Source organism: Leguminivora glycinivorella, chromosome Z (assembly GCF_023078275.1).
Source record: "Leguminivora glycinivorella isolate SPB_JAAS2020 chromosome Z, LegGlyc_1.1, whole genome shotgun sequence".
In the NCBI taxonomy this organism is placed as follows: Eukaryota; Metazoa; Arthropoda; class Insecta; order Lepidoptera; family Tortricidae; genus Leguminivora; species Leguminivora glycinivorella.
Genome location: NC_062998.1, coordinates 8,323,583 through 8,395,671, shown reverse-complemented (window position 1 = coordinate 8,395,671; position 72,089 = coordinate 8,323,583). Strand labels below are relative to the sequence as shown.

General features: G+C 37.2%; 3 protein-coding genes across 4 annotated transcripts; 1 reads left to right on the top strand and 2 right to left on the bottom strand.

The window, feature by feature from the left end:
- Window positions 1–18,685: 18,685 nt before the first annotated feature.
- Window positions 18,686–20,119, bottom strand: LOC125241273 (lipase 1-like). Its single transcript, XM_048149662.1, has one exon. The coding sequence runs from the start codon at window positions 20,093–20,095 to the stop codon at window positions 18,845–18,847; it is 1,251 nt and encodes a 416-aa protein (XP_048005619.1). The 5' UTR covers window positions 20,096–20,119; the 3' UTR covers window positions 18,686–18,844.
- A 20,522-nt stretch (window positions 20,120–40,641) lies between these two features.
- LOC125241191 (protein obstructor-E) lies at window positions 40,642–59,574 on the top strand. 2 transcript variants are annotated; one of them, XM_048149550.1, is made up of 5 exons: window positions 40,642–40,791; window positions 53,560–53,769; window positions 55,241–55,429; window positions 56,008–56,218; window positions 58,656–59,574. In XM_048149550.1, exons 1-5 carry the CDS (start codon window positions 40,749–40,751, stop codon window positions 58,708–58,710), a joined length of 708 nt encoding a protein of 235 aa, XP_048005507.1. In that variant the 5' UTR covers window positions 40,642–40,748; the 3' UTR covers window positions 58,711–59,574. The 2 variants fall into 2 exon arrangements, with proteins under 2 accessions (XP_048005507.1, XP_048005506.1); XM_048149549.1 differs by lacking the exon at window positions 58,656–59,574 and adding an exon at window positions 57,365–58,044.
- A 297-nt stretch (window positions 59,575–59,871) lies between these two features.
- LOC125241190 lies at window positions 59,872–70,273 on the bottom strand. The gene is made up of 6 exons (XM_048149548.1): window positions 70,209–70,273; window positions 68,011–68,132; window positions 66,699–67,011; window positions 64,812–64,951; window positions 63,736–63,886; window positions 59,872–60,761 (listed from the first exon to the last, which is right to left on the bottom strand). The coding sequence occupies exons 1-6, from the start codon at window positions 70,246–70,248 to the stop codon at window positions 60,667–60,669; spliced, it is 861 nt and encodes a 286-aa protein (XP_048005505.1). The 5' UTR covers window positions 70,249–70,273; the 3' UTR covers window positions 59,872–60,666.
- Window positions 70,274–72,089: the final 1,816 nt, after the last annotated feature.

Genomic DNA, 72,089 nt, shown 5'->3' with positions numbered 1-72,089 from the left:
CATCCTTTCAACTATCTCCACTTAAAAAATCCCGTCCCGTTTTGCCGTGGAAGACGGACAAACAAACAGACATACACACTTTCGCATTTATAATATTAGTATGGATGATATGTAATTATTAGATGTTTAACTATTATATTTGAGTATGAACCATTATAATGTACAGAGCAAAATAAATAAGGGTATGGTTAAAGTGAGGCTAAAGGATCTAATTAAGTTCATTAACTTTCGCAAGGATGCTAGCTAACAGTCGTTTTGTAACGCCAAAGCACACATCCAAAAAGTTCCACAGTTAAAAACAATCATAACACCTTTGCAGCTATCAACTTACGCAACGCTTACGCAAAGGTCTACGCATACCGTCTGAGAGCTTTCTCGTCAAACATCGATCTGGAGTCATTTGAATTGCCTCGACCAGTATAGGAGTACGTTCATATCAAGCGTAGGTTACGAATCTTAAGGTGAAGATACACCGGTTAGTGGGGGAACTCACTTGAGCTATCATCAGAATAAAGACCAGCGGATCCAAGATGGATACGCTTTTCTAGTCTTGTCATTGTGGCTCTTGCTTTTTGGCAAGTATATCGCGAGCGACATGTGACATTACGATAGACGATAAAACTGTAACCATCATTCCCTTTAGCACAACTTGCCTTGTCGCGCGCGAGTCCATACATCAAGCGCGACTTCAAGTATGACTCGCGCGCGACAAGGCAAGTTGTGTTAGAGGGGCATGTCTATGATCGCGCATAGCACCCGAAGCCGCACGCTTTTGTTTCCAACGTTCCGCCATACCGATGGTGCCGTGAAATCGACATAGTATCTTTGTCACACGATAAATCGTAGAACGGCTTAAGATGACTAGACGTACGAACGCATATGTCTTGTCGATTCTTGTAGTTTTATTGTTATGTTTGTGACGAATCGCGAGAGACGTAACCGCGTTGCTTTACCGTTATAGATTGTTGTGTCTGACGGGGTTTTGACTGCATTCAGTGTCTGGTTTATTGGTATAACAGATATGACACACGTTGATAACAGTATGGTCGTTGTCATGTTAAATTCGGACAATGAGGTAATTTTTGCAAGCTTAACATACAATTACTTTGTTAGTCGGGTTCTGTTTAGTTTAATGACTCACACGCTTCAGAGGTATATAGTTTAGAAGGTAGATACACTGTAAAATACCGTTACTGAAAAATGTTTAAGACTCTGTACATGGGGTTTCTTTTAATATTTGGCTACATATATATTGAGTAAAACGAAAGGTAATATAAAATCAGCCGTAAGCCGGCGTGAGCTTCTCAAGACACTTTTACTATTGGGTCGTGTTTAAGCTCCAACTTCCCGGTCCGCCAGCGCGCCTCTCAGGGACGGCCTTCGGGCCTTCGGCCTTCGCTTATTAAGACACTTTATGTATAGTAAGTTGCAACGTCAAGTGACAATACAGTATCGTATCAATTAATAAATAGTAAATACAGGATGTTTCTGGTAAAAAATACTAATATTCTAAACGCCGCATTGTGCAGATCAGACACCCACCGCATACAGACGAGGTAATTATTCAAAGTTACCAGGGTGGCTAGCCGAATGGCACAATCGCTCACGAAACGCTCACGAAACGAAGCGCTAGTAGATATCTATCTCTATCGCGCTTGCGTATTGGCGCGACAGAGCCAGCGGCGTATCGCTTTCGTTTGGCGTCGGAGAAATGCCATTCGGCTACGGGGCCTGGGAAAGTACTATATTTGCACATATCGACTTGACGTACACTTTATTTACTTACGAGATACAAAGATATTATTGCAAAATTGTTGGAAGCCTGCAGGCTCAGTACGATAGTGTGATGTAGCTTATCGCGTCGGTGCGTCCCTTTTTGCACTTACTAAAGTTACGAAAAAGACGCATTGATGTGGTAGGCCATACTAGTATGCTCGGCCCGTTGATGAAACATCTGTAATAATTAAGTCATCGATGATAAAACGGGCGTTCATTTTAATGATATTAAAATACGCACGCACAGAAACCATATTTGGGTCATTTTTTCGTGCAAAGAACCATATGTGTTGTCATTTCCTGATTTTCTGTCCCTTTTACGTAAATAGCGAATCGTCGTTTAAACGTCAACTTCCTTCCGATATGAAGAAAACGCAATGGGACTACTTTTCATATAGTTGAATAGATGTCAAATAATTTAGTGTGGGCTGTGCGAGCAATATGTTTAGAAAATGAAAAAATTAAAAACACTAATTTCTCCAAGTCTTTGTTATAGTCAAGTTACGATGCGTCTTATATGCTATTGGCGCTCAATTTACCGCAAGTACCGATTTTGATTTTGAATCTGGTCATATCATTTCAAGAGAACCTGTTGAGAATTGCGACTTGTAGAGGAAGACATCCGGCATACATGGGTATAATAAGCAAATCGAATGAAACCGGAGACCAACGCTGTCGTTTTGGTCAATTATACTCTTGAATAATTTATAATAATAATTAACACTAAACTTAGCATGAACAAGTTATTTATGCAGCTACATTTATCCTTAAAAGGGTTTGTTTTCGTTGTGTTGGACGGAAGTAACAGATCGGACAACTGATTGGAATTCGAGGCGAACACAAGTCGACCACCGAAAACAGTAACTACATATCATAATTTTTGTCCAATTTTATGTAAAAAAAAAACTTTGCGTCATATAATGTACAATACTTATTTAGGTATGATGAAATGATAAATAATGCAATTATTATTTCATAAAGACATTATATTATAGGAGTTCAAAGGTGTATGTGAAGTCCCCAATCCGCATTGAGCTAGCCCGAGCCCCCACATGCGTGAGAGAGGCTCAGCAGTGGGACGTAAGGAATTTATTATACCTACGTTTAGCGCTTGAAAGTTATTTCAGGATAAATAAATATGTGGTGCCTGTACCTCATGACTGTACAGATGAAATCATGAGCGAAAGTAATTTTGAGGTCGTAACTTAAATAAATCTCAGTAAATGTATCAAAACAATCTGTCACAATATGAATGCAGTCACCGGCATAAATAGGTAAGTGATGATGTACCTTGTCGCTTTAATCGTTTGACAATTTCGTATGACATTTCAAACAAGAAGTTAATGTGACAAGGTATATAAATCATCACATATTTATGCCGGTGACTGTACAAATATAAACGGTACCACACAATATTTTATTTGTCATTTAATTTAAACTCCAGCTGGACAAAAACTCATTGACAATAAATAATTTTTCCTTTTCCCAAGAATTGTCTTCCGGTTTCCCATGAAATTCGCATTATCGAGGTTTCACTGCAACACAGCATGATGCAACACGTATTGGAATTCAGAGGGGCTGGTGGGTCGCCACATAACGATTCGAGAGATAACATCGGACCCACGGAAATCTACGAAAGTTCTCGAATATCTCGCGAATTTTCGCGAATGGCCAATAACGAGATTAGAATAAAGGATGAGGCACGGGACAGGCTGGGACGAGACGATGTGCCAATTTCTATAGAAAGTGTCACCTGGGCCATTTTTTTCAAAGTTGTCCACCCCACTTTTTTTTAGATTTGGAATTTTTTATGTGTTTTCCACTCAGAATCGCGAGCTCTTTCAATCCTAATAGGAGAAAAAAAGTGTCCCAAGGTTTTCCCATTCCGTTACCACTTTTTCATACATTTTGTATGGCGGTAACGGAATGGAAGGTTCGAAAAAATTTATGGAAATCTTATGATATTTTTTTTTCTCCTATCAGGATCGAAAGAGCTCTCGATTCTGAGTATGAATCGCGTAAAAAATACCCATGTTACAAAAAAAGTGGGTACAACTTTGAAAAAAAATGGCCCACCTGGTCCTGAAGTCTGAACGTTTTTAGGTTTCAGTTTACTTTTCGTCAAACTATTATAACTGATTGATTCCTCCCAATTTATATTACAGATATATTGCGAAAAATTTTCTTTCGTATTTTTCCGGAAACGTTCGTGTTTGTCATGTCAACGGTGTCAGTACGTCTTGTACTGAGACTGACTGAAATAGCATGACATACGCATGGTGTGTTTCCGTAGAAATGCGAAGGAAATTCTTTTCGCACTACGTCTGTATTTAGGTAGGTACAACTATTATAAATTCAACGTTATAAAATAGTACATTACATCAGAGGCCGGGAAAATGAGGATTTCCGGCCAAGTGGGTATATACCGGATAGAGATACGAGGCCGGGAATCCGTTTTCACGCCGAGGCATGTATAGTGCTTTTCTCAAACATACAATGAAATAAAAAAAAATGCTCTAAAGGACAATATTTTATAAAATAAAGTTACTTTGCAGGCCGCAGTCCTCTCGAGTTGTTGCGCCCAAAAAGCGATACTTCCCAGCCCATTTTAAGGAACGTAAAGACAATATTTCATTGCATGTTTGAGAAAAAATATTTTCCAATGAATATTTGAATGTTTTCACGCTACAACAAAATGTATGTGCATGCACAAAAATAAAGTAAATATTTACTGATCAGTTTTAAGGTTATTGCTAGAAAGTTAACAGTTCAAATGCTATCGAGGTCGATGACCTAGTCAGATGTTAATGTCTTCGCTGCGTACATAACGCGTTGCAGTAACTATAGGTAATTGTACTTACTTTTTAGCTACCATTGCTATTCAGCGAGGGAATGTAGCCAGCCCCATGGGCACACTTCCACAGGAGACGAACTTGGTGGACCTCAGATAGTTTTTATTTATTTTAGTTATTTCATTTTGTTAGTTTTAAGATTTAGTTTAATTTAGATTAGTTTTTGATTTAATTGCATTCTATTATTTTTTTATTATGTTATTATTAGTAATTAATCTATGGAATGTATTTCCGGAAATAAATTAGTAGTTTAGTTTTGATTTGACCAAACTGGAAAATTTTACTTATAAAAAACCGGCCAAGAACGTGTCGGACCACGCTCAGTGTAGGGTTCCGTAGTTTTCAGTATCAAAAAACTGAACCTATCAAGTTCAAAACAATTTTCCTAGAAAGTCTTTTAAAGTTCTACTTTTTGATTTTTTTCATATTTTTTAAACATATGGTTCAAAAGTTAGAGGGGGGGGAACTTTTTTTTTCCTTTAGGAGCGGTTATTTCCGAAAATATTAATATATATTATCAAAAAACGATCTTAGTAAACCCTTATTCATTTTTAAATACCTTTCCAACAATATATCACATGTTGGGGTTGGAATGAAATATAAAAAATATCAGCCCCCACTTTACATGTAGGCAGGAGTGCGGCGGTGCGGCGGAGGTATAGTTATAACCCTAGGGATATAATTATATGCCGTAACATAGCTAAACGAAAGGATTCCTTACCATCTTACTAGGGGGACTGGATTAAACTTAGTCTAGGGATATAATAAAACATTATTTTCCAGCAGTTTTTATTTTTGAACTTTGTTGGCGTGATTTATATACATATTGTTACCAAATTTCAGCTTTCTAGTGCTAACGGTTACTGAGATTATCCGCGGACGGACGGACGGACGGACAGACAGGCGAAACTATAAGCACAGTATAATAAAGAGTACCTACTATCATACAGTATGGTCACTCTCGCTCCCCGCTGAAAGTGCCGCCCACCCCCTCTCGGTTACCTCACAGTTACCGCCTGTCAAAAACGCGAATAGTCGACCTGTCATATTCACTCATACAAGCATAGTACACGTTCACTTACATGAGCTTAGACTGTGTGATAGGAACGCGCCTCTTTCATATATTTGATCGCCAGTGTCAGAGGTGTGCTATAAGGGTTCCTAGTTGACTACGGAACCCTAAAAATGGGTGTGTAAAATGCTACCATTAGTTTTAATACGATATTCGATATCGATAATGTCACGGAAAATGTCATTGATTGTATGGAGAATACTTTTCACCAAACTGTTATTTATATTTACCCCCGAACTTTTCATACAGCATCGCAGTTTCAGTTTATATGGCGTTGTTTTTTTGATACTCGGACCTTGATGAGTAGCGTAGAACCCTTTCACAGTAAAACCGACTTTTATCTTATATCTTTAAACGAGCAATTCTTGTACATTTATTAATTTATATATATATAAAAATTAATAAATTAATAATTCTCAGGATTCTATTCTCAAACCTTTCGCTCCGCTCGTGGTTCAACTATAGAATCCTTTCGCTTCCTCGTTTTTCAATTCCACACTCGGCGTTAAAATACAACTTTGCACTCTTGTATAACAAATAACTATTTACAAGTACCTACAGAATTGCACTATGAGTTTGTTGTTCGGCTATCAGGCTAGGTACTACTGTTTCTAGCAAAATCACAATCGTCTACGCTTCGTCAGCGTACTCGTATCGTAGCAGGCTCTCCCTCGCTCATCTATCGGGGCATTTTCAGAATTTGGGACCTCCCAATTAGCGTAAGTTGTTAACAAAAATTAACTCACTGTCAGTTTTGTTACGATAATAATTATCGCGTAATTATTAAGCAAGAAATTTCTATAAAAATATTGTTCTTGTGTTAATTACATTAAACTTTAAGCGATAATCTACATTCAGAATGTGAAAAAAGTAAATTTTTAGACAGACTTTATGCTTAATTGTGGACATTCTTGTGGACATGTTTTATTGGCTTACTGTATTGTATTTTAACATAAGCATTTGTATTTCTTGTATTGCTGTTGATGCACAAAAAAAAAATTGTCGTCACAAAACTGACAGCGAGTTAATTTTTGTTCACAACTTACGCTAATGAGGAGGCACACTTCAAGGGTTATGACAGATGGCGCCACCCTATTAGTCCATGCGTGAGAGTGAGAAGATGATATGTTTTTTCTCTCTCTCACATATGAAATGACAGTGACATGCCTAGTCACTTGCACAGGCGCCGCCTGGCGGGATAAAATGTCAGTGTGCCTCCTCATTGGGGTGTCCCAAATTCTGAAAATGACCATAGCGGCGCGACAGAGACAGACTGCGTTACGATCGCCACAAAGCGTCAACGACTGTTAAAAACTTAGCTAAGCAGACAATGAAGTAAATCATTTACCTTCAATTATCAACATACCTGAAATGTGTAGGTAATGACAACTTTTCTAACGACTCTATTCGCGTGGCAATAATGGGTTAATAATGACAGCTAGTTTTTACGCGACACTGTGATAGTTGTTTTTTCAATTAACGTAGTTGTTTACTATGGCACTTCTTTATTTGTTGTTGGTAAACTTGTAAATCATGAAATCACATACATCATTCTTTTATACATAGGTATATCTACGCACACTAATCTAAAGGCGAACAAAATAGGGTAAATCCACGTAAAAGTAACGTGAGTCACGACTTCGAGTGTTTATTTGAACTACAGCTGCAAAAAAGGATCTATCTATGCATATATCGGGAAAGTAACAATTTTTTCAATTTAGAGATAGATTATCAGTATCAATTGAACTTGCATCGTGAATAATTGAACATGCCAGAAAATCGTGACTTACGTTATTCTTCCCTTGCTTTCGTGATCCGATGGCCGAGTGGTTTTACAGGCATCCGTCCGGTTAACGGTGTACGCTGGTTCGATTCCAGCTCGGAACATTTTGAGGCCTTGGTCACTTTTTCTTTGTATATGACATTTATTTAATGTTTACGTTATTCTTGCTGCTGCGGATTGATCCGATAGTGCATTATGTTTTAAATCGAATATGCGAATTTCCTTTTCGCACGTGTATTGTACGATGTTTTTCAGTACAGATGGCCCTCAAAGTTTCGATCTGACAAGAAATTAACCATTTTGCGCACTAGTGCGAAAAATAAAGAAAATTTAAATTTATGAAACGAAAAATTTCCATCCATACAATTGTCCATACAAAATATGGAATGTTTCCGAAGTTTTACTATGCGAAAATTTCAGAATTTTGGAAACTTTCCGTCGGCACATCAGTAAATATAATATTAGAGCGTAAAAGTATGTTCAGATTTTTTTTCTCGTGTCATTGAACGCAACTGCAAGACTGTTGAGCACTCTCGAACAGAGTATGCTGTCTGACATTTTGGATACAAACTAATGAGAAAACAAATCAATAAAACATGCTATAATTATCGTAACCTCACCTTGTAAATCTAGACTACATACAAGATTACGCATAAATTAAACTATTGATATTTAGAGCAAAGATGATTAACTTTAAATTATGAAAAAGTAAAAAGTCAGCTTCTGTGCCGACCCTGACAGCTTGCGGAAAGATCGCATTGATTATGCTCGGATTGTGAAGCATAAAATCACCATTATTAGAATACATTTTGTATCCTTAAGTCACTCGTCCCACCGCGAGCTAGTAAGCTATGAGCTATCGGCTATAAAAACGAACAAAAGATAATCACTTCCATGTAAATAAAAGAGACACGGCGATGTTTATAGTTACTCGCCCAGCGGTGAGCTATCAATATCACCGTGTCTCTTTTATTTGCACGGGAGTCCCACCGCGAGCTAGTAAGCTATAAAAACTATCGGCTATAAAAACGAACAAAAGATAATCACTCCCATGTAAATAAAAGAGACACGGCGATGTTTATAATTAAGTACTCGCCCAGCGGTGAGCTATCAATATCGCCGTGTCTCTTTTATTTGCACGGGAGTCCCACCGCGAGCTAGTAAGCTATGAGCTATCGGCTATAAAAACGAACAAAAGATAAGCACTCCCGTGCAAATAAAAGAGACACGGCGATATTAATAGCTCACCGCTGGGCGAGTAACTATAAACATTACCGTGTCTCTTTTATTTATTTTGTTCGTTTTCATAGCCGATAGCTCATAGCTTACTAGCTCGCAGTGGGACCAGTGCCTTAGACTGCAAATTTAAAGCTGTGTATAAATACATTTTTGAAGCGGCTTCTTAAGTACTATGAACTGCCGATGCCGCATCTTTTGCCAAATATAGCGCTCGTGCAAGTGCATATGTCGAAATTACCGTATACACGCAGACAAATACTAATGGAAAACCCGTCTAGCCCTTGCAAAACGTGTTAAAAACATGCTATGATTGAACTTTTGAAGCCAACAGCGGCACGTGCCAATAGGAAAGTACTTTAAAGTCCTCTCCGGCCAAAATACCTGCTTTATGAAAGACATCTTTACTAAGTATTTTAGATGAAAGGTACAACATACAAGGCAAATGTAACTGGTCCATTTTTTTCATGCTTTACAATGTTTGCATTATTAAATAGAGTGTCCACCGGTTATGTATGGTAGGCGTGTTCAGTGTATACATGTAGAACTCAACATCATAGTGTAATCATGGAAAAAATGGATTAGTTACAGTTGCCCTCAGTCGAGATTTGTCCCGCTGTACCTTATTTAGAAACCAAAGAAGGATCGGGGATACTATACATCATCGTACGACTGCCACGCAAAGCAAGCGCGGATCCAGCATCGTGCCCAGGGGGGGGGGTCACGTGGTAAAGGCCCAGGCCCCAGAGGGGGGTCACGTGGTCTATTTGTATGGCCAAGCTAAGCTCCAAGGGCGGGGGTCATGACCCCCATGACCCCCCCCTCACCCTGGATCCGCGCGTGACGCAAAGCTTGCTCTTTCATCTTTTACCGCACCCGTCTAAAGAATATTACACGCCAGGCAAAAGCTTAATCTAGGGTGCATTGGGGCAATTTAGAAGCACAGAAATGCTCAGGTAATTTCGAAAGGGGAATTTTGATATGATGGAGATAATGGTGATTTTTATATGGCTTTCGAAATTAGACGACTTTCGAAATTACCCCAATGCACCCTATGTTAAAAGTCGTATGGTAATTTTATCTTAGCATTCAAATAAAATACCGATGATAGCTTCTCAAGAATCGCAAATTGATGGATGCCAAAAGTTCAAAAGCATAGGTCATGCCTCGACATTTAATTATCTAATCCTGTCGTTGGTATTTGTATGTATTTGACACAGTATATTATTTTTTGCGTTGTGAAAGTAAGACGTTCGGAATAAGTACCTATCTAATGCCACAGGCATTTATGATCTTGGATATTTGTCATAATTGTCGATATGTATTACAAAATAGTATAGGATTAACGGAGATACCACAGCCAGTAATCGTATACCTTTAAACGAGCAATTCTTGTATATTTATTTATTTCGGGGGTGAAGAATCGATCTAGCTTAGCCTTAGATCCCTGAAAACGCGAATTTTCGAGTTTTCATGCGTTTTTCTTTCGCGTTAGTAAACGCAAAATATGGTCGTTAATTTCGCCGACCTCGCATCGGCTGGGCGTAGCTCAGTCGTAAGAGGTCGCTCAAATGTTCGCAAGCACATCGTAGGTGTTCGGTTTCCAGCCAGATTTTTTTTTTGTATTTATAAGAGTTTTTTTATCTAAAGACGTGATATAATAAAAAAGAACCCAGGTCGCCCAGATATTAATATAACAAAATTTGCAACTACTACTGACTAATAGGCGTAAAATGATAACAGATTGCAAATGTAACTTAGTGTACTTACCCTCCTGAAGCCCAAGGTCCTACCTGTAGTACTGTAATACTTATTCCGTTTCATTAAATTCAAATCAAATTATATTGTAAAAGGACTGTTAAACGAATTAAAATATACTTTGTTCTCTTGACTATAAGTAATAGAGGCAAACATTATTTTACTATTTTTAAATTAAGGGAAAAATTGAAAAAATTCACACCTCTGGCAGGACTCGAATCTGCGACCTTTGGTTTTGCCCCTGCCAGCCCCGCTCCCAACTGCGCCACGGAGGCCTATCCCATATGCATATGTGGTTTTTCCATTTTTCCTTTAATTTAAAAATATCGCTCGGACGTTTCTGCATGATAAAATCAAATTTATTATTTTACTACTTACTATACTCGTACTTATAATGATATTGAAATACATAGAAAACATCTATGACTCAGGAAAAAATATATGTGTTCACCAATCTCATCACACAAAATAAATGCCCTTATTAACATTCGAACCTAGGACCGTTTGCTTCATATGCCCCACTCACCAGGTCCCGTATCCGAATGGCATTTCTGCGATGCGAAACGCCGCAGAAATGTAGTCTGTCTCTGTCGCGCATTACGTATTGACGCAAGAGCGTTAGAGATAGATAGCAACGAAAGAGATATTATCATGAGCGTTTCGACGAGCGCATTCGACTACGCACACAGGGTAGCCAAATGCACAAACGCTCACGATAATATTTGTTTCGTAGCTATCTATCTATATAGCTCTTCTGCATTGTCGCGACAGTCCCAGACTGTTTTGATCGGCATACTAGACCGGTCGTCAATGAGCATTTTCAGAATGTGGGTCCCCCCCTTAACAAAAATTAACTTGCTGTCAGTTTTGTGACGACAATTAAGCATAAAATCTGTCTAAAAATTTACTTTTTTCACATTCTGAATGTCTGATTCAGATTATCGCTTAAAGTTTATGTAATTAACACAAAGACCATAAGAAGAAAAGAAATCCCTTAAAGGGATAAGTTCGCCTTTGTACTGTCTATCCTGTGTCATATTTGTGTTTTGTGTTTTGTACAATAACGAGTTTATACATACATACATACGTACCATATTTTTATTGAAATTTCATGCTTAATTATCGTCACAAAACTGACAGTGAGCTAATTTTTGTTAACAAAACTGAAAATATGCCCCAATACAACTATGATTGTACTCTTAAACGTAACAGCATATAATAGGTCATTTGGGTCATTACGAATCGACGCACACTCGCTTCCGTTACATCGGACACTATTGCCCATAGGGACCACAGTGGGTCGCGTAACCGGGACACGCTGATTATGGTCCGTGGCATATTTTGGTTCAACTATCCAGTTCAATTGTTTCGATTTCCGCTGAGAAGGCTTTGTGCCCTACTAATCATAGCTCGAGAATTTAATTATACTAACCTCTCATACTTTTTTAACCCCCGACGCAAAAACGACGGGGTGTTATAAGTTTGACGTGTCTGTCTGTGTGTGTGTCTGTCTGATTGTCTGTCTGTATGTCTGTCTGTCTGTGTGTGTGTCTGTCTGTAGCATCGTAGCTCCCGAATGGATGAACCGATTTAGATTTAGTTTTATTGTCTGAAAGCTAAGTTAGTCGGGTGTGTTCTTAGCCATGTTTCATGAAAATCGGTCCACTATGTCGCGGTCGGGGGTTTATTCAAAATTGTAATTTTGTGGTTAGGTTATTATTATTTCTTAGTTTAGAAAACATTGTCAAACATTTTTCATTGCATTACTAGTAGACTACATTGGGGTAGATTCGAAAGTCACATAAAAATCACCATTGTTTCCATCATATCAAGATACCCCTTTCGAAATTACCCGAGCATTTCTGTGCTTTGAAATTACCCCAATGCACCCTACATATATCTTATGTGCAGTTAATTTAAGGTGGATGCGTTCATTGCTGATTTGGAACGTCTTTTAATGACTGAACTAGGAAACAAATGAAGAAAGAAACCTACGCCGACTCTAACCCTACGCCACATCTCGGACACTGGCGATCAAATATAATTATGAAAGAGGCGCGTTCCTAACACCCATTCTAATCTCGTGTAGGTGAACGCGTACCATGCTTGTATGAGTGAGATATGACAGGTCGACTGTTCGCGTTTTTGACAGGCGGTAACTGTGAGGTAACCGATAGGGGGTGGGCGACACTTTCAACGGGGAGCAGGAGTGGCCATACTGTACGATAGTATACTCTTTATTATACTGTGCCTACGCCTCACCCTTGAGAAGATTTCAGTCTCCTCTGTTGGACGAGGGTAAAAGAGTTTGTTCAATTTGTATTCTCATCAATAGCGTAATACATACTTTAATACTGAGTCCACGTAGTTTAGCCACCGCGTGAACTCCTATATGCCTGAAGGGGCCTCCAAAATTTTCTCGAAACATGTTGCAGCAATAGCGATATAATAACGTGAGTACAACCGTAGATTCGTTATTTATTTGAATATGTCTCACGGAAGTTTAACGTGTATACTTATTTTTAATACTATTGCATCATAGTATTCGATAACCTAACCACAAAATTAAAATATTGAAAAAACCTTGACCGCGACATAGTAGACCGATTTTCATGAAACATGGCTAACAACACTCCCGACTAACTCAGCTTTTAGACAAAAAAAACTAAATCTAAATCGGTTTATCCGTTCGGGAGCTACGATGCCACAGACAGACACACACACAGACAGACAGAGAAACAGACAGACAGACACGTCAAACTTATAACACTCCGTCGTTTTTGCGTCGGGGCTTAAAAATAGAACTCATTAAACAAATACACTTCACATGCGTGAAATCCAGCGTCGCAAGGACTTGTCGATGCACATGCGAAATGCTCGTACAATTCGCATCGGTGACACAATAGGATAGGTTTCGAGAAATAGACCTCGCGAGCGTGTGCGCTGCCTTCTAAACAGTTTGCCAATAAAGTGCGATGCAGGTGCAGGGATTGTGTTTCGAAACGACTGATAAAATAGTGCATATTGAGCATGTAATAACCACAAAATTAAAATTTTGAAAAAACCCCCGACCGCGACCTAGTAGACTGATTTTCATGAAACATGGCTAAGAACACTCCCGACTAAACTCAGGTTTCAGACAAAAAAAACTAAATCAAAAAAAAAATTTTGTAATCGGTTCATCCGTTCGAGAGCTACTATGCCACAGACAGACACACACACAGACAGACAGACAGACAGACAGACAGACAGACAGACACGTCAAACTTATAACACTCCTTCGTTTTTGCGACGGGGTTTAAAAATGGATAGCGAACTAATTTCAAAGAATGCAACTTTGCTAAATTAAATGATAAATGTGCTTTACTACTAAATTCGCCAATAACTTCTTGGGAACTACCTCATAAATCTGATAATAAAGTTCGATGAAATAGGAGCCTTAATTGGAACCGAAATGTACCTAATATTATGTAAGAAATTAACTCTAGTTACCATACAGCTAAATATACGTTTTTGTTTTAAAAAAAAACAGTTTTCATTTAAACTGACACATCCGATCCATATCGTGACTGGAGCTAATTTTTGACATACATTCAAGTTTGAATCAGGCATTATGCTATGTGCGAAAACATCCGATCCGACCATCCACAGAAGGTTAAATACATATATTTCTTAACGTAATTGCCAAATATGTAATAAATAATGCTCAAAGTATTGTTGGCTACGAATATGTCTGCCGCAACTCAATCAATTAGCAATCATCTTACTGCAATGAAGTATTAACTTAGTGTTTTCTTTATTGCAATAAATCAGCAACATTTGTTGTGTAAATCCGTTAATAAGTCAAAATGTATTTGCAATGCCCAATGCCCATCAAAGTTTACTTTACACTCGGAATGAGTCGAAATAAAGTAACCCACTAATTTAGGTACTAATAACTAACTATTCGTTTGAATGTGTTTAGATACACTGTGTTTCCAGAATGCTCCGCTTGACGCGCTGTTCAAAAGAGGAGGCACACTGACATTTGTCATTCATATGTGAGAGAGAAAAAACATGTCTTCTCGCTCTCACGTATGATATTATTTATCTGTGCAATGGACTAATAGGGTGGCGCCATCTGTCATAACCTTTGAGTGTGCCTCCTCATTGCTGTATCACAGATGTGTGAATACAAAGTGCCAAAGATATATTTGTATACAGTATACACACCCTTAATGAACAGGCAATAAAGTATTGTTCTTCTTTATTGTCTGTACTAGAGATGAGCCGAATATTCGGTAAATATTCGGTATTCGGCATATTCGGCAAGATTTTTAATGTTCATATTCGGACCAATAGTTCGGTTACATTGCCGAATATTTACCGAATAAACAAAGTAAGTAAATAGCGTAAGTTGTTTTGTAATTCATCGGATAATGACATTCTATTTCAATTTTCAACATTCTAAGGAACTACCAAAGGGAGTTAAAAATGCGTTGAAATACAAATACAATAATATTGTAAAAAAGTAAAAATAACGTAGTTTAAGAAACAAAATCCAAAAATTTTTTATGCACTAAATTATAGGAACATTAAGAGCCTTTGGTAAGATAAATGTACCCATTACCAATAATTGAAAAGTTTTTACGTCTAAGCCAGAATTTAAAATATGGCGCAACCGAATATTCGGCCGAAAGTTCGGTTCGGTAACAGCTGAACCGAATGTTCGGCCGTCCGTATTCGGCCCATCTCTAGTCTGTACAATGTATATTAAGGTGTGTATACATGTTTTGGCCCTTTGTCTGTATTCACAGCTGTGCTGTTGACTGTACAGTTGTACACTAAAAGGCTTCGATTGCTTCGATTCGATGTGTCAATGATTTCGTTACCAAACTGGATCTGTATGAAAATGTAATCTCATGGTCACTAGAATAACGTATTATGGATTTCATTGGTCTTGACTATTTTCATCACCTAACTAGTCTTAAAATATTGAAAGTTTTGGCTAAAAAAATATTAATTAATTATAATAGAAATAAAAAAAAAAATTCACACATTGGTGTTTTTTTTTCTGTAAAACCAGTAAAAATAGTCGAAATTTACTATTTTTATCTCATATTTTTAACACTTTGTTTCGCCTCGTAACTACTTCACCGTCTAGATACTAGACTTTTAAACGAGCAATTCTTGTATATTTATTTATTTATTTATTTATTTATTTATATATATATTTATTTAATAGATCTCGGAAACCGCTCTACGATTTCGCAGAAATTTGTTATGTGGGGGAAAGGTGAAAAATCGGTCTAACTTATCCTTAGGTCCCGGAAAACGCGAATTTTCGAGTTTTCATGCGTTTTTCTTCGCGCGCCATCTCGTGTGCAGTAGTTGTACTGTTAAGACAGAATTCTTTCGGTTGATGTAAGTACTATTTATTGCAAACACTAGATGGCGACACAGGTCAAGGCTAAAACGAATAGAAAAATACACTATTTGAGTTTTTGTGGCGAAATGCGCGCCATCTCGTGTGGAGTAGTTGTGTTGTTAAGGCTGAGAATTCTTTCGCTCGATGTAGGTACTATTCATTTTTGAACTAGATGGCGACACATGTCAAGGATACGAAACAGAACCGAGCGAAGCTCGGTTGCCCAGATATTATCTCTATTATTTGGAAAGGGCCTAAAGTAAATATAAATATTAACCCTTAAATGCATAATGATGTATATATGCATCATCTATGTTTGACTCTAGGTAATGACAGCATGTCAAAATTCAAATTTGAATGAATCTTCGTCAAGGTCATGCATTTAAGGGTTAATCTAAATTTGATACCTATGAGGACTACTCAACTTTTTGACCGACACTTTTGAGTGTATTTGGGTATCCTTTAGGTAACTTTGTACAATCTGCGGACCGATTGGAGTCCGTCAAAACGTTGATTCGCTCGTAAGTACCTTACGGCAATAAACAAACAAAACCATACTGGTAATAAATGTCATCGAACCAACTATTAGCTAACTGCCCAGCTCCTTTGTGAAATTTGGGACGAATTTTTGAATATTTATGCACTGTTCAAGGTCCTGCATAGATTTATATTCGAGCCGACGTGTGGCAAATAATGGTATTCCTCGTACATTATATATTATGTAAATGTCATTACGAAAAAGCGGGCGCGTCGCGAATGGCTTTGACAAAGTTACGGTACACTTTTAATGGTTTCCATACAATATCCTTAACGGAGGATTTTTTTTTTTGCTTAGAAGTTGAAATTCGACGTTTAGAGACCTTATACATCTCTAATTCACTAGTAGCGTTATACTTTAGTTAGAACTTAGAATTAGTATTATCAATTGTAATTTAAGTACAACTTTAAATGTTTTGAATATATATTATGATTATTATGACATGTAAAAGTGCCCCTGTGGCCTATTTGCTGAATAAATGATTTGTAATTTGTAATTTTATAACAGTAGCTGTACCTTTTAAATTGTTACATTATAGATAAAATCTCATCAAACAAAAATAACACATTTGGAATCGCGCCTTTATATTTTAATTTGTAATATGGACAATCAAAAAAGGAGTGTACAAGTTCCTAATGGGTCGGCAACGCGCATGTGACACCCCTTAAGTTGCAGGCGTTCATAGGTTACGGTGACCGCTTTCCATCAGGCGGACCGTATACCTGTTTGCCACCGACGTGATATTAAAAAAATCAGACTATGGTTGCTTTCCTATTTTTTAGAACAAGTAAAACAAAACCATTTCGTCACTACTTTGAAAAATTTTGTATCTCACGCTGCTCCTCAAAGTTAAAACGCAGTAAGTCTATATTATTATGCATTCCATACTTACTACAATTTTCTTTTCATTGACAGACGAAGAGACAAGTTTTTTTAAAAGTAGTGACGATTTATGATTCAAAAACTTAATATAAGTTATTAAAACACAACTCTGATTCCTTTCGCTTAGTTTCGCAAATTAAGTAGGTGTTAAGATAATAGTCAAGATATCTGAAGATACGCACCTAATATATTATGTTAATCTATGCAGTGCTAAGCCAAAAAAGTCACTTCTGCGGTTTGTTTGTTTTTAATTACATCGACTACGCTCGGTAAAGTAGATCATGAACGGTGACTACCGTGTATAGCGGTTTGATCGTGAACGATTAAATTTTGTAGACTCGTTTGTAGACTTGTTTGAAGGTCAGATCAAAGGATCAAGCGAAGCGTTCGAGAATCATCTGATTTTTATATACATATAGTTACGCCTGTATCCCTTAAAGGGGTAGGCAGAGCACATGAAACTACTCGAGCTTCAGGGGTTTAAATAAAACGAATTGTGACATTGCAGTGACAGGTTGCCAGCCTTTTGCCTACACCACAATTTAACTCACATCCCACATTCAACTTCTACAACACCTACGGGAAGATAGGGGGTGGTGAAATTCACCACCCGGTTTTACATACAGCCGTTTGAAGTTTCGAACTGGCAAGAAATGAACTACTCTGCGAGCTAGTGCGGGGAAAAAACACCATACAGGGTGAAGTGGTCGACAGTGGTTCGCTTTTTTTCCATAGGCCATATCTCCGGAACTATTACTGATAGGGAGTGACTATAAAGAACAATATTGTAGTTTAATGTAGTTTTTGTATGTGTTACTGACATTTGAAACTAGTCAACACTTTCAACAATACATTAGTTTTTTTTTAAAGAGAGAAATTGGCCACTGTTTACAAGGGGGCTCGGGGCGGTGCACAGTGGATAACATTAGGCTAATTAACAGAAATAAAACAATTTTATGCCTCCGTTACCGTGTACAATAATTGTACTTATCTAAATTCGTCTCTAAGGAATCACAAATTAATTTACCAAATAAAATATTATCTCCGATGTCCTTGTACAGGTTCGCGGAAAAGTTCCGTAGCTAAGTAACAACCGTCTATTTATGTACTACGATGTTTTTCCTTATACCTTTTTTTGAACTTATGTCAGTAATATTGATGATTTAATTGGTTGTTTTCCGTCGCTTCGTGAATTCGGTTCTTGGAAAATGATGGATAAAATATGGAGTAATAAATTTTATATAATAGATATATAACATGTTTGTTAACAAATCAAAATGTCAACAAACAATTTAAATAAAAGCTTCTAAAAAAAGTAGCTATCTAAGGGTTTTTTTTACAAAGTAAGTGAAATAGTAACTTAAATACTTATTCATCGATCTAAGTAAAAAGACTATTTAATATTTGATTTAATTAATGTTTCAATTATTTATAAATGTCTGTAAATTAACTTATTCATAATCTTTGGATATTTTAACTCCACAATGTCCTGCACTTTAAGAATTTATTCATATTTAAGAACTAGTTCTTAGTAAAAACACTAAGAATTATAATACTTTATATACTCTAAAATCTTAGGAAGTTCAAATTTCCAAACATCTTTCCCCCACAAATGATTATTATGACTCCACGTTGGATTAGGAATAATTACGTTTTCTACTAAATTTGGTAGTTTCGAAGCCAGTTCTTTAACGTCCTCCAAAGGTGAAAGATAGTCATTTTGAGCTGTCATCAAAAGCACTGGAGATGTCACTTTGGACAAATCATATTCAGGTGGTAGACGTGTACCATATCTTTGGATGTTCCCCGACGTTCCTTCATCGAAGCGCTGGAACTTTTGCGAGGTTATCAGCTGTCCTAAGTGCGCCAAACTTTTAGTTGATGTTCCTGAGAAGAGATGTCCTCCTGCAGCGGACAATGTCCTGGACGATATAGTACCACTTTTGTATCCTGTAGTAATATAGAGGCCAGTTCCACATATTTCGTTAGGAACAAAACGACAAGAGTACTCCATGAAGACGTGAGCCAACTGATGCTTGGCTAAAACCTCACTGAGCCCGGCTTTGTCTAGAGCATCTTTCAAACTATTCACAGACGGCGCTAGAAATTTTAATACTGGTATACCGAAGTTTTTCCAAAATACAACTGGAGCTAGATGCACTGAGAGCTGAATTTTGGCATTGTAATCTGGTTTTAAAGAGGCCATCGTGAAGAAATCCGTGGTACCCTGGGAGTGTCCGATGTAGTTCACTTTCGGCAGACCAGTGCTATTCATTACGTAGTCTATAACGGCCGGAAGATCGTAAACACCATGTTCGTCGAACGAATAGTTCCAGTATTCGGAGTCTTTGTTTGGATCTAGAGCCACATGCTTCCTCGAGTATACGTTGCCTCTATGGTTAGCGGCCCACACATCATAACAATTATCAGTCAAAACATAACCTAACCCATTCTGCGGTCCGGCTAGAATGAACACGTCTGAGCTATCGAAGATACCGTGAAGCAATATTATGGGATAGCCGGTGATGTTTCGACATTTTGGCAAAATTCTGAACACAGTCAGAATGTACCCGTCATCGGTGGCAACATGGTGTTCCTCGGTGGAGTATTTGTATTTGTGGGCAAGTTCTGTAAAGTTGAGATAAATGTCTTCATCAAATCTCAGCGATTTCTTCAATAACCGCGCGTCCGGTATAGCGAAGTTTAATAACTTGTATCCAGTTGTCCCCGATCCACAGCTTACGAAACCAACGTGTAACAAATATAGAACTGACAAAATTATTATTTCCATCTGATTAGGCACCGACTACTAGTATCGCGGTTCTACTCAAACAAAGTTATTTCACACGTATCCATCTGGTTTTATAATAGCAGTCCGACCTCAAACTAAGGTCTCAAAAAATCCCTGAATCTAAATAAAATACAATAATTATTCATAAAGTGGCTTATGGTAAATTGTTGAATTAAAAAATTGTTTACAAGCAAATAAATATTCACCAAATCGAAGGTGCAAGAGGCGCATCAGACCTGTCAGTATTACATAACCAGCTTCTCTCAATGACGATTTAATTTTGTTGCTGTAATACCTACTAAGGTCAATAAAATGTGTGTGGCTTGTAATGGTAAACAACCGTACATGTGTAGTATTTTTTAAACAGAAATTATACACTGACAGGTACAGGATCTTTAAAAATTTGGTCTAAAAAAGTAAATAATGTTAATCGTGTGGAGATAAAATCTACACGTGTTTTTATTAAAAAAAAAACCTTATAAAAAGTAGACTCCAAGTCAAACAACAAATGTGTGACATTTATAAAAATTATAAATGCTTAAATGGCGTTTTTTCTTATGAAGAAAAAACCTGCTAAGTGCGAGTCAAACTTTCCACAGTTAGTTAGCTTCATATAAAAATAACAATTTCAATTTTGTACAGGTTAGCAACTTTTATAACTACTTAAGGTACAGCGGGGCAAATCTCGACTGGGGGTCAATTGTAACTGATCCATTTCTTCCATTATTACACTATGATGTTGAGTTCTACATGTATCCACTGAATAGCCACTGATTATCCGGTGGACACTATATATAATAATGCAAATATTGTAAAACAAGGAAAGAATGGACCAGTTACATTTGCCCAACCGCCCCCCATATGTACGAAGTTCTTGCGATATTCCGTTATGTTACAAATAAAGGGTGTGTACCGGAAAGAAACTGTAAAATTTAAATGACAAAACTGAGTAGAAATACTTTACCTAAATTAGTTTATTTGTACCCTATTTTGTTGCCAATGGGTTTCCAGTTCTGACTGTCCAGCTTCTTCCGAACATTCAAATCCTTCCAATTCAACATTCTGTCTTAATACACCCTTGTCTTAGGCACAACAATGCTTGTTGGACGGACGTGCATCCCATAACGTGGGTTTAGTTTGGGTACTAAATTCATGTTTTAGATTCATACATTTCACGGTTTCTCTGGCATAGTAAGTTGAAGCGGAATCAAGACAGAACATTGTAAGGATAAGACCAAATCAAGGGTATCCTTAGGAATACGGGAACAGTTTTCAGACACATTGACGACTTACAGATGAGGTAGAATCCTGCAGCAAAAAAGGTGAATAAATGTTTGGAAAAGTTATTTTGGAAGAACCCCTTCCCAAGAAGCTGTACATTCAGAACTAGAAATACAGGCGACAAAAAAGTGTAAAAGTAAGCTAATTTAGGTTCTCCTGGTAATTTTTTTTTTTTCAAGCATCCAGATTTTTTTATTTTTTTAGAGACCCAACTAACAATTTCATCCAGTTTTTTTCCTTTTATTTGAAATTTGGAAGACAGGCGAACTTTTCTTGTTTTCGGAAAATAGACCAAAAAGGCTTTAGACAGACAGACAAACGGACGAAAGAGTCGCACCATGAGTAAATGGAAATGTGATTTGCCTTCTGGGAAATGCTGTATGTTGTATGTTGGTATGGAACCCTAAAAATGAACTTGATATAATTTTACCTGCTCAAATACATTCTCTCTGCTATAACTGTGGATAAAATGTAGTTTGTACTGAACATCAGTACAAGAATTTAATTACCAAAGTATATAAGTATAAATTAATGGTAAAAAACCAGAACTATTAAGGAAATTGATACTTGAATGGAAATATTTGGCAACAGCGGGGAATTGGTCACGACTAATCGCTGATTGCTTCTTCATTACATTAGTTACTTGATTACTACTTATTTTAACATTAACTAATGCTGTTACTTAATGTTTTTTTGTATTATGAACTTTTATTTATTTATCCCCTCACTAGCTCGGAAACAAGTGTTTTGTCCTTTAATACCAGCGCGTAAAAACGCATTTTATCCACTAGTGGGTAAAGTAATTTGGCCTTGAATAAAGTCAAACCACGAGTAGGTGAATCTAGTAATAAAGATGATTTACCACCTGTGGAACTACTGAAAGCAGTGATAAACGCATTTTTTGCGTTGCAGTTTCGTACTATAGTGAGGGGAAAAGTTTTGTGTTACACCGGGTGCAAATGTATTTTACTTCTCGTGTGTTAAAAAACTCGCAAATTCAGGATTCTATTCTCTGAAAGTGCTTCGCTCGTGGTTCACTATAGAATCCCACTTGCTCGTTTTTCAATTCCACACTCGGCGTTTACAACCTTGTATAACAAATAACTATTAACATTAACTAATGCTGTTACTTAATGTTTTTTTGCATTATGAACTTTTATTTATTTATTTAGGACAATCCTAAAATATAAATATTGTAGGGCACCTTACACACATCAAACCACAATATAATAAAGAGTACTATCGTACAGTATGGCCACTCCCGCTCCCCGCTGAAAGTGCCGCCCACCCCATCTCGGTTACCTCACAGTTACCGCCTGTCAAAAACGCGAACAGTCGACCTGTCATATCTCACTCATACAAGCATAGTACGCGTTCACCTACACGAGCTTAGACTTTGTGCTAGGAACGCGCCTCTTTCATATATTTGAATTATTGATCGCCTGTGTCCGAGGTGTGCCCAAAACTTAGCAAAACTAATGGTACTTCCACACTGGCTGTTATAAAAATAATGTTGTACTATATGGGTGCTCTTCTTCTCTTCTTCTTAGTCGTATACTCTTGTCAGAGTAGTCGTGGTCATTGGGGTCGTTGTGCTGCCTTTTTAATGGTGCTTTACACCGTGTCCAATAAGTCCGAATACTCACATTTTACCTCATTTCTAAAGATATAGGGATCACAGGCCATCAAATTCTTATTTAGGGATGCGTCCCACGAGATATAACGTTAATATATATAATTTCATGTTACAAACGTTCAGCAGCAATAATGAACGTTAGATATAACACCAACATCAATACTTTTGTAAGAAATAACGCTGAATTGCCATAATATTAGTTTTACATAACGTTTTTTAATATAACGTTTACGTTACTTAATTTCAGTTTATATACCATACACTACGTATACCGTTCACCATGCATAACATTTCTTAATATAATGTTTAAATTAGCTAATTTCAGTTTATATACCATACACTAAGTATACCGTCCACCATAAATAACATTACTTAATATAATGATTATATTAGCTTAATATCAGTTTATATATACCATACCGTTCTCCATATATAACATTTAACTGTTGCTAAGAAAGTAGGTTTAGGTTAGGTTAGAACTGCGACCCCCACACAAAACTGTTGCTAAGAAAGTAGGTTTAGGTTAGGTTAGAACTGCGACCCCCACACAAAACTGTTGCTAAGAAAGTAGGTTTAGGTTAGGTTAGAACTGCGACCCCCATAAAAAAACTGTTGCTAAGAGAGTAGGTTTAGGTTAGGTTAGAACTGCAACCCCCACAAAAAAACTGTTGCTAAGAAAGTAGGTTTAGGTTAGGTTAGAACTGCGACCCCCACACAAAACTGTTGCTAAGAAAGTAGGTTTAGGTTAGGTTAGAACTGCGACCCCCATACAAAACTGTTGCTAAGAGAGTAGGTTTAGGTTAGGTTATAACTGCGACCCCCACACAAAACTGTTGCTAAGAAAGTAGGTTTAGGTTAGGTTAGAACTGCGACCCCCATACAAAACTGTTGCTAAGAGAGTAGGTTTAGGTTAGGTTAGAACTGCGACCCCCACACAAAACTGTTGCTAAGAAATAGGTTAGGTTAGAACTGCGACCCCCACACAAAACTGTTGCTAAGAAAGTAGGTTTAGGTTAGGTTAGAACTGCGACCCCCATACAAAACTGTTGCTAAGAAAGTAGGTTTAGGTTAGGTTAAAACTGCGACCCCCACATAAAACTGTTGCTAAGAAAGTAGGTTTAGTTTAGGTTAGGTTAGAACTGCGACCCCCATACAAAACTGTTGCTAAGAGAGTAGGTTTAGGTTAGGTTAGAACTGCGACCCCCACACAAAACTGTTGCTAAGAAAGTAGGTTTAGGTTAGATTAGAACTGCGACCCCCATACAAAACTGTTGCTAAGAAAGTGGGTTAGGTTAGGTTATTATGCATTTAAAATCTTACACACAGAATGAACATTAAGCCTTTTGATGTTAGATTAATTGAAAAATATATGTTATTAATATTAGGCATCCCAAACGTTATAAACATAGATCTTAGATATTATGAACATTACACCTTTTGATGTTAGAATAATTGATTAATATATGTTATAAATATTAGGTATCCTTAACGTTATATACATTAATCTTTATATACACTGATATTATAGAGAATAAACATTATCAACTTCGAAATTAGATGATTTGCTATTATCGATTTTGAGCATTATAAGCAGTGAACGTTATGCTGAACAAGTTTTATACAAAGTGAGCGTATATTTTATAAGTAATATACGATACGTTCTTATATCTCTTATTACTTACCCCTTATTGGACACGGTGTATATGGGTGCTAGGCGACGGTATACGGACATACGGTATTTATAGAAATACTAGCTTTTGCCCGCGGTTTCGCTCGCTACATGCTCCATACAAACTTCCAGCCCTCATTTAAGGAAAGTGGGATGTTAAAAAGAGACTAAAAGTAGCCTATGTCATGGGGTCTCATCCGGAACACTGCAAAATTATTTCCAAATAGAAATCATAGATGGCGCCAAGTGTCACGATTGACGATTATTATTTTTTATCAAATAGATTTAAAGGTATTTGAAGCGTCATAAATTAAGTACATTATAAATTAAATACAAACATCGATGACAACACAAATTTAATGCATTATTTTAGAAATTTTCAAAGAAATAATATCACGTAATATATTGCTACTGACTATGAGTATTATTTGATCTGTGCCTATGTCACTTTCCATCCCTTCAACTATCTCCACTTAAAGAACCACGTCAATTAATCGCTCCGTTTCGCCGTGAAAGACGGACAAACAAACAGACACACACACATTTTCTCTTTTATAATATTAAGTATGGATACGAGCATACACAGAAAACATCCATAAGTCAGGAACAAAATATCACCAAACAATTATTATAAATGCCCTCACCGGGATTCGAACACAGGACCATCGGCTTTTAGCAGAAGGGTCACTATCACCAGCGATAGCGTCAAACCGGTCGTCAATACGACTACGACTTCATTACATTGTGACTCGTAGTTTAAAAAAACCGTCAAGAGCGAGTCGGACTCGCCCACCGAGGGTTCCGTACAAACTTGTTTCAAACTACCTAGTTAAAATAATCTCATGTTTCTCATATAACTCTAATGACTTGACTAGAAGACTAGAAGCTAGAAGTACTAATCAGCATTATTGTGTATAGCTCCTGTAATATTTAGCATAAAACCAATGTTTCCTAAAATGTTCATAATTTTCCGTTGGAAACTTCGGAGATAAGGGGTGGGGGGACGGTATTTTTTTTTTAATTTTCCTTCAAAATTCTTTATTTTTCCACAACAAATTTTTTTTACAAAATAGTTTATTTACGTTCGATTTGAGCTCTTTTTAACGATACCCCACTTGACCTAGTAACTTGAAATTTACAGTTTACCCCCCTTTCGTTTTGGTACAAATTCAAAAATTATAAAAAAAAAAAAAATATTTTTTACTTGTAGAGGTTCTTGTTCTTGTTCACAACTATTCCAACTTTCAATTTGATAGCATTAGTAGTTCTCGAGATATTTAGTAATGTGACAGACGGACAGACGGTCAGAGTCGCACCATAAGGGTTCCTGTTGTACCTTTTTGGAACGGAACCCTAAAAATTGTACAAGAATAACATAAATAGATGTTTTTTGTTTTTGTATCATATACGCGTTAACACGGTTGAATTTACTTTCTTCAGAAATTAAGTAGTCAGGATTTGCAATTACTTGAAATTCTAAAGTCAAATTCAGAAACCACATGCAAGTTGCATCTCACCTGTTGCAGTTAACGCTTACTCAAGCGTTACGGCGTTTGTTGGAGATTGATTTGACCTCCAACCGTCTATGTGACGGGCACTTAAGCATTGAGTTAACGAGATGCAATAATTTGATGGTGTCATGGGGAATTAAGGTGACGTATTGTTAAACAATAAACTTTATAAATTGCTTCCCGAAATCCTGTATAGCTTGCGCGCAGTTTTGTTTTTATTATGATAGCAAGTTAGAGAAAGTGTAGTTTAACCTTTTCACCGATTCATGAATTATTTTTATGATATGAACCATCATTTTTAGGGTTCCGTAGTCCACTAGGAACCCTTATAGTTTCGCCATGTCTGTCTGTCCGTCGGTCCGTCCGTCCGTCCGTCCGTCCGCGGATAATCTCAGTAACCGTAAGCACTAGAAAGCTGAAATTTGGTACCAATATGTATATCAGTCACGCCAACAAAGTGCAAAAATAAAAAATGGAAAAAAATGTTTAATTAGGGTACCCCCCCTACATGTAAAGTGGGGGCTGATATTTTTTTTTTCATTCTAACCCCAACGTGTGATATATTGTTGGATAGGTATTTAAAAATGAATAAGGGTTTACTAAGATCGTTTTTTGATAATATAAATATTTTTGGAAATAATCGCTCCTAAAGGAAAAAAAGTGCGTCCCCCCCCCCTCTAACTTTTGAACCATATGTTTAAAAAATATGAAAAAAATCACAAAAGTAGAACTTTATAAAGACTTCCTAGGAAAATTATTTTGAACTTGATAGGTTCAGTAGTTTTTGAGAAAAATACAGAAAACTACGGAACCCTACACTGAGCGTGGCCCGACACGCTCTTGGCCGGTTTTTTTTTAAATACTAATTAAGTCTTCCAAGCTCAAGAGGGCAAGACATGTCCGCCTAAATGTATCGGTGGGCCAAATTGGCTAGTGACTGGCTGGACTGGACACCGTCGATTAGCCAGAAAAGAGACATAACAAATCAGAGAAGATGGGACGACCTCTTCGTATTTTGCAGTGATTAGTAAGCGCATTTGTTCAGCAGTGACTGCAGTGAGACATAAAAGGACAAAGTAGAAAAGAAACATTTATGCTACAATTTTTTTTATAAAGAATGATATAAGATAGTATAATTTCTCATAAATACTGCTGCGTGCGTAGCCAACTTTGTCCATTCCTTGTTCGCAACCAGTCGGCCACCAAACAGTCGTATCGACCTTATAGAAAAAACTTCATCGAGATCGGTTATCAAGGAGTTATTCATGTGAAGACTGTCGCTGCATTTCGACGGCAGCGCCCACCTTGAATAATAAACAACTAGTACCGTTCCGAGGCGTTATTAGGCGCATTGATTTGAATTTAATTTATTTAATACCGAAATCATTTCACGGCGCGGGCCACAGTTTCATTTAAATTATGTTTCCGTTGAAATATTTGCGTTGGAAGGCGTATTGTTTTATTGGTTATGACTAGACAGTGAAGAGGCGAGGTAAATTTATAATGAGGCAAGTTGTAGGTTAGGGCAGATCGCCATTGCCACCACTGCATGAACAATATACTATGCATATGGCATATAAGTATTGCAACGCCTACAAAAATCTTCTGACAAATGTATGTTATTTGATAGTGACAGAGGGCGTTATACCTATATAGTGAAGTGATAAAAATGTCAGTTTTCCTCATTAGATAAATAACAAATTGATACAGATGTAGTGCGAAATGTTTTTCCTTTGTCATCCTCCACAGGTCAGGCATTGCCTGGTGTGGAGGTCAGCAAAATTGTAACAATGTACTTGTTCATATGAAATAGACATTTTTGACGTGATAACGTCTAATAACTCGTTACTACGGGCTGCATGCACGAAAAAGATGACGTCATTGTCCCGTTCCTCAAGGCCACCAAGCAAGAGCCAGTGGTTTGTGTATGGACGGTTGGGGTATAAGCAAAAGGGGCCCGATTTTAGGACTTAGAAAATTTTCATTTATTATTTTTGAGTGTTTGTAATTTAAAAACATGAAAGATTGTATTAAAATAAGCATCTTATATAGAATGAATTTGCTTGAAAAACCTACTTATTTAGGAGTTAGAGGCGTTAGAGCAGTTCGAAGTTGCGAATTTTCCCATAGTATTTACTAAGGCGCCAGAGAGAAAATTTACGATGATTTTTTTTACCAATATAACCTATGTTAATAGTGATAAATCATATAGAACACGTTTAAATAAGGATGTTTTGTTATATAAACTTTTTCTTTTCCATTACTATTTACTGAGATATTAGGGTTCTAAGATTAGTAAATGGCACTAGCACTTTAATAAAATTAACGCGTGTCTCGCAAACGGTCTAGGATACAAAATGACGACTTTTATATAGGTATAGGTTAGGTTCGTTAGGTATCTTCAAACGGCTGAAGGCCAAACTGCACAGAATTAAGCGGGGCTCCGTCGATATCGCTTTCTGTCTCTGGCGCCTTAGTAATGCTACGGGAAAAATTTGCAACTTTGCACCACTCTAACTCCTAAATTAGTAGGTTTTTAAAAAAACTTTAATTTATAAAAGATGCTTATTTTAATGCATTCTTTCAAATAAGAACAAAAAAACGTGAAAAAAGTCCCAGAATTGGGCCCCTTTTGCTATACTCTGACCGGTGTCTATACTACTGTAACGTTTGACGTTATCACGTTAAACTAATACCGTCCGTAAACCGACTTTACAGACAACCAATTTTTTTTGTGTTGTCACGTCCTGGAAGTGCCATGCTGGTTCAGGCAAAGTTCATTACATGTTCATTACGTACATCATTTACAGAGACTGACTGAAATAACATGACTTACAATGACATCTTCGTGAGCTTCTACAAACGTACGAAGGAAATATACCTATTCTGCCCTCATATGGCAATTAGCGGTATCCCAAATACAATTTTAATTCAAACATATGCCTTAAGTTTTCTAACTGATAGTTCCATTGTCAAATGTTTTTGATTTTGAGATACCGCAAACTGCTTTACCGGGGCAGTATTTCGCGCTACAACAATACTGCGTGAAAATGAATCTTCATGCAAATAATAGGTACTATATATTTTAAATGTAAGTAGTTTTATAATATTTTACTGCGTGTCTAGGAAGAAACCTCACCTTTCCACACCCTTCCATAATAAATGCGCATATTTCATCTGTCCTTGTCACATACAAGTCGGAAAGCATTACTAATTTCCATTTGAGTGTCCTACTAGATCATACTTGTATTAAAGGCCGGTTGCATCAAACCGTCTGGCATCTTATAAGTGTTCATTAAATTTTATTGTATGGGAAGTTCTGTCAAAGTGTCTGTCAAATGTGGTTGATGCAACTGGCCGAAAGTCTTTGTAAACTTAACTTTAGGAATTTGATCATATTGTTCGATCCATTTTTTAAAAGGAGCCATAGAAGATCCGTATTCATTTTCAATTACGTATACAACGACAACATCCCACACCTTAGGGCTAGTTGCATCAACCACAGTCAGCAGACATATGTAAATTCGTAGGTATACAAAAATTTTACGAACGTTAAATTCGTTAACAGCCGACCCTTAAAATGAAGTAAACATAAACTAAATTTCATCCCTTTAATTTTAAATAAGTAATAACGCAAAAAGTTACGATGGGTAACATATCAGGTTAATACAATTTATGATGCAAATTTCGTTGACATTTACACACATTTTGTTTACTCATTATCATATTGCAATAAAATGTTATTGTTATTGATTTGCAAAATTATTTCCTACAACATTCCTTAATGTTTACGAGCCAGCCATTAAAAATGTACTACCTATTTATTATATTTAAAAATACCCTCTTCGAAATCTACGAGTACCTACCTACTACTCATCATATTACAGAGTAAAATTGTATATAACTCATAGTAGGATCAATACACTTGGTCGTCTACGCAATAGGCTTAAACATGCTTCAGTTTTCACAAAATTTTATATTAGGTAGAAATTAATATCGAAACTTGAGTGCAAAGTTGCGTGTACAGGGATGTATCTGAGTCAAAACTGTCCACGCCTGGGTTATGGTTCATGCTAAAAGCTCAATACGTATGTACCTGTCATTATGCCAAATCTACAAGGGTGAATCTGAGTAGAAGCTGTCCCAACTGTCCCCCTGTTTAGGTTGCATCGGAATAAGTGCTATGCGCGGTCAGCCTACGGAGATGTGTCTGAGTCAAAGTTGTCCACGCCTGGCTCACAGTATAATAAAGAGTACTATCGTACAGTATGGCCGCTCCCCGCTGAAAGTGTCGCCCACCGGCTCTCGGTTACCTCACAGTTACCGCCTGTCAAAAACGTCGACCTGTCATATCTCAGTTATACGAGCGCGGTGCCCGTTCACCTACACGAGCTTAGACTGTGTGATAAGGAAGGCGCCTCTTTCATATATTTGATCGCCGGTGTCCGAGGCGTGCCACTAACGAGCGTAAAAAGTATTAAATAATAATAGTACTACTACTTATAATAACCTAATCACAAATTGTGAAAAAAAAAACCGATATAGTGGACTTATTTTCATGAAACATGCTGGCTAAGAACACTCCCGACTAATTCAGCTTTCAAACAAAGAAACTAAATCAAAATCGGTTCATCCGTTCGGGAGCTAGGATGCTACAGACAGACACACACAGAGAGACAGACAAACAGACACGTCAAATTTATAACACCCCGTCGTTTTTGCGTCGGGGGTTCAAAAATTACGCGCCGGTAAAAAGTGCAGTGCGTGTAAAGCCAAATCTATAAGGGTCAAAGTCAAAGTTGTCGAGTCCACGCTTGCCGGCCTAACCGAAAAACTATACAATCGTTGACGCTAGAAACCGATGGAAACACAGTCTGGCTCCGCCTCACCAATACCGAAGAGCGATAAAGACAGCTAGCTACTATCACGATATTTTCGTGAGTGAGCATTTGGCTACGTAGCCAAATGCTCACGAAAATATCGTCCATAATTCCGTACGGGTAAGGGTACGTACCCTGGGTTATGGCACACCTCGGACACTGGCCATCAAATATATGAAAGAGGTGAGTTCCTAGCACACATGTCTAAGCTCGTGTAGGTGAACGCGTACTAAGCTTGTATGAGTGAAATATGACAGGTCGATTGTTCGCATTTTTGACAGGCGGTAACTGTGAGGTAACCGAGAGGTGGGTGGCACTTTCAGCGAGGAGCGGGAGTGGCCATACTGTACGATAGTACTCTTTATTATACTGTGGTTATGGTTTTATGCTTCGTGGGTAACGAGCTTCCGCATACTGCGCATTGCGCCGCCGCGCCGGCGCGTACGCACTGTCAATAAAATTAACCATAACTTAAACTTACTCGTAATTTAGAGTTGACGTTGGTTATGGCTCTCTGCTATTTTTTTTATAGCCAGCGTAGTGACACGAGATACAAATCCATACTGATATTATTAGTGGGAAGTGTGTTTGTATGTTTGTTTGTCCGTCCTTCACGGCAAAACGAAGCGACGAATTGTCGTGATTTTTTAAGAGGAGATAGTTGAAAGGATGGAGAGTGACATAGGCTAATCCTTTTTGTCTCTTTCTAACACGAGCGAAGCCGCGGGAAAAAGCTAGTTGTAATATAAAGGCGAGTTATCAATATCATCTGTGTGCAGCACATATTAATTCAATTCCAATTCAATTCAAAATACTTTAATGTCAAAACAACACATATCAAAATACAAAATAATAATACAATAAAGAATATATCAAAACTAATCATAAAATAATAAATCAAATATATCCTCCTTGCGTTATCCCGGCATTTGCCACGGCTCATGGGAGACTGGGGTCCGCTTTGACAACTAATCCCAAGATTTGGCGTAGGCAGTTTTTACGAAAACGACTGCCATCTGACCTTCCAACCAGAAGGGTAGACTAGACCTTATTGAAATTAGTCCGGTTTCCTCACAATGTTTTCCTTCACCGAAAAGCGTCTGGTAAATATCAAAATGATATTTTCACATAAATTCCCAAAAACTCATTTGTACGAGCCGGAGTACATAAACTAATATGTTCATAAGGTGTACTTACTGATATTGTTTGGAAAATACACGATTGTATATTTTTCTGCCAATGCCGTGGAAATTTAAAAGCCATTGGAATAGTGCGTATAAGTATTTTTGGGGAAGTATTGAAATACATAAACTATTGTGCCGCACAGTACTACCAGTGCTACACTGTAAAACAACAAGCGACGCGCTTTGGTTTTCTATAGAACCTTAAATAATTATACACCAAAACCTTCTAGAATCACTCTTTATATGTATGATAAGCTACTTGAAAATCCATTCGATAATTTTTCGAGTTATAGAATAGAATAGAATAGAATAGAATAGAAAATATTTATTTGGCATACAGATACATTATAAAAACAAGTACATAATACTTAATAACTAGTACACCAAATAGGATGCCACTCAGCGAATACCGTGTCTTATAGACGCGGCACTGGTTTTCAGGGCACCCAGAAAATTAATAACTAGGTCTTATAACTAAACAGAACGTATGATTAACAGTAAATTAAAGTCAGATATATAGACGCGACGCCAATGCCATAAAAATACAATACAATACAAATACTCTTTACTTCACACCTCAATACAGGAAACAACATAGTACCTATGTATAAATAACAACGTAAGGGGACAAGAGGAAGTTTTATCGCTAAAGAGCGATATCTTTCAGACAACCTAGGTAGCGGGGAATAATAAATTTAACCTTATAATGAGTGTGTATAATTTTAATATACCTATCTGTAGACGACGATTTTACCCACAATGGTGAATTAATAAAAATAACCGTAGCATTTAATTTTAACAAATTTAATGTAAGTACTGTCTCACGTCCCACTCTTAATGACATGTTACAAAATTACCTAAATACAGCTATTAACTCAAAATGTAATTCTTAATGAATTACGTGATTTGGTAATTATAATTACTGACAGAAATTTTCGCTATGCAAAGGAGTACGGGTATTACTCACATAAACGATTACTATTAAGGTACAGCGGAGCAAATCTCGACTGGGGGGGAATTGTTACTAGATTTCCATATATTTTCGGTCACAAAAAAGTAAAGTTTCATACAAAACTACCTGGTACATTTTGGGATACCTAGTGGATCTTGCTCAGCATCATGGACTCTATCAGCCTACCAATTTTTATCATAATTGAAGACGTGATCCAAATGTACAAACTTTTTGGGAATTACTGACTTACTACATAGATCGTTAAACGCATTGTAGATGCATGTACCTAAATTAATACGGAGGCGTAGCGTAAGTGTATTTTTTTTTTATTATAAACTGGCCAGTGATTGACCTTAGTTGCACCTGATGAAAAGTGACGACAAGGCCGAGGTTGTAGCTCACTGGTTCAGTAATAGCCTATTCACTCTTGACTTGAATTCACCCAGATTGTATTCGCCCGGGAATACAGATGAGGGGGAAACTATACTCTAGTCACTAGAGCTTATTGAGATCATAAATCGACCGCAAGTTCGCTCGGAAAGGGGAAAATCCTCCGCGCACGACCATGGTCGAGGCCGCTTACCTACTGCGAGAACTCATATATCTACGAGTACATGATTGGCTCGTATCCGTCTCAATAACTCAGTGCTATGTAACATTCTCCTAGAGAGTGTTATGCACTGAGGTTCAGAGAGAACACAACATGCTCGAACTATAGTATGAATTTTCTGAGATGAACTTTTCGCTTTAGCCGTAATCTGTTAAACAAAGGCCTTTGTTTCTATTATTCCCGGCGGCTGGCTCCCGTTTCCACAGCACGTGCTAAAGTCTCAGTGTAGTTAAAAAACAACTATCATGATAGCAATAAGGTTCAAATTTATTAAGCAGTTTGCAGTATGCAGGTAACTTTTTTTGAAGATGACAAAACGTGTTATCTCCGAAAGGTCTTTTTATGGATTTGAACCTTATTACTATCATGATGGTTGCTTTTTAACTACACTGAGACTATAGCACGTGCCGTTTAAACGGGAGCTAGCCGCCGTGAATAATAGAAACAAAGGCCTGTTTGTTTAACAGATTACGGCTAAAGGGAAAAGTTCATCTCAGAAAATTCACACTATATGTATGCTGCCGCCGGATTTTACCTTTGATCCCATGGAAAAATCCTTGAGGCATTCGTCAAGTACTTAATTTTTGATGTATTTTATTAAATAATTACTTAGCTATAAAAATTACAAATTGAAGTACTTATGTTCCCATGAACGTATAATTCATGTTACCCACGGGAGCTCGAGCGTTTCACGGGATAGCGCGACTACCTAAAGTTTACCTTGGTGCGTAGCCGAATGGCACAAACGCTCACGAAACGAAACGCTCGTAGATATCTATCTCTATCGCTTTTGCGAATTGGCGCGACAGAGCCAGACTACCTTTCGCTGCGTTTCGTTTTCGTTTCGCGTCGTAAAAATGCCATTCGGCTAAGGGGCCTTGTCTGTTTTCAAATGCTATCGAACTATTTCACTATGCAAACTAGTCCAAAAAATTGCTACAAATTTAAAAAAAGCGAAGCTTAATGACAACAAGTTTTATTACACAATTTGGTATGCGTACTTTTCTCAAAATCATAAATAATAAGGGACAAGTCGTGAATAATCGTAATCGTAAGGGACACCCCCTTTGAAAAACACATAATGAAAATAAGAACACCAAGAAAATATGTAAATTTTTTGCTTGACCTCCCTTAACTACACGTATCGCTAACTCTCGATTGCGTACTTTTAGTATAAAGTAAAGGTATTTAATCTTATTTCAATTGAAAATCAATTGACTAATCGCGTTAGAGTTTTCGTTTGCGATAAGCGAGATAACTATGAAGTGCTAACGAATTCGAACGAGTAGGTGTGATCATTCCTTGCATCAATGCGTTTATATTCCGAACGCCGAGAAGACGATGAAGCTTAATTCTATTCATAAAACTAAGTTACGATTTTCTCTTTTAAGTTACTGTTACTGACCATTTTAATAATAACTAAAATTGTTGTAACACGATAAAAAAGGCGAACAAATCTGTATCTCATATTATTAAATTAAAACGGGACTTAATCGCGTAAAACTTACGTTTTATATTTAACCCGACGTTTCGGACATGACATTACGTCCGTGGTCATGGGTAGACTCAAAAAATCTGTATCTTCAGAAAATTTAAATAAATCCAAACAAAATCACCACAAAGGCTCTTTATAGCCGTTAAGGGTAAATGAAAACATTACACAACCAAATAAGAAGATTCAAAGAGTGCGCTGAGTGACAGATTATTTTTTTTATGCGACTTGTCGACGTTTTGTTTTGTGCGACGTATGGATTTGTATTTTGTGCGAATCTGCATGTTTTTTATCGCTGTCCAGTGCATTTGATGGCTGCGCTATGTATGCAAGTTTCTCATACTTATTTTAAATATTCAAGTATTTAGGCACACAAATGGGGTTCAAGTTTCTCATGTTACAAGGCAGAGAGCCATGAGGCCCTGGATATGAGCATTCACGTTAGGGGCCCCATTCCACTGGCTCGCCTTAGTCCGCGACTCGCCTACTCGCGCGCAACCAAACACAATACGCGGCCAGGTCATCCGTCCCACACACATCAGCTGTTGTAATACTATTAACACGGCTTACTTTCTTAACTTCCGAATACCGTAAGGGCTTTCAACGTGTGAAGACTTGTGACTCATAAGCCTTTATGATTTTGATAGTAGTTGCTGGCGTAATTAGAACTAAGTTCAATAATCTTCAAACGCACTTATCCTGTGTAGTAAATACTGGTAACCTTCGACTTCTAGTGTGGAAGCGGACATAATTTTTGCAACGTAGCGTTGTAAATAAAACGCAGAAGTAATTTAGTAGGTTAGGGCACCAAATACTGAGCACCACAATTATTTTAGCGATAAATATAAATAATTAGTCTTATATTAACGGTACATAATAGCCCAATACTTTACATAAATGCAATCAGCCAAGGTAGATTTAGATTTATTTATTTCATAATATAAAATTACAATATAAATTATTCTACCTTAATCTATACGAACTTATATTATGATCGTCAAGTATGATTATTATAATTATACAAATGTCAAACATAACAATTACAATATTAAAACAATTACAATATTATATTTAAGAGTAAGTAATTAATAAATTATAAATAATCACAATGAAAATTTTGACATAAAAAGGAAAGAGAAAAATAAAAGGTATATCATAATGATTGTCAAAATAAAAATCAAAATACGAATAAATACAATAATAGGATTACAGTCAATTTATATTACATGTCATTTCCATATACTCATTAAGGTCCACTTGCACCAACCACTTAACTCAGGGTTAGTGGGCTGTCATCTGTCAAATTCCATAATCATTCTCGGGTTAACCCTCCATTTTCGTTGGTGCAAGTGGCCCTTACAGATATAATGGATTCTCCAATAAAAGATTCTCAATTGGCGTTCAAATGTTTCGTCAGATGTTTCAGTTCGCAATTTACACAGGTAACACAGGTTGAATGTTTGTTACTCTTGGGAGATTCATGAAGGTTGGGTAAAATAAGATCCAAATGTACCCATAAATGCTTATCTTTTTGTAACATTAATATGTATATTGAGGAGTACCGCACCATTCTAACTGTACTGTAGGCATCTCATCAGGATGTTTCCTTTGAACCATCTTTGGTATCGCATTTTTATGTGAGCTGGGGGCCGATTTTTGAGTCTCACTGTTACTAAAATATCGCTTGTAAACGGTGACTTGCCTATTATTAGTGACAATTTTCTGAATTCGAACGCGTGAGACTCAAAAATCGGCCCGCTGGTTCGAGTAGGGACGACGCGTTTGAAATATTATCTTTGGATCTCGGTCATACTTTACCGGTATATTTAGGTAAACAAATAATAATACCACTTTATTTAAATATTGATAATTTTGTTATTTTCTTTATTAATTTTTACACTTAATTATTGTTAAACTATTTAATAGAACAAAAAATGAATTAAACATACAATAAGTAATAATGACACAACTGCATTTAATGCAACTTTTTTGAGGGTTCATGTGTGTATGTGGACATGTGTGTTCATTTGGACGACTGCAATTGGTAGTATTGCTTGTAGCGCTCTACAAACAGCCGGCGTTTCATGCTTCCAATTTTATCACTTATCCACGTGGATAAGACATCTGTCACTCTCACACTGACATACTTGTCAAAGCGTGACGGATGCTTTATCCACGTGGATAAGTGATAAAATTGGAAGCATAATACGCCGGCTGGCTGTCATTTTGACAACGTGACAAGCAAGCTGAGTCAAACACGATGATTCGATGATCAGCAGTTCTCAAAAAGTTTGTACTATCAGCTGCAAAAGTGCATGGCGAATTTGTCAATGAATTCATTCATAATTTCTCCATGCACTTTTGCAGCTGACAGTACATAGCCACGTCAGCAAATTTTAATTGATCCTATTTTGTTATTAACATTTAGCAATGAAAGTCGACTTTCGTAAGATAATTATATACAGGATAATTATTACCGGGTGAAACAAAATTGGTAATACAAAATAATATTTTCTGGATCTATTCATGATTACGATCAACTTTTACTATGGGACTTATATCGAATTCGGCAAAAAAAAGTGTAAATTCTGGTATCGAGTTCATTAATATGTATGCAAATTTGCAAGGAATTAGTATGGAGAAATGGGTACATAATAATGAATCATATCAAAAGTTGGGTTCATAATTTGTATGAAGATGTAGATTTTGAAGTGATGTTTTCGAAGATGGTCCCATAGTAAAAGTTGGCTGTAGTCATGAGTAGATCCAGAAAATATTATTTTGTATTACCAATTTTGTTTCACCCGGTATAATTAAGAAAATATAGATACTAGAGAACCATAATGACGAAATAAAACTTACTTAAATCTCAATTCATCAAAAAAATCTAGGTAACAAAATAAAAATTAAAAAAATATTAAAATTTAACTTTTTACTTAATTTTTGTACAAACTTTTTGAGAACTGCTGTGATATAAACTTTAAAGTTTATTTAAAATTAATCACGTTTAAGTTAAAACGTTTGTTAAATTTTATCGCTGAGCGAATGAGCAAGAGATCTACTTAGCAGCTCTAGCAGGCAGCAAGGATAGGTAGTTTTTCATGGAAGTGCCAAATTGTGATTCATGGATACCCCTCAAAATATTTTGATACATACTCAAAATATTAAGGATCCCAGTTTCCCATGAGCCATGGCAAAACGCCGGAATAACGCAAGGATGAGGAGGTTTTCTTCCGTCCATTGCCGCTAAAATATCATATGAAAAATATTTTTTCACCACACCAACTGGTAAAGGCTTTCTTTGCTATTCGAAAACAGATAGCAAAATTGCATTTTATCCACAAGGGGCAAAGTAATTTCATACAAATTTTAACTCTATGTCTTAATCTGGCTGCTAGATTTTACCTATAAATGATGATTTTGAATCATAAATATTGAATAAATTGATGGATTTGATTTAGTTGATGTTTTATAGTCAGTATTTTGTTTGTGTTGGTGTGGTGAAAAATTTTGTGTTTCACTCGGTGGCAAAGTTTGTTCAACCTTCGTGCCTTGATACCCTCGCAAGGCTCAAGATTCCACTTTTTGAACCACTCGCTACGCTCGCGGTTCAATATTGGAATCTTTCACTTGCTCAGGTATCAATATTGGCACGTGCGGTTAAACAACTACTTTGCCCCCTTGTAAAACAAATAACTATATTACGTTTTTTTATCTTCCCTGCAAAATGTCTTTATTACTGTAGTCAAAGTCCTACTTTTGTAGCTGAAATAATAAAACTCTACTTAAGAGAATAAGAGTTTTGTTCAAAAAATTAAATCATAATTATCATGATATGTAACCGTCCGTGCAAAATCAAGTTTGAAAGATGTTAAAGTATGTATATGTATGTAAGTTTATCATCAAAAATAGTTTATATTATAATTTATAATATCTGTAAAAACATAAAGCACTTTGTTCGCACATACCCGACATCTGTGAGATCCTTGTGCATTATGTCTGAAATCACAAGAATCTACACAAGTTAATACTTACAAAGATTACATCATAAAAAATCTATTGTTGTAGTCTGACAATGAAATTTTTAACTTGCCAAATTACTAGACGATATTAATACCTCATTACCAACATTGCAGACAATTAAATTGACTTTGGGGACTGACAAGGATAATATAATAGTCATTTTCCCCTCACTAGCTCGGAAACACGTGTTTTGTCCTTTAATACCAGCGGGTAAAAACGCATTTTATCCACTAGTGGGTAAAGTAATTTGAACTTGAATAAAGTCAAAATAACTGCTTTAAAATTGATAAAAGTTGGTGAATCTAGTAATAAAGATGACTTACCACCCGTGGAACTACTGCAAGCAGTGATAAACGCATTTTTTTGCGTTGTAGTTTCCTCGCTATAGTGAGGGGAAAAGTTTTGTGTTACACTCGGGTGCAAATGTATTTTACTTCTCGTGTGTTAAAAAACTCGCAAGTTCAGGATTCTATTCTTGAATCACTCGCTTCGCTCGTGGTTCAACTATAGAATCCTTTCACTTGCTCGTTTTTCAATTCCACACTCGGCGTTAAAATACAACTTTGCCCCCTTGTATAACAAATAACTATTGTTATACAAGGGGGCAAAGTTGTATTTTAACGCCGAGTGTGGAATTGAAAAACGAGCAAGGGAAAGGATTCTATAGTTGAACCACGAGCGAAGCGAGTGGTTCGAGAATAGAATCCTGAACTTGCGAGTTTTTTAACACACGAGAAGTAAAATACATTTGCACCCGAGTGTAACACAAAACTTTTCCCCTCACTATAGCGAGGAAACTACAACGCAAAAAATGCGTTTATCACTGCTTCCAGTAGTTCCACAGGTGGAAAATCATCTTTATTACTAGATTCACCTACTTTATCAATTTTAAAGCAGTTAATTTGACTTTATTCAAGGTCAAATTACTTTACCCACTAGTGGATAAAATGCGTTTTTACCCGCCGGTATTAAAGGATAAAACACGTTTCCGACTAGTGAGGGGAAAATTTGTTTACAACGTTAGGTAGGTAATAAGAAATGAGGCTTACGGCGGCGCCTGTGCAAGTGTCTAGGCATGTCACTGTCATTCATGTGAGAGAGAGAAAAAATATATCGTCTTCTAGCTCTCACGTATGGACTAATAGGGTGGCGCCATCTGTCATAACCTTTGAGTGTGCCTCCTCATTGACCTTTAGGGCACAAATGAACAGATAGGTCGTAAGGATAAGTTTGGTGTGTCATCTTTTCGGGCATGGGGTGCGGAGGGTGCGAGGGGCGCGCGCGCCGCTTTTCACCGCGCGGCGGCACAGGCGCAGGCGCCGGCACCCAGTATAAATGCCTCAGGTTGCCATTCTCCCGCTCGCAGTGTGTGCTTGATCGTTAGTGCAACCACAACCGTGCAAGGACTTACAAAGATGTATTCAAGGTGTTTAATAGTGCTTGCGGCCGTCGGCATGGGTACGTACCGACGCGGCCTAAAGGAAATCTCATTTTCTTTGGGTCCGGAGACTCTTGTGGCGATGCGAGCGGTTTTCACTGCCGGCGACTTTTCTTTTTAACGTGCTGTCACGTTTGCTAACGCGATTTTAGCGGCAGTGGAACCGTTTTCTGATTCCACAGTGCGATGCGATTGTGTGCAATGGAACAGTTACAAATATCCCATTACGTTATAAAATTAAATAATTAAATGAGTTTAATTACTTAGGTACACAAAAAATTATGGGATATTTGAAATTGAAATTTATTTTAATTTTTTATCTTTATTAATACAGGTGACCTGCTTTAACTGTATAATTTTCTCAAGTATTGGAGTTATATTATTTCCAAACAGTTTTTGTATGACTGTTAACCATTTAATTGATTAGTATTTTCAATTTAGATACTTAATTTCACAAATAATATATTAGCATTATTCTTAAACCCTTTTCTTAGTAAATATATATTTTTACAAACATGAAGTTTCTTGCCTAACTAAAAGTTTTTCTTGTGTACCTAATATCAAACAAATTTCCAAGAAAAGGGTTTTTTTTTTAACAAATCGTTCTAGAGGGTTGAATGACTGAAGTCTGAACGCACGAAGCTGAACGTTATACGAATCGAAAGCTGTTCGAGCTTTACTCTATATCACTTTCACTCGCTTATCATTTATCCCAACAGGTTTGTAGTTGCATTTCGATAACGACTCAACTCTTATAGTTTTATAATGGTTTAATAATAGTCTTATAATATTTAATTGATGCAAATTACGTTTTTATTTCGCAACTTTTATTATGTTGGGATGAATAAGATAATGCAGTTACGTCATATAAACGTTTGTTGGGTGAGATCCAGCTAGAACATTCAACTCGACATGTTCACTTGAATTACGTGTACTGATTTGTATTGAATGTGAAATATATTAGGTACTTATCTAGAGTATAAAGCTGAAAAATCCAATCTTTTTGTTTAAAGTACTCTATACAGTATATTTTTATCTCGTTGAAGCTTTATTATCCAAACATATTTAGTATGCCCATTTCTTAACATTTGCCTTCTCTAAGATTTTCCGTCCATTCGTCACTTGGAACCGGGTGTGACCCTTCGGTCGCCTAGTGATTTTCCATTTTCTAATAGGATGACCCCTTGCCCCACTGATTATTCTTATCTACCTTTTACCTTTAGAATCTCGAATGTTAATTGAATATATTCTTTTACAAGTAAAACATATTAAATATCAAACAGTTTTTTCCTCTGAGGTCAAAGGTATAGCGCCATTTTTTCAAGTCTAAACTTTTAAACGTAACTTCTTCTGTCAATGATAAGACGAATAAGTAGTAGGTATAGGATGAATATAGTTAGAGTTATTGCCATTCAAGTTTGAGTAGCAGTTTGATATGAGATTTTTCAAACAAGTGACCATTTATCTTTTCGACAAAAAAGAAAATCAGTATATTGTTGTCAAAGCGGCCCCAAGCTTCCATGAGCCGTGGCAAATGCCGGGAGGATGATGATGATGATGAAGAAATTCAGTATATTCCCTCAAGCGGTCATTGTCCAGGCTGACGTGACGTGACGTGACAGACAGGACGTCCTACTGTCAGCGTGTCAGTACGTGCGACACGTTCGTAGTTCCCACGGAGTTGCGCAAACCACTCATTTACTTTCCAGGCTGTTACATTATAAAAAACGTCGAGTTGCCACCTAATTTCGTCAACCTATCGTACTTATGTTATGGAGTAATCTATTATCAACACTTTATATTCATCTCTTCGGCTAGTTTGTGGCCAAGAGTAAGCCCAATTATAATTTTTTAAAAATGTTATCATTATTATAGCCATTATAGGCGTGCGCACAGGAGTGTTTTCATAGCTGATTTATAAATTTAAAATAATATTACACATATTATAATGACTCTAATAAAATTTGGCTAAATAGTTTTTTTAAGTCAGGCAACGAATATTCACTAGAAAACAATATTACAATTTTCATTATAGTTCATATCATAATAATTATTTTTTATTAAATGGCATTTAGGAAAAAATAGTTTGATTAAAGTATCAATCAACAAATCTTTTACTGGACACCGATTATTAATTATGATTAATGTCCCGATTCAAATACGGTATGGGTCGGATCTGTCAGTGTCTAAAATCTTAAATCAGTATCATATAGTAACGTCTATCACAGTAGAAGCATTATTCGAGTAATGAATAAGCACATACTGATACGATCGCAGATTAAGTTTCTAAGAGTTGATTTATTCAATGGCGTGTAGGCATTCAATTAGCCCGAGTATCGGCGCGTACACATTCCACCAATAAAGAAAACTGGTGAAAACTATGCACCTGCATGAGTGCACGCGTGCCAATAAAACGATATTCTGAGGCACATCTCTTTTATTGAGAAGGGATTGGACACAGTGGTCGATCTCTCTTAAAGCACATCTCGGACACTGGCGATCAAATATATGAAAGAGGCGCGTTCCTAGCACACAGTCTCAGCTCGTGTAGGTTAACGTGTACCATGCTTGTATGAGTGAGATATTACAGGTCGATTATTCGCGTTTTTGACAGGCTGTAATTGTAAGGTAACCGAGAGGGGTTGGGCGGCACTTTCAGCGGCGAGCGGGAGTGGCCATACTGTACGAAAGTACTTTTTATTATACTGTGCTTAAAGTGCACCACATCGTTTTCAAATGTCCCTTAACTATGTATTTAAGTACGACGGGTCACCCTCGGACTTCGAAAACCTCACGAGGGATGCTATCGACTATTTACGGAAAGCTAAATTTAAGTTGTAATATGCATGTAAGATTGTAAACTTGCCATACACGAGAAATAAATAAATGATGATAAAAATCAAAACTAATCTTTAATTGGGATGACAATACGAATTTTAAAAATGATGAACGGCACGATCTAGAAAAACATGTCACCAGAAATAGGAACCTCGCTGACTCAGGGAAAAAAAAACAATAATTTCTAAGAACTATATAACCTGGCATATTTATTACTCTCGGACGTATGTTCCTTCCTCCCATCAGGCTTTTATTCCTATTTATTAGTTTATCCAACTGAAAAAATGACAAAATTATATCAGTCAAAGCTTAGTCCACCGGAAAGTGAAGTTTTGCTTTTGATTTCCTATATTTCTAGATTACGTAAAATATTTTGTTTTTCTTTTTCAACTTTACCGTCAGAGATATATAAGTGCATTACTCGCTGTTTTAATTCTCTAACGAACATTAGTTTACGTTCTATTTCTCAAAGCTTTATTAATTTATTCAACAATTTATATAAACAATACGATACATGAGAAATTCTCTCATACAACATGCATCAAGTAATAACCGTGCTCATAAAGTGCACAACGCGGAAGAGTTTCATATCAACCTTCCGCAGGTAATTAGTTTTCTTCGCCGCAAGGTGACCGGACGCGTACGGCACAATGCGACGGAAACAATCGTTCCCAGGACTCGCGATAGTCATGCAAAGAGCCTTCGATTTATTCATTTTTAGAACTCCGTACGAAACTTTTTGACGGACCTCTTCAATATCATTATGACAACCTGTCTTGAAATTTGATTTTTTTTTGTATGGTGGCGGCCAGCACAGGTCTCGTAAGCTAAGACACGCATACGTGGGCCATTTTTTTTTTCAAAGTTGTCCACCCCACTTTTTTTGTAACATGGGTATTTTTTACGCGATTCATACATTTTTTTTCTCCTATTAGGATTGAAAGAGCTCGCGATTCTGAGTGGAAACCACATAAAAATTTCCAAATCAAAAAAAAAGTGGGGTGGACAACTTTGAAAAAAATGGCCCATGTGTATAACTGCCGTTGAATGTTTGTCTTAATGACCATAATTATGACGCAACAAGTAGTTAGTATGTGTCTGCTGCACACATAATACGAGTAAAGGTGGGTTAAGGGATCACACCAGTATTTAATGCCTGATTACACGATCTATAGTCTATTGTAAGATACTAATTTTAATTAGAATATTGATGACTATAAAATAGATTTTTAAAACTAGGCTTTATAACTTTGACACGCTAATACTAATCAGTGGCGGGTACCTATTATCGTACAACAGGGATGACTACTACATAAAAAATGGCATTCTGTTTAGTCCGTCAGTTAGATCACCCAAAAATACTGACAACATATTTTTCGCTTTTTCTAATTAATGAAAAAAAATACAAAGATATAGAGCATCAAAATTCCGGAGGCTTGTGACGTCGCTCCTAAGTAAAAATTGTAGCTAGGCGTGACGTCACGCGAAACTTCAACGCTCTACCGTCGTCATTTTTCGTTTACGAGAAAAAATAAAAAATACGTGTCTAAAATTCTTTGATAATCTAACTGACGGACTAATTAGTTTTTTTTAGTCGTCTCGCCTACTTATACATCATTATAAATAGACCTATTTACAAGTGGTTTCATGCAGATATCAACTAATTAAAGTCATTTTCCTTAACTTATAGAAAGATTATGCGCAATATCATTGTATTCAAAACAAAGCGCTAGAATAACTATAGAGACATTCCGCCTGCAAGTACTTTATCATTGGATCTCCCGTACACTTGCCCTTTTGTCTAGATAGTCCCACAGTCTCGGTGATTGTATGTCCTTCGACTATAAATAACCTCACACAAGGCGTTCCTTTTTCAAAACTACAGGCTAGGTTCTTTTCCGTGCTGTGTTTGGTTGTGAACTCGCTACCGGTTTCTCAAGGAAATGTTTATTTTTACGCAAACGTTTCTCTATATATGTAAGGGGGAAAGAAATACGGTTACGAATATTATTAATGTTCACAACTCGATGTACGGCGGTTATAGTCGAGCTTTTTAGTAAAAGACATCAACGCGCTGTAAGTTGACGTATTTCTGCTTTTTCAGTTGATATACACAATTAATCTTTATGACTAACGTGGAACGATTTACCAGAATTTCTGTGATAGTTTCAGGTAAAATGGACCTTTTCGCTCTCGACATTTTCTGCCATTTTAAATATAATGATATTAAAGTCTGTCTGTCCCACATCATATTTTGATATTTAGCTCTGTCGGGAAGTATTTCTATAAATATGATTTACCCACATTTTTAACACGTAACCGCTGATGCAATGGTTAATTAAACCTTAACACTTAAAGAAGCCGCAGTTTGAAATTAGCTTTACCTAACGATTACCCAACTAGGCCCTTCTTCACAATATCTTACGGCATAACTTAATAAAAATATACGAGTATTACTAAACAAAACTAAGTAAAGTGACTCGGCAAACCATAGGATAGAGGAACTTGGCCTTCCAAACCAGTGTGCGTAGCCGAATGCACAAACTCTCACGGAACGCTCACGATAATATGTCTTTTGTAGCTATCTATCTCTATCGCTCTTGCGTATTGGCGCGACAGAGCCAGACTATATTTTTGCGGCGTTTCGGTGGCGTTTCGCGTCGCAGAAATGCCATTCGGCTACGGGGCCTGAGCATGATTATTTTAAGGTGCTTTTCTACTAGAGATGTGCTACGCTACGTTAATATAGATGCGTCTGAGATCCACCAATCAGCTTAATCAAACCCTAGCGCTATGCTTTGTGGAACAATGAACATGATTGGTATATCCATACTCGTAAAACACATCCACATAGAGTATCTCTGGTGGAAAAGCACATGATCCTGCACTGTTTAAGCACTGGTACCACCGCGAGCTAGTAAGCTATGAGCTATCGACTATGAAAACGTACAAAATATAATCACTCCCGTGTAAATAAAAAGAGACACGGCGGTGTTTATAGTTACTCGCCCAGCGGGGAGCTATCAAAATCGCCGTGTCTCTTTTATTTGCACGGGAGTGCTTATCTTTTGTTCGTTTTTATAGTCGATAGCTCATATCATAGGTTACTAGCTGGCGGTGGGACCAGTGCCATGTTGTCTAATATCGGCTTTCTGCTATCACTGCAGGGCTAGCATAAGATTGGTATCACAGTATCTCGGCGCGACATAGATTACACGTCTTTTACTAATTGTATTAATTACATAACGACGGGTATTCTGTCTCAAGGCTATGCTATACCTAATATCGCGTCAATCATGCAAGTCCTGTAGGCCTAGCACATGATTGCCGCGAGAGTATATCGCCGCGAGATAGATCACACGTTTTCTTCTAAAGTCGCCGTCAATAGAATTTGTGAACAATGTAAACAAACCTTGTAGTCAAAATGTCTCTAATTTCCACTCTAACTCATCAGATACTGGCTAAAACCATGTGTTATACTATCACATTATGACCCGCAACCTTCAAAAAATTAAAATTGTGCCAAAATATTGATATTTTATATAATGGTTTGTTTACATTGTTGACAATTTCTATTGACATCGATTGTAATTGTATCAATGACATAAGGACGGATAATATATCTCGCATCAATCATGTGTAATGTGCATGCCCTGTTGATCCGCTACCATACTGCATCATTTAGTGATTTACAGAGTGGGGCCTGTAACAAAGGCGAAGAATTGAACTCTAGGCTATTCTCCTTATACTGATCATCATTTGTTCGGTGACTTTTAAAAATAACTTGTATTTCGATTTTTATCACCCTTGAAAGTTTTTTCTAAGAGGTAATGTATTGCGAATTCTGAGTCTAAAGTGTGACAGACAACGTCAATGACATCAATAATGGCGTACATTGAAGCTAATATTTATTTTGTATGAAAAATTAAAAATTTAAAGACTTCATAATTTTTAAAAGTCACTGAACAAATGTTGATCAGTATAAGGAGAATAGCCTACAGTTCAATTCTTCGCCTTTGTTACAGGCCCCACTCTGTATGTTTAGAGATTTTATTGACTTTTAAGAACGATACTGAGCTCTAAATAAATATTGGGATGCATTTTATAGATTGGGAGTTACATTTTACCAGCGGTGTAAATATTTTATATGCTTACGGTGTAATTTTTTCAATGATATTAATTCAGTTGCTTTAGCGAAATGTATGTTAGACAAATCGCCAAGCTTAAGCTTTACTAACATTAATTTAAAGATAATCTAGCTTTGTTGGTGTATCTCTTCAAAAATAATAATTTAAAAAAACAATCCCCAATATTATGTAATCACTGACAGAATTCGAGATTAATTTTTAGCCGTTTTTTTTTAAAAACCTCTCAAAGTTAATAGTGACATTGACCGTGACATCCTTCGGTTCTAATTAACACAAGTCAAATTATATTCTACTGAAAATATTTCAACTTGCGCTATTTTTACCTCCTGGGTTTCAATGTCCTAATACTAGGACAAAATACCTACGAAGAAATTTGAATCTACGTTAAATGGAATTGAGTTGCTTTTGTTTTGATTCGTTCGATTTTCAAACAAAAGAAATTCAGCTCTGCTTTCTATGTAGTATGTAGTATCATTGATTCAAATTTGTTTGGATTTTTTTTTGTATGGTGGGCCGCTAGAGGTTAAAGTAGTCACACTACTATATATATAAATTAAAACCGAAATAAATTACACATATGAAAGAAAAAGTGACAAGGCCTCCAGTGCTTGAGGCTGGAATCGAACCAGCGTACTCAGCGATCGCGGCAGATGCCTGTTTCCGCTTGGCCACCCAGGTCACAGCTACTGAGGTCGAAATTATCTCTCATACGCCACAAAAAAATGTCTTGTAGCTTTTGATTATACTTGTAAATGGCGTTAAGTGTCACTTTTGACATAGATTTATGGCTCGAAAGTGACACAACGCCAATCTACAAATAATCGATGGCAACAAGGCATTTTTTTGTGGCGCCATCTATGTGTGGTGTAGTGTATGCGCCATTCTTAGGTGGTCGCATTTTAATGTATGGGATGATCTTGTTATATATTTTTAATCTATGCCTATACTTTCATAACATTGTAGTAAGGTTGTCTGCGAGAGATCGCTCTGTAGCGATAAGACCGCTTGTTGTCTACCATAGTAAAATGCTTAATTTTAGATGTCATGATCTTTTAATATTAGTGAGCAATAAAGAATATTTTAGTATTGTATTACGAGTCAAGGCGCGCGTCTTCACAAATGATACGCTCTATTCATACAGCCCAAATGTAACGACGGCGACTTTCACCGCCAACAATAGTTATCTAATGTTATATTATGTTACATCATTTTAGATGTAATCATTTCTCTATCGCAATTAAATAAATTACCTTAGAAAGCATAGACTTTTTTTGTTACTGTCGGCTCGATTCGAGTCAAACAAAATCGTTTCTTATGACATTGATTATTTCCGATCCATATCGTATTTAAAGCTTATCTTGATTTTCTGATACGATACTAAAATAACTCATCTAATTGCCACGATCCAAAAATAATTCATATTTAAAAAACGCATTCAACTTATATACGGGAAAAGAATAATTGTATGTGAAAATAAAATATAAATGTATCGCCATTATATTTGTCACAAGTGATAAATTAAGGGTGTATAGGTATATCGGATTTGTTTTACCCAATAGTTGCCAAGAGTGGCACTGAACCCTGATCAGTTTCATGTTCTCTGCAGACACCTTTTGGGAATACAGGGGTGGAGTTTGTGCATGTATCACATCATCCTCCTTGCGATATCCCGACTTTTGCCACGGCTCATGAGAGCCTGCCGGTGAATTTTGCTTGCAATTTTATCACTTATCTATGTGGATAAAGTATCCGTCACGCTTTGGCTTAAGTATGTCAGTATGAGAGTGACAGATGTCATTCACGTGGCTAAGGGTGCAAGGGACCCTGGAAAATGGAGGGTTAACCCGTGGTTAATCCACCATTTTATATGGAATTTGACAGTTGACAGCCCACTAACCTTGATTTAAACTGATGGTGTAAGTGGCCCTAAGTGAAAAAATTGGAAGCATGATACGCCGCTTGTAGGTTTGTATGTACACCAGCACGGGAAGCATGGTCGCGCGATAGACGATAAAATAGCAGGCCGTCCCTATCGCACTATTTGTAATTGCGATAGGGACGGCCTGATATTTTATCGTCTATCGCGCGACCATGCTTCCCATGCAGAATATATTTAGTGGGTTCACCAGCATCGTATCCCAAATTGGAGACGCCTGTATCTAGTCCGCACTCAAAGGTCAGATTACTCAAGCCATCCAACGAAACCGAGAGTGCCGCTCTGGGTCAGCTTTGGGCTTTCACCCGCGTTGCTTAACGTTACACGTATTAAATAACATGCGATAATGCTCATGTTTGGGCACGTTAAAGTGATTTGGGTTAAGTTTTCTCGAATTTACTGATTTTTTTATACCTTTAAGTTAAAAATTCTAGACACAAATTTTCCGTGTGGTGACGGGTTAAGAATTTCACCACCCCCTTTCTTCCCGTGGGTGTCGTAGAAGTCGATTGTGGGACATGGGTTAAATTGTGACGTAGGCGAGAGGCTGGCAACCTGTCACTGCAATGTCACAATTTGGATTTCTTTCAACCCCTTTTGCCAAGAGTGGCACTGAAACTTAGTAGTTCATGTGCTCTGCCTACCCCTTTATGGGATACAGGCGTGATTATATGTATGTATGTACAAATTTTCCCGTTATAAGATTTGTTCAGCTTAGTTTCCAGATAATAATATGTACTTGTTAATTAGTCTGTAAAACACTAGACACATTTTTTGTAAGAAAGTAATATTACGATGCTTTTATCTGACAATGTCTAGATGAATAAATTTTTGAAAAAGTAGAAACGTCTGCTTATTTATGCGTTTAGTTACTAAGTGGAAATGTTGGCAGCGTAGACTTATAATTGGGTGTGATCTTGGTGGTTCAGTTGGGAGAGCGCTGGGGACAGTAATTCTTCCATTATTATACTTATTCAGTATAATTTCTAAGTGTCTACATTTGTTAATAACTGTAAAACACTATACAATTTTTATAAGAAGGTAAATATTACGAATCCTCGATAAAGAGGTTACTGGTCCACGACCCAAAACTTGATTCAGCAACAAGAGCGTAATTCGATAAACTTAACCTACAACCAAAAGTTACCGACTTAAAATTGTGTCAAACATGTACGGGCAATAAAATGCTTTACGATGTAGTATTACAGCTATGAATCAATTGGCTAACACACTGATTGAACACACATCTCGGTTACGCAAGTGGGTACGCAGATCAATATTATGTCACCAACGGCAGGGCTAGTGTCCATTACGCCACAACACCCGGCCGCCCCACATTACTCGTATGACACCCATTCTTAGCACCCACTAGGCTATTCATTGCTAAAGATATAACGCGACAGTTCAGCGCCCACGCGCGTTTAGACTTCTAGGGATCTAGCTACTACAGTACAAAATAACTGCGCTTTAGGTCGCTTGTGGTGTGTTAGCAAATCAATTTTCATCATAGGCACCTACTTAAAATTACTTATTTAACAGTACATTGACTTCATAATTTTCTCAGACGATAAATTCTACTGTAACGATAGCTTGCTAAATGGCCGATTAGTCGGACTAATTGTTCTGTAAAACTGTTTCTTTGTAATACTTTGTCACGGCCAATTACTCTGTGCATGATAAGTTGCAGAATATAACGTAGAAAGTACACGATTGTCTAATAGAGTTCAAGCACTTAACAATTATCTTATCATTGGGGGTAATCGGCGTGAAACGATTAAATTAAGCGAAACAAAACACGCGAGTAATGTTGATTTTTTTTTAAATGTTGCAGTAAATGTAATTATAAAGGAATTTGGGTTCGCTAACCTGTCGGCCTAGCCGAAGTGACAATTGTTGATGCGATGTAGCGATCAAAACGTTGGCTAGGTACCCTGGTTTGCCTTGACGAATTGATTCAGAGAAAAGTTGTCTAGACTATTAATGTTTATGTAGATAGATCGGTATGGTTATTGAGCGCTTTGCATCTGTGATCTGCGTGATCGTTTGAAGCTATCAAAGACGAAGAGTTGACATCGTATTTATGAATGAGTTATGTGTGGATGAAATAAATATTCAAAATATGCGTCATTTAGCTATACTTCGATGACTATGATAACAATTGCGGAAAAGCCTAATTAAAGATAATTTGATAATGATAAATTATCAGAACACTAGAACAGGTCACGTTATGCAAGAAACCTATACGATAATGGTTCATCACGACCTGGAATGTCGATCTATTACATAAAGTAATTAACACAGTTCTTATCACACGCTTAACAATGTAACGGTATAAAAATTACTTCATATCCGATTGTATTTCCATCAAACGACCAATGAATTTCATTCAGATGATAAGGACCTATACTTTTTTAACGCCTCTGATAGCACAACTATTTATCACCACCTGCGGTCATCATAAAATCACTTACATTTTCATCAACACTTTTTCTGACCTGTGTGGGAATATCATTGCACTTCGTACCTACAGCGGTTGCAATCAGGACATCTGTCCTAGCCATTCAATGTGCCTCCTCATCGTGAGGCCATAAAACGATTAACATCGCAATCAAGTTGAACGGCAATCACATGCCAACGACATTGTCACTGTAGACTGAAACTAGAGCCATACCAAGCTGACAGCGATTTCGATAGGCGCCTGTGCAAGGGTTAAGCAAACGTCATTATTTCATATAAAAGTTTAACGTCAATAATAACACGGTACACACCGGAGGAACTGCCGTAATCACTTGGCAGCTTGGCTCATTTCGTTGCATCTTCAGAATATGACAAGTTTTTAATACTTTAGCAACCGTTAAAATTAACCTAAAAACTTATAAGCGAGCGGCAAACTTAGGTAATCTGCATGAATAACATTTGCAGAGGCCGGCGAGAGGTGCATTGAGAAACTTCCTAGATGCCTCCGGTATCAAATGTCAACCAGTGCACGGCGCGTGACGTAACGCGACCTGCGCCCGCGGCACATGTTACGAAAATTACGTGTTACATCTTTATTTAACTTATTGTTAATATTAATTTTTTCGTCATTCATACTTTTTTTCAATGGATATAAAACGTGTTATACAGCCCTGGAAATAGTAGGACTGTTTTCAAATACGCTTAATGTTTTGAAACGCAGTGCAGACTTAAAGCGCTGCGTCGAGACATATCAAGCGTCACACTTGCTCCTCCGTGGACCAATTGTCCCAACGATTAGTCGCGTTGCCACACCGTCATCTCACAAAGGCGAACACGTGGACACGGCGACAATCGTGTCGCAAGTAACAAACAGTGATAACAGCCTCCTTGCGCAACCCGCCGGGTCGCATTCCTCAGAGAGAGTGGCCCTGCCCGCGCGTTGCAAAATGACTCCATAATCGCTGGCGCAAACTGTGGTTTATTTTGAAATTTCAATTAAAATTCAAGAGGATTCGTGTTGATACGTTTCCTCATTGCGATGACAGTTTGACAAATGTTGGAAATCTTCCAAACGGGTTGAGAGACGCGTACTTACACTCCTTTTGATAGTTCGCCCTCTGCCTTAACATTAAATTAGGCTCGCACATTTAGGATGACCTTTTGAAGTAACGCCTAAATATTAATTTTACGTTAGCCACCTAACAATTTTCTTTAAATTCCATTGCACACACTTACATGCATGTAAAATATGTATTTATGTTTTGATCAAACTTGCCTCACCAACCAGAATTTCAATTTTCAATTCAATTCAATTCAAAATATCTTTATTCATGTAGGCCTAGTTACAAGCTCTTATGAATAGTTCATTACATATATATTATGATCTTAATTTTATTTTCCTTCCACAGCGATGGGCCAAGAATCCTTCAAATGTCCCGATGACTTCGGCTTCTACCCTCACCACGTGTCCTGCGACAAATACTGGAAGTGCGACAACGGTGTCGCTGAGCTGAAGACTTGCGGCAACGGCCTCGCCTTCGACGCCACCGACTCCAAATACCTCACCGAGAACTGCGATTACCTGCACAACGTTGAGTGCGGAGAGAGGACACAGCTTGGTGAGTATTTGATACATCCTAAAAGACTCGCAGCTTACGGATGAAACCCATAGGGCTGGCACACACCCAATTCACAGTCGACCTCACTCTAGGCAGTGAAAGACCACACCTACAGGGTGATGCGAGACCCGATACATTAGCTAAAGCGGAGACGGTGAAATGACCTAGAGGCTAGAAGACCCTACTAAAGGATGTCGAAGGATTATACTCATCATATGATAGTCCTCATATGCTAAATAGATCATCGCAGTGTTTGTTTAAAATGCAACTTACGTTATAAAGTGACGGCAAATGCTCAAAACAACTTTGTTTTTCATCAGGACTATGACGGGAATCTTTAGTAGTTTGCATTAGTGCGTCGGCACTCGGCAGCGACGATTGCATTTCTCTTCACGCTTAAACTATGTAGCGGTAATGAAATCGGGAAGGTGGAATTAGGTCGATCTATTCCTGGGGAAACTTTGTACGGGATTGTTTATGTCTTGGTAGAATTTATCTCAGTGGAAAATAACAGTGTAATACCTAACATCCTTGTTTGACCAGTTTATTTTGGGTACGAACAAAAAACATTTTTACTGACCAGAGTCTATTGAAAACTACTTCCATAGTACATTAATCAAAGTCGCTATTTTGCGAATTTTTTTTAGAATCCATACTAATATTATAAATGGGAAAGTGTATGTCTGTTTGTTTGTCCGTTTTTCACGGCAAATCGGAGCAACGAATTGACATGATCTTTTAAGTGGAGATAGTTGAAGGGATAGATAGTGACATAGGCTACTTTTTGTCTCTTTCTAACCCCCTAATTTTCTGAAATGGAGGGTGGAAGTTTGTATGAAGCGTTTCGCAATTTTCTAACGCGAGCGAAGCCGCCGCAAAAGCCGACAAATAAAGGAACACCTGTGCTGAATTATTTACCCGGCAACGCGACGCTCCGAGCTATTTTAGGTCAAGGTTAATAATTTAAATAATGTCCACTTTATATACATGTTTTTTTCGCACACGACCCGACCAGGATGTCGTGAAGGTCAACCAGACGTGGACAATGCGGTCTGACATTTTATTTTATTCTTAAGATTTATAAGCTAAATGTTATTTTATGTACCGTGAATAAGTTATGGGGATTTTTGACGTTTGCTATTCATTTATATGTAAATGTCTTATACAATGGAAATTGTAGGTATTGTAAATAAATCATGTTGCTAAATTGATAGTTCAGTTTTATACACTTTCCCCCTGATTCATAAACGTACCTTAAAGTTATCAAGCCGATAAAGTTCGTTTGCCCCTTTCCGACGTATTGGCGTGATAGAAAAAGACAAACGAACTTTATCGGCTTGATAACTTTAGAGCACGTTTATGAATAAGGGGGTAAATCTTCTGTCGTCTGAGTATACTAAAATCTACAAATATGAAAATCTTACAATAAAATTATCAGTTATAAACCTCCTAACCGAGTAACATGTTCCAGAGCCCCCGATCTCCACGCCCCACTGCCAGCGGCTGTACGGCATCTTCCCCGACGAGCAGAAGTGCGACGTGTTCTGGAACTGCTGGAACGGAGAGGCCTCTCGCTACCAATGCAGCCCCGGACTCGCCTATGACAGGGAGGCGCGCGTGTGCATGTGGGCTGACCAGGTCCCTGAGTGCAAGAACGAGGGTAAGGAATTTTATTTGTTCTTCTTGTCATTATGATCACTGGCTTTTGCGTCTATTGCAGACGATTCTTGTCCTAAGCCCACGTTATCTGGGGTCGGTTCTCCTTGTCAGCCGTTTCCACTGTTCCCTTTTCTGGGCTACGGTGTTGTCAATTCCTATCTCTTTCAGGTCCTTCTGTGCTGTCATCAACCAATTAACTATTTGTTGACAAGCAAAAATATAAGTACTAGAGTTGACTCTTTGACGAGTCGAAGAAAAACTATGAGAATTTGAAATTATAGTTATACTCGTAACACACTTAAACAAGCATACGGCCCGCCTGAGCAAGTAGTCACTGCAGCCTATGGATGGACGCTTGCAACTACAGAGGTGTTACCCGCGGGAAAACCTCGGCAAGCTAATTCCACAACTGGAAAATGATCTCAAATGTGTTTGACGGTTGAAAGATTTACTTGGCAATTTGACTTTTTTGTCTTTGCTCATTATACTATAACAATCCGTTAATTTGGATCCCCAAACCCTAAAATAAAGACATCTAGATATAAAATCCTTCGTGACTAACTCTTGCTTATTCCACAGAGGTCGCGGGAGGTTTCGCCTGCCCCGCCCCCGGTGAGGTGTCCAACGCGGGCTCCTTCAGCCGCCACGCTCACCCCGAAGACTGCCGCAAGTACTACATCTGCCTCGAGGGCGTGGCCCGCGAGTACGGCTGCCCCATCGGCACGGTGTTCAAGATCGGAGACGCTGACGGCACCGGCAACTGTGAGGACCCCGAGGATGTTCCCGGATGGTGAGTTCTACTGTTTCCTAACCCATACCCGGTTGAAGGTACAATAATCGACTTCCAATTAACACCAGATATAGTTGAGTGTATGCGTTATCCAAAATTCTAAGATCTTAAATTCTGTCCGAGGTAAAGCATAATGAACTTAGCAACTTGGACACATCCCGGTTATCATTCCATGGACACTTGATCGGTTAAGACTCTGTGTGATTACTGTCACAGAGATAACACTGTATTAACCAGTAACCGTCATCCCTGTGACTAACAAATTCTTCTGCACTTAAATTAGATATTATGCAACATTCCGATACTATTGCTAAGGTAGGCAGCCTGTTTAAATTCCTTACGTCAAATATGCGGTTCGGAGCTTTGCATAGTTATTACGCGACACATTTAGGACTGTTTTGAAATTAACATGACAAGCCGTTTGCGCATAGGCGATGTTTGGAGGGCCGTGGTCAATGCCGCCAGCTGTAACGGCGCGCATGACAATGACCGCCTGTTCCGTACTCCTCATACTGTAACTGTACATTCATACGTGGCCCAGCGATTCCATTTACGATGACAAAAATATTGAATATTTAAATTTCAACCCGAACAAGTCGGCCAGTGGACGATGATTCATTACACGCGGTTAAGGAACTGCACGACTGCCGCAATTCAGTAAGACAGGTTAAGTCAAAAGTCATATCGATAAAGTAAACGCTTCGTCTCGGTAAGCGAAAGGACACGACACATCCTTAACAAAATGTTTTGAGAACAATGAAACCTTTCAAACCCAGTTCATGGTCTGACTGTGTCGAACAATCGCTTCGATCGAAGATGCGCCGGCACAACCGGTCAAGTCAAGGTCGAAACTAGTTTTTTTTTACTTTTTGCGAGCTCCGAACTACATTGCCGGTCAAGAAAAACAAGTGTTAGATAACGTTACTTAGAAAAGCGAACGGATACTATTCTTGTTGGCGTTTCAAGGCGGTTTACTCTAACGACAGGAATTTGTTACACAATTCTCTCGGCGACCGGCCGCTCATACATTATAACGTAGACTTGTAGAAATTTAGATAGCCTTTTGTAATGACTAGTAAATAGGTAGTTAGGTTAAGCAATGGAAATGCCGAAGCGGCTAGCAGTAAGGTGCGCGTCCATTTTCAGCGAGGACTACTACGGAGACCTGGATCTGAAGGCCATCCGCAAGAGCGAGCTGCTGGCCGGCCTGCAGAGCGACGGCCAGACCCGCGTCGCCCAGCCCAAGCCCCTCAAACCCCGCCCCCAGAAGGAGAACTAGACGCTCTCACCCACCATACTCTTAATACTCACATCCTCTAACACCGCGGCGCGCATATCAACACGAACGCGCCTTCATTTTGGTATGCGCGGCCGCGTACCAGGTTCAAAATTAAAATTTAAAAATCGAATGTGTAGTGAGTTATGCCAATTGATTTGTATTCATTTCTAGTTGCCAAATACTTTTCTCGTTGTAGCCTTTCTTGACAGTTTCAGAGGCAGGTTAGGAAATTATTTTAGTTGATCATATCGCGGTAGAAATATTTATTTTTTATTGTATCTTAGTGTTGATAGTCCTGTAAAATCATAAATTTTGAAATTATCGTATAGTATACAACCACCCGAGACTCCCCCGGGGGAGGCTTGCATTTACGAACCGTAGTTCTGTTTTAACTAGAGCGGATATTCTTTACTAACGACCATGACCTTGTAAATATATCTTTTTTTACTTTTGTACTGAATTTCACTGCGACTGAGTGTTGTTGTTTGATAGAAACTGTAATACCTAAGTTTTATTTTTAGTGATAAAATAAAAAATATATAAAATATTTGTTTGTTCATTACTTGTGTGAGCACTAGCACCTCTTCCTCGTGGCACACTGCTGTTACATTCACGATGTCTATTCCTAATGCACTCGACACTTTCTATGGAATAACATTAATACCTATACTCATACTCACTCCACTTCCAGTTCTTGTTTCTGTCTAAAGTACTGGTAACAGACCTAACCAGTGTTTCTTAGACCTTTCCTTGGTTACCCAGGTATGTTTATTTCGACCATTAACCATAACTATGTACTAGTTTAACATTGCTGTTCTTGTAAGCGTTGAATGTATTTATCAGTAGTGATCAAGACACGCTTTCTAGTTAGGAGATCTCCAGTGGACTGTGATGCGCGCGCAGATTTACTTTCAGTTGATGAATAAATCGTTAAACTTGATGATCTTACTGATTTGAAAGGCATCTATTCATTACTTTGCTTATTATCTTTTATTTATTACATCATAAACATTTTATGGTAAATTAAAGATCAAACGATTCCAATAAAGTTCAACATCCAGGTTTATTATCGGCGCCAAATAGATTCCATTGAAGACTCCATGTTGTTATCCTAATAATTGTACATACTAAACCTTTAATAGAAGTGTACCGTTTCAGCGAGGACTATTACGGTGACGTGGACCTGAAAGCGCTGAAGAAGCTGGGATTCTGAATGATGCGCAGCGGCTCCAAAGACAGACTGAAATTTAACCCCTTCGACTTGTTATGATATGCCTCTTCAGCAAGGTGACAGTCATGGTTCTCTTATATTGGCTGTTATGTTTTCATATAACATCGTGTGATAGGGACAACATGCGAGCAGTTAGTGCAACTTATCACGCTGTTCCTAGCACACGATATATAATAACATTTGATGACAACCAATGTTGGTACACCTTTAGGTCGATGGGCATTTGAGGGTTTAAGATATTTGAGTACCTACTGTCAAAGTAATCCCATACTTCTTGCATTATACCCGGCATATACTTGAATATTGACGTCCGAGCTAATATTGAAAAAAGGCTGTTAAAATCATTGGCGGGGTGATCTGTAAGTAAATGAATTAAATCTAGAGAGATTGTACACATTGCCTTATACTAAAGTAGGAATTTTTAACTATGAATTCTGCCGTACCCAGTCAATAATTTAATGTACTGCTTCGATTTAAATTTTAGACATATTTTAATAGGTTCGCATCGTTGAAAAGAAAGTCCCGTCTGTCTGAAGAGGCGCTCAAAGCATTTTGTTTCCAAACGTAGTTTTAAGTGCGTATACTCATTTACATAAATTTTTTGACAAAAATTTTATCATCTGGAAGATTTATAATTGTTGCCAAAAAATTGACTTGCATTCTCATGCTTTTGTTTCTGACGCTGATGTCAGAAGCTTTTGTGGGAATTTCATTCAAAACCTTATAAGTTTTCGAATGAAATTTGCACTAAAAGTACAGATTTTAGTCATATCTTAGTTTACGGTTAGTTTAGGCTAGTTTTACAAGTGAAATTGGTACTGTAAATAAACTTTATATTTTCTATAATGTTGTTGTGTTATTACCCATTTAAGTTTAACGTAAAAGTAATATCTCCGTATAATTATTATGTGTTTTCACTGTTATTGGCAATAAAAAATAAAACATGTAACCATGGACACCAAATGGGTTTATTGACATTAAAGCATAAGAAACTTTAAAAAGTTGTAAATATCTGTATAAACAAAGTAAAAGGTTAAATTCGAAAATTGCGGAATGATCCATACACAAATCCAACCCCCATTTTAGGGAAGTTTGAGGTTAGTTAGAAAGAGACAAAAATTAGCCTATGTCACTCTCCATCCCTTCAACTATCTCCACTTAAAATATCACGTCAATTCGTCGCTCCGTTTTGCCGTGGAAGACGGATAAGACAAACAAACAGACACACACACTTTCCCATTTATAATATTAAGTATGGATATAATACCTATTATAAACCTCATATCAAAATCGAAATCATAATACATAGTAATTTTAGACAACTTCTTGAACCATCTTTGTTCTTCTTTATTTGCTTTGAGTGTCAAGATCAAGTTTATAAAGAAAAACCTAACCTAGTCCTTAAGGTATCACTAATACACGTTGATTATTATTTAAAAGACTCTTAAAGATAACGTTTTATTCCTAAGATACAATCACTTACACATTCTAAATCTCTAAAACAGATCGGTACATTTTCAAATATACCATCATCAGGCCATCTTACTTCACAAAGAGAGGATAGATAATCAATATCGAACTAACACAGTCAAATATTAGATCTATTTAGATTCTGGATACGACATAAATTGGACATGTGAATAGTGAAGTGACTTGTTTAAAGAATCGTTAATTTTGATACTAACATATTGCAGTAATCACTTACTTGAACTGAAACTAAATACAATTTCTAGGCAGCACCAATCGACAAGATATTTTCAATATTAAAGTCATTCCAGATTTGATTATTTAATAAAGACATTTTCCCGGGATGCTAAAGTTGAAATTTCATTCATTTATAAACGTAACGCACATCACGGAATCGTACGAAGCCTGAAAAGGGTTAAAGGGCAAGGCATCCTGTCTGGGTCGCCATGTGAGGTTAAGTACTTATTTACGCTAATAAGCTGTGTTGACGTTGGCGATGCGACCGAGCTGCAGCTGGCGGACAGCATCCTGGCGAGACAGTGCGACGTGCGAGTGTGACGACCAACCTGGAACAGTTATTAAGTATATATCTATAGCTTTTGTAGTTTTTCTCGTAAAGATTTGATATAATCTGGTCAATGTTTCGAGTCACCAATTTTAGACACTGTAAGTAAGTGCAATTTTACTGTAGGTATGCAGTTTTTTTTTTATTACTTAAAGATACAAATGAGAATTTCGTTTTCAATTCCTCACTTCAAATTTATCAAAACTTGCCAAAGTAAAACTGCCACAAATATTTCAAACGACTTTTAATAGAAACTGAGAGAGTCTGTGGAGAGAGTAGAAGAGGTAAGGTATTTAAGTAAAATTGGGATATAGGTTACTGTTAGCTCAAGTCATCTGGGATATGGGTAAATACATACGTTATGGATGTATTCAGTATGGTAAACGAAATACAAATATAAATGATAGTAAACGCAAAAATGATAAGGACAATAACTATGACGTCATGAAGCTGTACAAAACCCTAACCTTTGAACCCTGTGAGATTAAAAAATAACCCAATTTTTTGATACTACTTCAGCAGGTTATAAGTATATAAAATAATAAATAACTATTTTCCTTCTTGATTCACTGATTTATTAGAATAATAATTAAAAAAAAACATGGTTAGTTTTGAATCGCTCTAGGTTACAAATCATTAAATTTTATAAATACCAAATTACTGTAAATGTTTCGCTGGTAAAATAAATCAACTACAATATCTGTAATATTGTCTTCGGTTACCGCGATAGTTACTCATGAAATAAAACTATGGAAACGGATTAAATCGCGTATAATGAATTTAAAATACATCCCGACGTTTCGAACTCTTTACAGCGTTCGTGGTCAACGGGTGACTGAGGAAAAATTAAAATGTGCAAAAGCTACCCACTTACAAGAAATATTAACGAACCATGACCACAAATAATATAGATTTCTAAGGCAGGTTCACACACTATTAATAAAGCCAGTTATACAATATCCAAAAAAATTTTACCATTACTCTGTTAAAAAATAATTAACCAATTAATCTACACAAAATTGACAAAGAAACAAACTGCAAATGTCCAACACCATACAACACAAATGCCTCACAGCCTTCGTCGTGCTTGTTCCATTATCAGATGTACTACTGGATCCCAAGCCGGTGGTAAAGTAAAGCCATCCTCTCTATTAAAGTTTGGATATTTCTTGATCTCAATGACAATATCTGTGTTTAGTGTTAATGGGATAGTAAAATTCCACTTTATTACTGAAAGTATAAATTTAATAGTTTGAACTATAATTCATGCCAAATTAAGCACTTTAGCGATATAATTATTATTGATTATCAACAAACCAGTTTCATATTTGCTCCGACTGTCATTTATTACTAAATAAGTACATTAATCCCTTAAGATTGCCCAATCTAAAAATGTGAATGAGCTCATAATGGCAAAGGCAAGTTGTTGTTTAACCGCACGTGCCAATATTGATGCCCGAGCAAGCGAAAAATTCAAAGTGGTTCAAAGGTGGAATCTTGAGCGTTGCGAAGGTTTCAAGGCACGAAGGTTAAACAAACTTTGCCACCGAGTGAAACACAAAATTTTTCACCACACCAACACGAACAAAATACTAACTATATAATATCAAATTAAATCAAATCCATAAATTTATTCAATATTTATGATTCAAAATTATCATTTATAGGAAAATTCTACCAGACAACATAAAACATCAAGTTGTATGAAATAACTTTGCACTCTTGTGACTAAAAGGCAATTTTGCTATCTGTTTTCGAACAGCAAAGTAACCTTTACCAGTTGGTGTGGTGAAAAGTAATTTTATAACTAAGTTGCATTTTCAATATTGACCATGATTCATTGAAGCGTAAACACAGTCTAGGTGCGCTTTCTCAATGAGTTCAAAAACTACATTACCATATAATCTAGATTTCTAGAACTTTCACAATTACTCCTAGCACTAAGATATTGCAATATTCTAGTCATAGATCATTGCTATTCTCATTCTTTGAGCACCGCGATCGATGGAGAAATAAAAGTACGAAGTACCAGTGCTCGATAGAGACCTAGTAATCAATAAATGTGACAGGAGGGTGGGCAGAAAGAACTATTGGACGTTAGCGTGTTGAGCACTGTTATTTTTATTATTTTTATTATACACAGATTACTAAAATGTTACTTTATTTGTAAATGTATATGAGTAATATGCAAATACATAATACGTACTTAAATCTAAAATACGTACGTAACAAAAGTAACCCCTATACTCAATTTTATTATTCGTAAAATAATCTAAATCATGAATAATTAGGCTATATTTATATATACCCTGTTGTTATTCAATTCCGTTAACTTTAAGGAAGAAAATTAATTACATCAAATACAATTAATTTCTCTACTTTTACTTTCACTGGTAGTGATAATGAACCTAACGACGAGTCAAATTTTACGGAAAACAAAAAAAAAAACACGGTGTATTTGTAATTGACTGCACAGTAAGTTGTACAACAATTAATAGTCAATTCATCCGTTGGTTGGCTATGAAACCTAAACCAAAGTTTCAGTCAATTTTATGCATTTTATTAACGAAAATACGTTGCCATATACACGGTTCTCGTGAGCATTGCGAGAGATTTTAACAGCAAATTGATGTCATTATGATGAATAGGCTTTCTATCCTTCATTGATAGACGTCAAAAAGTGAGAATTAAAACCTGTCAAAAATGAGGTTTTTAGAAAAAAAAGTTTAAAACTCAGTTTAAGTGCCAGTTTTATGAATAACATTTACTTTTTATGTGACATTCAAAAATAGAAATGACAGAATTTTTTTTTTGTCAAATCTTCTGCGGCGTCTGTAAGTAGGTATTTAAAAAAATATTTTTTTTTTACCTCATAAATACGTGGTTAAAATCTCTCGCAATTCTCACGAGCACCGTGAATATCTACACAGGTACAGTGAAAATTTATAACTTGTGGTTATCATCACTAGACTCACTCTGAGTGTTATAGACGGAACTCTTCAGCAGGACAGTCTTGCCGTCCGTAGAAGCGGTGCCTCCTGCAGGGGCTTGGACGTCGGCCGCTCCAGACAGGTTGACTGATGCCGAGCAGTTCACGCGGGCTGAGTAGTCGCAGATGCCGAGGTCCTGGAAAATATTATAGAAAAAGGTGAATGATTTGCGATACCGCGGTAAGTAGTTATAATGTTTAATTTAGGTTTTTTTCTATTTATGCAATAATATGTATACAAGTATATTTTATTTAACACAAAATCATATAAGGGTTAGAAGAAGGTTTTTTTGCCACTTTGTGATGATTATTATTTCTATACCATACCAAGAAATGATGAAGGGTATCTTACGCGTTTGTGCTTATTATGCTTTTGCCTATCATGTTGGCAGGTCCGACGATTATTGGAATAAATAATCTTTAACTGTATTATGATAATAATACGCACCGTGTTGAAGACGAGCTCGCTAGGACACTGGAACTGCACGGGCAGACGGTTGACGCACACTAAGAACTCTTTTGCTGTGGAACGCTGCATAACTCGGCCCGTACTAATTTCAGACTTTATTGCTGCGTGCTTTGCAGTGCGTACCACTACGCTTTGAACGCAAGTCATGCTGGCAGGTCTGACGATTTACCGTGTTGAACACGGGCTCGTTAGGACATGGAACCGCACGGGCAGACGGTTGACGCACACGAAGAACTCTCCACAGCTCCACTCGCTGCGGAACGCCACTCCGGATCGCCTTCACCGCTGTGTGCCTTGTATTCGTAACTCTCTTCAAATCTATACTGGATGTACTTACGAACGCAGCTCATGCCAACAAGTCATGATTATGATAGGAATTGATACCTTACCGGGCACAGGAAGAATTCTTCGGTGCGAAACGCCGACCCGGTCCGTTTTAGCATCTCAACATTCTCAACCTCTATTTTTGAGTGCCTTCTAGTCTCTTTTGAACCCTTCGCAACTCCACACTTGAAGATGCTTAATGCGCAACTCATGTAAGTCGAGACGACGACGAGTATAATAATACTTAGCTCATGATTCTGGTAGCTTACCGTGTTGAACACGAGGTCGCTAGGGCACTGGAACCGCACGGGCAGGCGGTTGACGCACACAAAGAACTCTCCACAGCTCCACTCGCTGCGGAACGCTTCGAAGTCGCTCGCGCAGCGGAGCGGCGTCGGCGCAGGGCGCTCTTTAGCAAATCAGAATATGTAATGAGACATTTTTTTTTTATTTATTGAATAATAAAAGAAAAATTACACACTTTTTTACCCATCGTTGGCATAACCTTGAGGGGGTTTGTGTGCCGATGGGGTATGATTTTTATATTAAATTATTAAGGTGGCAAATAAGTATGAGGCCCGCATGTGAGTGTTTAAATTTTTTTCTACTCCCGAACTGTTATTCGTCATTTACAGGGTCGTGCATAGATCTTTAAAACCCTACATAAAAGTCTATTCCCCAAAGCCAGCGTCCGCCGGCTTTCCACGCATGCGCGCAGTATCGAAAAAACTGAAAACGCATTGTTTAGCTCTGTAACCATGGCAACGCATTGTTATAACGATACTGCGGCGTGCGCGGGAAGGCTTTGGGCAGCTGAGCTGACAGCGCAAACCTTTGCGTCAAAATACAGGAAACAGTGTGAATTTCACGAAAGTTATTCAAGAAAACTATTAAAAACTAAGTGCATGGTCGTAGAAAAAGTATTGTATGCAACGGTGTTTAACTGAGTCAAAAAATACTCGTGGCGTCTTAATAACAATTTTCGGCTTCGCCTCAAATTGTTACCCACGCCACTCTTATTTTTTGACCTCCTTTAAACGCCTGTTGCATAAAATACTATAATAGAGCCTCCCTTATAGCACTTACTTAACTACCTAAATAAATATACCTTATCAACCCCATATTTCTACTTGAAATCTGACCACTTGCCAAAATTCTAAATTAAATACTATACAAGTCAGATAAATAAATAAGGGGTTTTAGTATAGTTATAACAGTGTAGTTTTTAAAAACGATATGTAGGTAGGTTTTTGATAAATAAAAGATATATCGATGTTTGAAAATTAGAACAATTTTTCGCAAAATATTTTTTTACACATAATTGGTACCTGCATATTTATATAAACGAATATTTGAAGCTTTGGAAGCTGAATGTTTTACTGCAGTCGAATGATTTTATGATCAAAGTTGTAATAAATAGAAATATAATTTTCAAGTCCATTGTACCCTTTTATGGCATATATAATAAAAGTTAAAGATTAACTACTTATGCAGATGTTATCGAAACGCGTTCCATTGCGCAATCGACCAGTTCATTACTTAACGTGGCATTTCCACAGTTGACGACACCTGCTAGTTCACAGTTTCGTTTCCTTACACAATTGTGTGTGAACCAGGTGTCGGTAACCTTTTACTAGAAATTATATTAGTAGGTAAACTATGAACCAATATTGTAAGAGCTATGAAATCGGATCACATTGTATAGAAATTAGAAACTTGGGAAAAGGTTATGACGTACGTGTAAATACGTAGGTGTGGTTACTGCCACTGCCAATTTAAAAGGATAAGAATTAGATATACTGCTCTGCCCTTCTAGCACAACTTGCCTTGTCGCGCGCGAGTTCATACTTGAATTCGCGCTTCTGGGGCTAAAGGGACTCAGGTTAATTCAAGCGCTTATCAATTTAAAAAATCTTCAAATCAACAAATCAAGTAGGTAATTACCTACTTTATTTACGCTGCGACTGGCGAAGAAGTAATCTTATTAATAAGAGCCTGTGCCTTGTAAATCAAACAAACTTGTAAATTGCCAACTAAGTAATTCGGAGAATCCTGCACAGTTTATACCAGTTTGGTTAACTTCGATTTTATAAAAGAAGCCATCAGCTTATTTTTGACATTAGTGTTTGTCACGAAGAAGACATTAGTATACTCACCAATAATTCTCCTATTACTACAATCCACCCTCTGCGGATAATCACAATACCCCTCACTAGAGAACAGCAACCCGTTCGGGCATTCCTGCTCAAAAGCGAACCCGTCCCAGCAGTTCAGAAATGCACTGCAAAGTTTCGGGGAAGGAATCTGAGCCCGCTTTCCAAGACACAGCTCATTCTGTTCCACGACTGGGTCTCTCGGTAGGAGGAGGAGCTTGTTTTGCATGACCGGGTCTTGGGCAATCTGGTGAATTACTTCATCTGATACTGGGATCATGTAGGCCATTGGGCGACCGCCGAAGGACTGTATGGGCTGTAAAGAAAAGAGCATTTTTTTACAATCTTTTATTCAACTTGCCTTGTTAATATTTAGTATGTCAGTGTGCGTCAAAACGCTAAATTTGACCCACCTCCCGGTTTCCGATTGAGTGAAATTTTGAACATATATGTAAATCAGGTGACAATGCAATATTATGGTATCATGGAGCTGATTTGATGATGGAGCAGAAAGGTGGTTATAGGAACTCTGTTATGAAACGTCGTATCCCCATCGAGTAAGGGGTTTTTTGAAACGTCTCGGAGAGCAGTAGATGGCTGTTGAAAGAAAGGTACAGTCGGCGATAAAAACTTGTGCCAAAAATGATATTTTTTCAAAAAAACTTAATAAATTATGAATTATTGTCTTACTCTTGGCCACAGACTAGCCAAAGGAAAAGACGATAAAGACGTGGCCTTGCACGATGGAGTGAGTTCGCTCGGAAGATGCCAAGTGCCGTAGCCAAATGGCATTTTTGGCACGCGAAATCACATTTCGCTTCGATATGTTTGGGTAAACCCTAAGTCCGTTTTAACATTATCCGATCGGATATCGGATGTTGGAAGGATTTAAAGGCAAAAATCAAAGATGGCTGCTTAAATGTATGGGATATCGGTCCTACATCCGATGCCTGATCGGATAATGTATAAACGCACTGTAGCAACAAAAATGCTTCTACACAGTCAACATCCCTACTTACTTCTAACTTTTACCAACTACTACTTAAACTTTTACATACCTACTACTACATTTTTAATCCCAGATGCATAAACGACGGTGTGTTATAAGTTTGACGTGTCTGTCTGTCTGTGTGTGTGTCTGTCTGTGGCATCGTAGCTCCCGAACGGATGAACCGATTTAGATTTAGTTTCTCTTGTCTGAAAGCTGAGTTAGTTGGGAGTGTTCTTAGACATGTTTCATGAAAATCGGTCTACTATGTCGCGGTCGGGGATTTTTACAAAATTTGAATTTTGTGGTTAGGTTATCTATACTTACGCGCATAAAGTTGAAGAACGGTTGGAAAAACGATCCGAAAAATGGAAACTTTTCCATCTGTTCCGGAAAATCGCGGAGAGGGTTGTTGTAAGTTTGGACCAGGTTGCCTTGCTCATCGTAAACTGAAACAGAAGTATTAGTTAATATAATCGACCCGAAAAATGTAGACTATGCGATAAGGCTTCGCTGGCGTTAGAAAGAGACAAAAAGTAGCCACTTTTCCACTTAAAAAATCACGTCAAAGACGGACAAACAAACAGACACACACACTTTCCCAGTTATAAGAATCGTACCTCAACTTTTTAGCGCCACCTATTATAATACTATCCTACATGCACTGATGAAGCCCGCATTGTTTTTTTTTTTCAAAGTGTGTATTCACGTGGTATCATGATTTTAAAATAAAGAAATATGTCATTTGTTCTTATAAATGTTTGTTTAAATGTTGAAGCGAAAATGTGGTATATTTCGTTTGAGAACGCCACATAATTTAGAGATAACATTTCACAAGGTTCGAATCCTTGTGCCTATAAGCCTATCCAATGCAAACTGAAAGTCATCCTCGCAGACGCAGCATGTTACCGCCGACAGTATAAATCACGGATAAGAAGCCGCAAATCACCCTTTATGCTCCGCACCGGCCTGTCGTGTTCGAACCGTCCGATAAAATGTGCAATCATACAGGGTGGAACGATATTCTGATCGAAAAATGTATTTCCCCTCACTACCTCGGAAACACGTGTTTTATCCTTTAATGTCAGCAGGTAAAAACGCATTTTATCCACTAGTGGGTAAAGTAATTTGGCCTTGAATATAGTCAAATTAACTGCTTTAAAATTTATAACAGTAGGTGGATCTAGTAATGAAGATGATTTACCACCTGTGGAACTACTGGAAGCAGTGATAAACGCATTTTTTGCGTTGTAGTTTCCTCGCTATAGTGAGGGGAAAGTTTTGTGTTACACACGGGTGCAAATGTATTTTAACGCCGAGTGTGGAATTGAAAAACGAGTAAGTGAAAGGATGCTATAGTTGAACCACGAGCGAAGCGAGTGGTTCGAGAATAGAATCCTGAACTTAGCGAGTTGAGTCGAGGATACAGCTCACCCTGTATCCTGACGACTGAATACCCCGTTGAAACGGATAACGAATGATGAATAGTGAATTTTAAATACTTATAAAGGGCATTATATTTATAATTAAGTTCAGATTAACATTGCCTCTTTTGATTCTCATATGTTATTGTTATAGTTAGCATTGCGCCGAAGATATATTTTTTATGTTATACGTAGGTTTTCTACACAGTATTTTCTATGTCTATTTCATATACCTGTGTATGTGATCTGCATAATATGTAGTAATTTGTGTTACAGGTACATAATAAGGGAACGAATTTAAAACTGTGATTGATGTAAACAGATTTGGTAAGTAGTAAGTGTAGTAACCCCCTTATTCATAAACTTATTCTAAAGTTATCAAGCCGATAATAGTTATTTGTTATACAAGGGTGCAAAGTTGTATTTTAACGCCGAGTGTGGAATTGAAAAACGAGCAAGTGAAAGGAATCTATAGTTGAACCACGAGCGAAGCGAGTGGTTCGAGAATAGAATCCTGAACTTGAAAGTTCGTTTGTCCCTTTCCGACGTATTGGTGTGATGGAAAAGGACAAACGAACATTATCGGCTTGATAACTTCAGAGTACGTTTATAAATAAGAAAAAGTGTCGACAATAGAAACTTAAAAACATTTTAAGAATAAAATAAGAAACCATTTTTATTTGATTTAATTTAATGACAATTTACTACGAGTAGTTTAGGTAATAAAGTATTTCAAATTATTTAATGTTTTACTTAAAATATCAAAAATATTTTAAAATGAGAAATATACACTAAATGCTGTCAGTTAAATAAAGATTACGAGTCAAACTATTATACCTACAGACATATAATTAATATAGATAATAGATACGATGTGTCTGTCTCTTACTCATGTACAGTAATTCAAAATAGGGTAATCACAAAAAATACTGAAATGTAAATGAAATAAATTCAAAAGCAGGCGAGCACAGCTAAAAAAAAACGGGACTTAATTATAGTAAAAAAAAAAAAACAATAACAATAACGCTACCGCAATTACTGTTATTATAAATATTACGCGAATATTATACTAAATATTTTAAATCTAAAAAAAATACTTACAAAGTAACCTCTTATGGCGATTTCCACTCGTTCTTTCCATCGGACTCGCACTGACCAAATGGACCAACGCAATTAGCACAACTATTTTCATCATGACTACAAAGATCAGGGCCTAAGGGTCCAAACGCAGCCAGGACAATGTCAGGGACACCTCGAGACCCTAGCTTTTATAGCATCGCCAGCACAAAACAAGTACCTGTATATGAACATACGTGGGCTCTAGTTTAAGCCTGGACGTAGTGTATAAGGATAGGACGTTTACGATATTTTTATAGTGGTCTTCTACTTTTATAGGCACGAGATAAGATGGGGCATATTATTGTTATGATTGCTGTCAATTGGTGCAAAAATGTTTATTTACATAAAATCTTTAAGGGATTCAATTTTTGTGTTTTCTACATATACGTATGGTTTGTTATTTTGTTACTTGCAATATCTATGTCCAGAAATAAGTATATAACTATTGTCAGGAGGGCGCTGTTGTTCCGATGTATGGGATGACAGTTCAGTTTAGTATGAAGAAAACAGTTCTAATAAAATTCCGCAAAATGGCGCGTAGTCACTTATTTCTGGTCAGGTTTTAATAAGGCATACTGAGCAACTATTGCTATGATACGTACATACATAACCCGAAATCCATTGCCGTTTTCATATACTTTGGCTAGGTTACTCAATTTTATTACTTGTTGACTAAATAAATTGTATATTTCAGGTTCAGTGGTATTATGCTAATGCTGAGTTACATAATACATACTAAGAATCGTACTTCGATTTTTTAATGTCATTTGTAACATAAAAAATAAAAACACGCAAAAATATTTGGAGAATATATGATTTTGGCCACTTTCAAGCTGCCAAACAGCGCCATCTAATTTTAAGCCTAAAAGACCCATACATTTCAGGGGTACGCTTTTTTGTATAGTAAGACGATAGGTACTACATACATAACACTGATTTAAACTTTCACGATTATTACACATAATTATTTTTAAAAACCGGGACTTAATCGCGTATAACAGCGCCATCTATTAAACTGACCTCCAACGTTTCAAGGACGGCGTTGTCCCCGTGGTCTCGGAGAAGAACGTTGGAGGTCAGTTTAATATGTAGTTATACGCGATTAAGTCCAGGTTTTTAAAAATAATTATACTACATACATGGTAATTTTTATCAAATATCAATAATAAAGTAGACGGAGTTGCGAATAGAAGGTAGTTGAATATGTCTCCAATTGAATGAAGTCATTTGAAGTTACTAAAATTTTCATATAACACAAATATGAACAATATGTACATACTTTTATAGGAACCTAAGCAGCTTACTTATCAGTTTTTACAGTACAAATATGTACAGTATAATTAACCCTATTTTTCTTATCTGAAGCAGTTGTACCCAAGTTTCTCCAAAAACTGCTTTTACGAATGTCTTATTTTGAAATGCCTGGGTTTACTATAAATGATTTCAGTAAAATACTGTACACAATTTCGGAGGTATTTGATAAGAATCAATAATTGTCAAAATAAATGGATGTAGAGATAGATAATAGATCATCATCATCCTCCATGCGTTATCCCGGCATTTGCCACGGCTCATGGGAGCCTGGGGTCCGCTTTGACAACTAATCCCAAGAGTTGGCGTAGGCGCTAGTTTTTACGAAAGCGACTACCATCTGACCTTCCAACCCGAAGGGTAAACTAGAACCTTATTGGCATTAGTCCGGTTTCCTCACGATGTTTTCCTTCACCAAAAAGCGACTGGCAAATATCAAATGACATTTCGCACATACATTCTAAAAAGCTCCTTGGTGCGAGCCGGGGTTCGAACCCGCGACCTCCGGAACGAAATTCGCACGTAGCCGCTAGGCTACCAGCGCTTGAAGTA

Excerpts from the sequence above, each read along its gene's own strand:
- LOC125241273 (XM_048149662.1), bottom strand. The coding sequence starts at position 20,095 with ATGGAAATAATAATTTTGTCAGTTCTATATTTGTTACACGTTGGTTTC.
- LOC125241191 (XM_048149549.1), top strand. The coding sequence starts at position 40,749 with ATGTATTCAAGGTGTTTAATAGTGCTTGCGGCCGTCGGCATGG. Across the intron at positions 40,792-53,559 it reads GCTTGCGGCCGTCGGCATGG|CGATGGGCCAAGAATCCTTC; the intron begins GTACGTACCGAC and ends TTCCTTCCACAG. Across the intron at positions 53,770-55,240 it reads CGGAGAGAGGACACAGCTTG|AGCCCCCGATCTCCACGCCC; the intron begins GTGAGTATTTGA and ends AACATGTTCCAG.
- LOC125241190 (XM_048149548.1), bottom strand. The coding sequence starts at position 70,248 with ATGGAAAGAACGAGTGGAAATCGCCATAAGAGGTTACTTT. Across the intron at positions 67,012-68,010 it reads CGTTCTTCAACTTTATGCGC|CCCATACAGTCCTTCGGCGG; the intron begins GTAAGTATAGAT and ends TTTTCTTTACAG. Across the intron at positions 63,887-64,811 it reads GCGACCTCGTGTTCAACACG|GACCTCGGCATCTGCGACTA; the intron begins GTAAGCTACCAG and ends AATATTTTCCAG.